We start from the raw sequence: 72,089 nt of genomic DNA on the forward strand, positions 1-72,089 counted from the left end.
CCCCTCAGATTTAAAACTATTTTGGGAAGGTGGCTGTGGCGTAGTGGGAAGCATCTGTTGCCCTCCGACTAGAAGGTCAATCGATTGATCCCCAGTGCTGACAAGTGCTAAAGAGTCCTAAGTCTGGATTAATGGAGAGGATTGTGTTAGGATATTGAAAGAATAAAATGTGGTGACCCTACAAATGAAAAAAATAGCTGCTAGTTAATACTGTTTTGACCACTTTTTAAAAAAATAAATCCGTGTGTAATTGTATTTATATGTCCATATTCTTCACACTGGTTTGAGAAAATACAAATAATTGGGATTTAGCAACATTTTACAATTTTTTGACATTTTACAAACAACAATTTTAATCAAAATCTGATGACACACCCACACAATCCTGATGTGTTTTAGGGGGTGGAGTTAGGCACTCCACTCCACCTCCCTCTTTTGGGGGTGGCAGTGGGTGGTCCTCTTTTCAATTATACCCACTTCATAGAATGCCGTATGATGTAAAGTCACGTTGAGACAAAGATGAAAGACACCAAGATAATTCTCCTGTTATCTGGTTCTGTGATGTCACAGAATCCAGCAAAACTGAGGAGCTCGCTATATGAGGCATTTTCAGGCCTTGAAACCCCCAAACAAAGTGACAGGGTTGTGTTTACCGTTTTCGTTTTCAGATCGTGAATTCAAACTCCTTCCACTGCTCAAGCACACAAAGTTATTCCATTTATTCATTTTCACAAATGTCCTCTGTATGTGCTGGCTACATTATATAGACAGGAACAGTATGGATTGTAATATGTGGGAAAATGTCCCATGTGGTGCATTTAAATCGTGCACTTCATACTGGCTACAAAGTCACTAAGCTCGGGGTAAATTGACAAGTGCATTTGGAGATTAATTTGGATGACTGTTCTCCTTATACCCACCCATATGTGCAATTAACCTTTTTGAACCCACAGCAGCTTGTCTTTAAAGCTGATGACTGGCCTACAGAGATGGACACACAGAGGCAGAACCCAAACAGAGCCTCCCCTCCCTGCCTGCCTCCTTCCCTGCCTCCCTCCCTGCCTCCCTCCCTCCCTCCCTGCCTGCCTCCCTCCTTCCCTCCCTGCCTCCCTGCCTCACACATAATCAGTTGCATCCTGCTGCCTCTTGGAGGAAGGAATGCGACACAAAATGTAGCTCGATACTCACAACCTGCTCTGTGTCCCATTTGAGACACAACAGCACATTGCTAAGTTGTTGTATACTGAATTACAAAAATATTTGATGGTATTCTACCTTTTCAGATTTGATTCTTAAGTAACTCGGTAACATCTATAAACCACTATAAAGCCCTTTAATTTAAAGAAAGGCAGAAAACACCCTATTATGTGGCATGCCCCCTCCTGTTTGCACACTAGCAGACAAAAATCTGAAGCTGTAGCTTTGATGAATGGAGGATAATTGCTGCTGCGCCTTACTCAAACTGGATGTATGTTGACATTTTGAGAGAATTCAAAGAACCAACCCACTTCAGATGAGCATTAATCTGATTATGAAGACAATTTATTTGGGTTTCCGTGCTCAATAGAAGCCCTTCCTGCTCAGCGCACGGCCTGCCAATGGAGCAGAAGAAACCCGCCTGGATGAATGGCCGACAGCTGTGTATATACGACGAGTATGTTTCCTCTTGCAGAAGCAAAAACAGTTAAACATGAAGTCACTACACACGACAAGCACATATGTGCAAGTACAGTACTTTAGCTTTGCATGTGTCCTGCATGGATATATTTAAAAAGGTTATTTTTAAAAGTAAACCAAGCTATAATGAAATTTTTTGGTGAACAATGCCCTGTATATACCAGGTTTATACTAGTGTAACTAAAGGAGCGTCTAAGTGAGTAATTCCAGTTTAATTTAATTCAAAAGGTTTTAGGAGGCAACCCTTTGCGGCCAAGGTGCAGCGCTCGTATGGAAATTTGTGACGCTCAAGAAAACTGCGGCTCAAGAATGGAACGTGCCATAAATCACATCCAAGCAATTTCCATGTGTAAAACATTTTTACACACCGCATCTGTTTCCCACTATGTCGGCCTGATGGACCTTTTTTCGCTTTTTCTCGAACAATATCTGACTGTACAGCATCACTTTTACGTAGCTCATCTTATTTATATGCCATTAAACCACGTGTTTGTCCAAAAACTAAGTAACGTCCTGGAAATGGAAGTTAAAAAACAATTCCAACTGGTTTCACGTTGAGAAACTGTCAAGCTGTAGTATGAGCAGTAAAGATGTCTCCTCCAAACTGACAGCTCCCAAACCTCAGTTCGTAAACCTGTCTGGAGATTATGTTCATGGCTGAGGCACACAGTCTAAGCACTTGGCCAGCGCAGCGATGGAAAACAGCTTCAGCACGGGAATATTCTGAGTGTTGATTGTGCACGTGAGAGAGCACAACTTTGGGGATCGTTCGCGCATTTCTATGAAATAACACTTGAATGCAGATAATTTGCCACTCCTTACTAGGGTTTGCATTGGAGCATGCTCGCTTTCCCAGGACATTCCTTTAGAATTTCCTCACCATGCAAAAAAGAATAAAAAAGAAGTTCCTATATTGTCGAAGGGTAATAAACAGTTTGTGTTTGTGTGCCCTTTAAAGTTAAAACCCCAACTCTGCATCCAAGATTCCAAAAAGGCTCCGTCAGAGTAACCATAGTGCTGCAATTTGGATAAACGGTGAAGATGAAAGCCGAATTACGTTTTTACATGCCCTTCAGACTGCTTGCACATTTTTCTGAAAGCGCCAATGTCTGGGTGTGTAATTACACACTAAATGCTGTTTTTTTTCTGAAGGAAGTGAGTGTCACTGCACAAACATTGCACGAGGCACGGCCCAGTTTTCACGTCCTCACTCAGACGCCACTAATGACATCAGTGATATCAAAAACAACCAATGGGCTTTATCAGATGTTTCCAACGGCACTCGCTCGTGGCAGATTTAATGTGATTATGAGGCGAGGATATAATCTCTCAAAAATGACCTGAAAGAAGCAAAAAGTAACATAGCTCCCTTTATACTATTTTAAGGTTTTGATAAGCATATTAGGTCAATATTAAAAAGGAATTGTACTTTTTACCATTTTATCATATTTCTTTACTTAAATTTCATTTTCCTTTAGATAATTGTCTATATGACACATGTGTTAGAGATGAACGGTATGGTTGATAAAATCCGCTCAAACAAACTGTGACGTGACATTTTGCCTCACTGGATCAGTGACAAGAGCAGACTGGGACTGTTTCCAGTCGCTTATCAAGACCACTAAAAATATCCGGCATCCAGACACAGACCACAATCAACGTTAATCACGTTTAAGTTAAGCCACGCCCCCTTTCCACTCAGATGTCAGTGCAAAACTGATGTAACCCTTTTGAGTAATCCTGCAATAAAAAAAATAATAACTACAATTCCTAACAATGCAATGCAACAAGCCAATAATATAAGAAGTAGTAAAACACTTCAAAGGGCCATTTTTTTGGTTTTTATAACTTGAATGTCAATCTAACAACTTGAGGGAATAGTTTTCTTCTTTTTTGTTTGTTTTTCGCTGACGCTCGGAAATTTCTTTTGAGTATTGAAGTGCAGACTTTTTACTTGTAGCTGTGTTTTGTAGTGTTTTTCATCTGTGCTATATCAATATAAGATGTATAGGTCCTCCCCAAGTGAGTAAGTGGTGTTTATATCTTAAGAAAGTCGCACTAGAAATATCAGAGAAAATGTAGAATTTGTGTGATGAAATGCTGATCCTGTCTGAGCCCTCGGGTTTGTATTTTGACCTCCGAGTCTCGGGCCAACACGTTGGAAACAACAATCTGCAGTAGGTATTGCTCTTTAATTAAATGCATAAATAAAAAAATACACTTGTTTTAGCCGGATTATTTTAACAGTACAGGCCAGGATGTGAAGCCATTTGACCCCCGGCGAGGGAATGTCGAGTGTCATTCCGGTTGGTTTGAGGGGGCTGAAAACCTCTGCAGATTCATTGACACAGAGAAAAGACACGGAGTGTGATTTGTTAAATGCGGGACACCCCTTTGTATTGTCTCGACAACATGGGGGACATCTGGCGCTGGCAACACCGCCTGGTGTTGAGGTCTCCATCCGCTTTCTTCGGCAGTAAGCTGTGCGGCGTTGAAGTACTGCCTTCATATTCTCATGCTAATACTGAAAAGGCAGAAGCAGATGTGAAACACTCAGTTCTGTTCTTGTTCACTTGTAAAGAAGTAATGTGTCCCGCTATCCCAATTTCCCCTCCGTTGTTCTTCTGAGTGTCATAAAAAGCAGTTCACGGCCTTCCTTGGTGGCCTGGCGTCCGCTGCGTGTGACATATTTGATGGCGGAAAAGTGTGAGCGGTCGTTCTGAAGACGCAGCTGCCGCAGATCAATTCTGAGGACGATTTGCGAAATGAGCAGAAAGAAAATGATCGCCGCCAGCGGAACAACAGCCTCTGTGAGACTTGGAGGGAGTTTGTTTGGTTAATCAGTTTATAAATTGTGCATGTACTTTAAAGTGGGTTTCTGTGACTTTAGCTGTATTCGTTTTAGGTTGTAGTGTATTTGTTCAATCCATACACAGGTCTGTGCTTCAAAAGAGATGCTGAGCTCAAGCAGCGTAGTCGAGTTCTGTTTCCAGTATTTTATACGTATGCCTCTCTTTCTATCTCTGGTCTCCTCTTGGACCACAAATAAAGTAGTGGAATGAGATCTTTATGGGGTGGTCAGCTGGGAGTACCTCGGGTAGAAGCCAAATGGAGTGAAAATGCATTTAGCTATCTACTTAATTACCTTTTCTGCTGCTGATCTAATTTTCCTTTGTGCTAACAGATTATATACCTGCATTCACTGTTTACTGCTCCTATTTTTTTCCTTTCCTTTGCTAACGTGCATCACTTTGAGCTGTTCCTGTGTCTGAAAAGTGCTATTTAAATAACGCGACCCTTATATATTTTATTGCCTTTTTTTCCCCCGGTCACCGATCATTTCTGCTTAATTATGAACCCGTGCGTACGCGTCCACGCCCACCTGGCTCGTGATTGGCTGCTGGTTTTCTCTCCTCGTCCTCTCATTGGTCCAGACGCGTGTCGGTCAACGAACCTGACATGGAGACAAGTTTACAACTCCGTCCACGTGCGGCGGGTGGATGAGGACAGGCGGCGGCATCCCATCCTCCAGCAAAACACCGCACACGCTCACCTGAGCAAGGACATGCAGCTTTACACTGTTGTTTTCTGTTTCATTCAGGGATAAATATCTGTCACCTGTTCAATTCGTTCAATTGGGGCATCATTTTACATTTGTGGAGGAGTTCTGACTCAGACTCTCAGTTTCTTGATGGCAAGTGGGCTGGGTGATAGTGATGTGCGCCTGACATGGCCGTGGCTGCTCCACCGACCTCCTCCCAGGGACCGGTATGGCTTTTAGCCGCCTCCACCAGCAGCTGGACCCCCCGCCGGCCCGAGGCGGCCCCGGGAGAGCGGCGGTCATGCTGTGCTCCCTGCTCGGCTCCGTGCTGCTGCTGCAGCTGCTGGGCGGCCGCTGCAGCTCACCTGCCCCGGTGCGGGAGGAGCTGAGGACCAAGAGGCTGGTGGACACGGGCTCCGTGTCCGGCTCCGTGCCCGGCTCCGGCTCCTCCGGGGCGGGAGCCGGCATCTCCGCCGGAGAGGAGCGCCCCTCCGGCGGCGCGCGGCTCCCGGAGGAGCCGGTCCTCCTATTCCCCAGGAAGGTGTCGCCCCGGCTGAGGCTGAGCCCGCTCGGGGACGGCAGCCAGAAGCTGCCCCGGGCTCTGATCGTCGGGGTGAAGAAGGGGGGGACCCGGGCTCTGCTGGAGTTCCTGCGGGTTCACCCGGACATCCGCGCCGTGGGCGCAGAGCCGCACTTCTTCGACCGCAACTACGACAACGGCCTGGAGTGGTACAGGTGAACGCGCTAATACATCCCATAATATAATAAAATACTGATACATCAAGACTATTTAAACTTTTTTTTTTTTAAACCCACATATTTAAACAATATTTAACATATTTAAATAACCCTTATTAAACAGGGTTCCTACGGGTGCTTGAAATCCTTGAAAGTGCTTGAATTTCATGACATTGCAATGTTGTGTTTTCAAAGCCTAAAAAAGTGCTTGAAAGTGCTGGAAATTATAACTCTGTGTCTTTCACAAAATTGGGATCAGACTGTATAGTTTAGTTATTACAAGGAGAAATAAAATCAGTAAGGTGGAACATAACTAGATGTTTACAGCACAATACATTGTGATAAAAAGCGGAAAAAATAATTATGAGTTTATATATTCCTTTTATTTTACCCCAGTGATAAGGTGCTCGAAGAGTTTGAAAATGACCTTTGAAAGTGCTTTAAAAGTGCTTGAATTTGACCTTGAAAAATGTGTAGGAACCCTGATTAAATCAAGGTAAGTCACCCAAGCTTAAAAAGAGACAGGATATTAAATATACAATAATTATTTCCTTCTTAAAAGCTGGGCATGCATCTGTATTTTGTTTTAGTCATTAAATTGCCATGATGATAAATTGTATTTTCCCAACTTTTTATTTAGCCACCTATACATCACTGATAAAGACACGTCTATACAAACCCAGAAATCTTTACTTAACATCTCAACTTTTCGAAGTAGCTTAATTGCCACTGAAATAAGCGCCGAGGACAGCCTGTTGATTTATTAAAGCCACATTAGCGCTGCTTTCATTAGATGTTATCAAGCTGCTCATTTTGTTTCACATTAAAGGCTTGACTGCCCCTCAGTTGCTCTGGCCACAGTGGAATCACAGTTTAAAGCTTGATTAGGCTGGGAAATAAAACACGGATGAATCAGAGTAGTTACAATTTTAAGCAAGCAAATAATTTATATTTTCTTTGTTGAGTCATAGTTTCTGTGTAGTTTATCTCCGATTGCTTAAAATCAGACTAATAAACATCACGCTTAATATTTAAGTGCCATAACACTTGAATGTGAGGTAAGTGATTGTAAAATAAACAGAAGATTTCACTTTAATCCATCTGTTCTGTCGAATTAAATCGTAATCACTTGTTTTATTTAATTATAAACATTGTTTTACACTTTTGTGGCATTATAAAGCGTTGTAAATTGGGAAAGATTGTAATCTGAAATGAAAAAAGAGATGCCAGGCTTCATCCCTCCTAGGACTGACTGCTTGGAAAGTGCTAAAAGCTTACCAGAAAAACACGAGAGAAAATTGTCTACAGCAAAATAAAAAAATTCACATTAAAGCTAAAAATAGATAAACATTTTGGAACCCCGTTTATCTGTAACTGCGAGGAGTTAGGTTCCGTCTGCAGCCACTTTCAGGGAATCGGTTTTTGGTCACATAAACAGACGTCTCATTTCCTCCTGGAGGACGACGTCCCCTGATTTTCTCGCTCAAGACGAATTTGTGATTGATTTCCTCTGTCACTGTGAGAGTGTGTGAGCGAGTGTTGTGTGTGAGCATTTCCACAGTCCTGTGGGGGAGAATGGCTCTTCTTCACAGTGGTTCTCTGTCTAATGGGGCATTGCCAGCATTGCAGCTCTGTTATTAAGAAGGATTAAGGCCATAATGAAAGGTTACCTGAGTGTCTCAGGAGGTATAATTCTCCTTTTGATTGAGTTAACACTACACACAGCACCCTCGAAAAGGCCCGGAGACAAAACTTTTACTCTTGCTCTCCAACAACTCCCTTCAGACCTGCGCTTCAGACCCTTCTCACTCTCCCTCCCCCTTTCCTCCCCCAAACACTCTGGCTTTCTCCCATCTCCCACTCACACACCGCCCTCTTTGTGCCTCTCTGAGAGTGAACATTCTCTTTTTGCCATCACTCTTTCACACCCTTCTGTTTACCTATTCATCCATTGTGGGGTTTTATATCCATGAGGGTCCCATCTATCCCGAGGAGTTGCCAAGATTCTCTGGAATTTGGATCGCCGCTCCAAGGATAGACTCTAGTGTCAGTTTGCCTTAATGCTGCCCGTTTTTAAACAGAAGGACCCTTGAACTGGAAAGAGGGATGAATAACTGTTAAAACGGCACGGCCCAGTCTGCGGGAGCCCATCGTGCCAGCTCTCCTCTCCACAATCTGAGGGTCCTCCAGATGATCGCGCTGGTGCTTTAGGAAGCTTTCGATTGAGATGTTTGCAGTTGTTGGATGTAGTGAGCGGGGTTTGGACACTTATGTAGCACTTGTTGAAATCAGTCTGATTGAATTACTTAAAAGGGACATTTTGGAGTAAAAAAATAGCGCATTAGGCAAAGTCACTGCTTTATTTTAGGCCGCTGACAAGAAACAAAAAATCTACCTCCACTAACCTGATGGGGTTAGTGGGGTTCCCGATAGCAAACTAAGGTCATTTTGACATTGCATGTGTGTAAAAAATACTGTTTGGATATGCAACCACCTTCAAATCACTGCCATCTTGTTTGCAGGGCAGACAAGCCATCAGTTGATGCAAAAGCAGGAGAGTTTGTGGGCTCTGCTTGCACAGAACTTTATCAGTACTTACATATTTATGACGAGTTCTGCGCGCAGCAGAGCGCAGCTTCTGTGCCTGGACACTGCAGCCATTTTAAGACTGCTTTTAAGGTTTTCAAAGCCACAGAGATGTTTGGCACATATTCGTTTGAAAGCCGGTGTGTTGAAGCTATAAAACTTTATAACACTAAGAACGCGGTGTAGATTCTCAGTCGTCCCGGCCACGGTAATCCTAAGTAGAAAGATGGAAGTAGAGACGAATTTATCTTAAATAGGGAATAAACTCCTTCAATGGAAGCATTTAGGATGAAGCCACATCTTGTTGTAAATTTAATCCAAGAAAAGGGAAAGAATTAAAAAATGTTCTGCTTTCGTTTTATTGTGTCCAGTTTTCTTTCATTTTCTTTAAAAAACCTCACATTCCTGTATTTAGTGTTGGATATGTGGTTGGTCATATTATAAGTGTAAATTGATTATCAGATGTTTCCCTCTAACTTTTTCCTGCCCAAACTGCCTCTGCTTCTGTATTTGAATTATTTTCATCTACGTACAAGAAATGCAACTTCCTAAAATCTCTTATTTTTTATTTTTTAGAGTCAACTACATTTCTTGAGATGTGTCTTTTTGGTCCAATTTCAATACTTTTTTTTGATAATTACATTTTATAACATCTCTTTAAGACCATGACTTAATTTAAAGTTCTTTAACTGCAGTTTCCTCCGCATTAACTTACTATCGGCTGAAGTTTGACGAGTCACATTTGCACTTTCCTCAATGTGAATCACTTATTCTGTTCTTGTAGTGAAATATTAAAATGTATTAAGCTCTTAATCTAGGATGTTAACCTTGCTTGTCCCCCAACTTTTCTCAACTCTTACTAAATGTATTAACTAAAAGTTCAGTTTTACTCCCAATTTGTAGAAGTGAATACTTCTTATCTGAAGATGTTTTTTTTGTTAATCATGTCAGCATCTAAAATTACAGTTTCAACGCGCTAAACTTCACTTTCATATCAGCAAAACCTCTAAACAAATATGCAAAATTAGGATATTTCTTTAACATATGTTATAAACCCGAAACCATATTTATCTTATTTATTAATCTGAGACAAAATGTCAAACTTTGTTCAATTCATGCCTGTCAGTGCATGGGAAGTCGGCTAACTTCCCCGTCAGTGAGTGTTACATTTCATGACACAGCGCTCTCTCTAACCACACACAAACCTGTCGGGCTTTTGTTGTGGAAATGGACACTCGCAGTGAACAAGGAGGTCAAGCACAGGCACTGTGAAGTAAAGCAGAGGTCTGAGATGCAGCGTAGTCGCCATTATGTGTTTAGCCTTCTTGGGTTACCGAACACCCAGGCTTTCACCTGTCCAAACGCCGCTGCCTCAGATGTCCGAAGACCGGCTGGATTAGCCCTCACCTGGTCCTCGAGTGGGTTAATTACACTCCATAAAAAACATGTGTGGCCACACACATATTTGCAAGTCAAACAAATGCAACCTGTATTTAGTGCAAGAGACAGATTTAAAAAAAAAAAAAGAAAGGAAACACTCACACACGTGCAAAAACTTTTAACTGGGCTTGATCGCATTTTCTTTCTTCGTGTGAGCGACATCACAAGGCAGCAAATGAAAATAGTAAGCTTCACTGGACAAACTAAAAAGTCCCATGGACGGGGTTTACGGATTCACGAAGGAGTCCTTATTTGAAAGGGACTCTGTAATAGTAATAGAGAAAAGGGGTCTTGATCATAAACGCAGTGACCCGGTGGGGATGGGGATCTGTTTCCCGGTGCTGCCGGTGGTCGCTACGGCAGGATAGTCTCAGATGTGGATAAACTCAGAACAAATGAAAGGCTTGTCATTTTCAAATTCAATTCAAGATCCAGATGTGAACGTGTGGGATAATAATATGTAGCCTGTCTGCGTTTAAAATCATGAATGCCAATTTTTGAAAAGCCATTAGGATTTTTCTTCCTCCATTTGGTGACTTAGATGGACTTATTGACAGATCTCCATTATTTAAATAAAATAAAGGTACCTTTATCAAGTGCTGACGATGGTAAATCCCCCCCGGTTTTATACAAAATACTGGCTGCCAAGTTTCTCATAAGTTGGCTCAGTTAATTTGGTGGCAGAGTCTAAACTCTGGTCTTCTTTGCTGCTGCACTATATTCCCCCTGACATACCGAGTGTGGAAAAGTTTGGACGACCACTGGAAAGAATGACACAACTCCGAGTGGGAGGGTTGCATGTTTACGGGCTGACCCTTGTGTGTTTTGTAGCACAGTGAAAAAGTTGCCTGCCATTTATGTGAATTTCTGTAACTTAAATCATTCACAGAAATCTTTGGATTGTGTAAAAACCTGAACAAGAGAAGTTTCTAACGAGCTTGTAAATATTCTTTATTGTGCGACCGGACTCGGTCGGCGTTACAAAATCGCGCACCGGTCGGATTAAGAGGCCAGACCTGACAGAGACTCACACTTGTGTGCCAGTGGGTGTATAATTGGTCCATAATTACATGAAGGTTCTGTATCTAGTGAAACACCGCCGGTACACTTTTGGACCCAGCATGGTGCTGCTGGCTGTAACCTGGCCGGGAATACGAGAACTGCAAGTGACTCACAGTTTTAATTGGAGTTTAAAATAATTCAGGGCGCGCCATCTGTTCCCCTTTGTACCACTCAGTTTACTACACCAGATCTACAGACCCCCACCCATGAAAAAAAAAACAACAAAAAACTAAATCATTAAATGATATAGGCTTAACCACCAAAAACATCCTGGAATGTTTTTCTGTAGTTGTAAGTCTCTGTGAGCAACCTTTAAGAACGTATCTCCATGGTCCCTTTATGGAGGTGCTGAAAGCAGCAGTTCGTAGATCATTTCCCCAAGGCGCCGTCAAGATTTAAAAAACAGATTCCACTCGTTTCCCCTAATTGATCCCCTTGTTTGATTTATTCAGTTTTGACACCAGAGGGTTGAAATAAACACAAGAACCTTGTGCTCCAAGAGCAATACTAAACAGTAATAAAACATACTCAACGCTCCCAAGATATGGCTTCGGGTGGTAATTTTCTATGTAGGCGGACAGGTTCGTCCTGAAACTGGACCCAGGAATGGGGCTTGTTTTGGTAGGATGAGGTTTTATGTACTGGGAGGAAATTCCTTGTTATAAAAGTTGCAGGATTAGCATTCAGGTTAGATCTTGGCCAAAACAAACCATTTGTACCACTGAAAGTAACAGCATTTGAATACTAATTTAATGTGTAGCCAGTTTTCCAAGCAGAGGGTAGGATTTCACTTTAAAGATGACGCAAAACTGTAGCTAGTTATATTAGATTAGATTATATTTCCTTTATTAGTCCCACTATGGGGAAATTTCCATCATTACAGCAGCAAGAGAAAAGGAAAAGGACACAAAAAATTTAATAAAAAAACAGAATATGCAATTTAGCTTTCATTCATTTATATCATTGCACATTTTATATGAAAAATATAAGGTTTTGTGCGCACAATTAGGCATTGAGTGTTCAAGGCTTTTAAGAGCACATATGTTAATACAGAGGCAGGTGGAGTGGAAGGGGCGGGTGAAGGTGGAAGGGTCATGGTAGGGGATGTAGAGGGCACATACACGGGAGGACGTAATGTCATCGGGAGCAAAGGACTCCTGAGTATGGGCTCTGAACTGTCTGGATTGTGAAAGTGATTATCGTGGGGTATAATTGTACAAGAGGGACACTCACCTTCTGAAGAAGGCATGCCCCCTTCCTTCTCCCCTTGCCAACTCCTTGACCTCCACCATCCCGTCCAACATCTTTGCGGCTGACCCTAGGAGGCCCCGTGCAGGGTGGGGGTAGATAGAAGCAAGGGAAATATCCAAAGTAGAGCCTGTCAGCAGCTGTCCTGTGGCATCCTGGGAATCTGCCCTCAGATGGGTGGGTGAGGACAGGCAGCAGGTGCAGGGGGGCTTTGGAGACACCACCTGGATCTCCAGTGCTCCCACCTGATGTGTTCACCTGACTCATCTAAAATGTGAGTGTTTGTTGCAAGCAGGACAACGCTTGTAGGCTGATTTGTTCCAAATAGTTCAGGTGTCAGGGATCAGTGCCTCCTGGAGCTTCGAAGAACATGTGCCGAAAGGGGGTTTGATTGATCACGGACAGGGGGGTCGTCCAGGGGGGCTTCCACAGAGTGTTTCACCCCCAGAGTTCACAACGCCAACAGATGGTACTGTAACACCGGGGTCGGGTTTCATTGTGTTTAGGATTCAGTTGTTTATTCACTTTTGGGTTTATGTGTACACAAGCGAGGAACCTGTCTGACCCCCGTTGTGTTCTTGGACCCAGTCAGCTTAGCAGCTGTTGGCCCTTTTTATGGGCTTCCAGACCCTGAATCATGAAGCATTTATTCTGGGATTCACATTTCAAAATGAGGACTGATCCCCCTTTTTTATTTTTTTTTATTGTGCTCAACTGTACAGAAAATACACTGCTCTGTAAAGCTCCGTTGTACTGTAATCACGTCTAGTGTATTGTTTCCGAACTTGAGACGTGTGACCTTTTCAAAGCATTTCTTCTACATCTGAATCTCTGATCTATTTTCAGGCAATATACTGTACCTGAAGTAGGGGTGGGCGGTACACCGGTGTCATAGTCATCACCGGTGTAACACTGCGCCACGACATGGATTTTGCAATACCGTCAATACCGTAATAAATCAATTATAAAATAATAAGCCTAAATAAGGCATTAAAAACGTCGGTGATATGCAAGGTTTGCTGCAGTGTTGTGACAGCAAGAGGTTGAAACACAAGCAACCTGTTTCATCACTTAAAAAACACGCACGCCCGTGAATATGAAGAGGCAACCCGGGCCAAAACGAGCGCAAGTGGGACCAGCAGCTGCTGCTGGGACCGCTGCTCCGCTGAGCAGCACCAGCGGAGCAGCGGTCCCAAGACTACACAGCTTTCACTGCAGGCATCGTGTAGGCTACTTTTGCTACACCTTACGACAAGAGTAGTAAGAAATGCAGGGCTTAAAGTATTCCGGCACCGTGCCGGATCTCCGGCGTACGGAGTTTTTTTTTCTCGGCGTGCGAGTTTGACTGAAAAAAAAAAAAAAAAAAAAAAAAAAAGGTTTGAGAGAAAAAAAAAGTCTGAGTCAACCGAGTTCGTCTACCAATGGAATGAGAGGAAAGCAGCTCTGGCTCAACCAAACTAACACCAGCCAATCAGAAGTAGAGCGGGGCGGGTCTTTGACGGCAGCGGAGCGCAGAGCGCTGTTTCAACCTGCTGGAATACGAATCACCGACTTCAAGATGGAGAAAAAATTAATGAATGTCGGTTTAAAAGAATCTTTTTTCCCAGAAGAAAAAAAGAGTGACAAAAAAATACCCATAACCATGTTCTTCTCTCGAAAAAACACACCTGTACCGCGGGCTTTAGAAGAAAAAGACGCTGCAGCGCAAGTCGGGATGGAGCGGCTCAGAAGAGCAGGGAAATACGTGCGAGGCGGTGTTGAACTCCGCAATTTGAAGCTTTGTATAATAATTATAAAAAAAAGGGTTGCTACTATGTGAATATCACTTATCACGGGTTCTTTTTGGAACGTAACCCTCTCGAAAAACAAGGGATTACTCATGGCATAAACCTGTCAAGTTTTGGATTTAAAATTAAGGGAAATTTTCCACCACCCGCTGTCCAACCAGCCCAACCGAGGTCCAGTATTAGATTTTAAGACAGGTTTACAAAATATTTAAAATATAATATAATAAAAAAAAAAAAAAAAATATATATATATATATATATATATATATATATATATATATATATATATATATATATATATATATATAAGATCTTTAGGTTTTTTGCCAAATAAATATGTTGAGAATGCATAATACTCTCCCATGTCTCTTTTTTATAAGGATACCTACCATTTACTTATTATATTATAAAAATATTAACCTTATTCACATAAAGGGACAGGACAGGCTACTCCTCCCAAAACATACCAAAAAATACCGTGATATTATACCGTCACCGTTCAAAAGATGAAAAATACCGTGATATTAATTTTAGGTCATATCGCCCACCCCTAACCTGAAGTCCTTTTAATGGTTTAACGCTTTTCAAGCAATGCCCATGAATGTCAGCGACGTTGGTGTTCCTTGAACCCCACCTGCCAGGTTTCTAACATAATAGCAGTTTAGCCTTCAGAACTTTATAAACAGATTGGCTTAAAAAATAATGGTATGTAGTTTTCTGTACTGTATTGTGTGTGTATTTGGTTGTTAAAGCTTGATGGTAGTTAAGTTTTATAAGTTTTATTTCAAAGAGAGGCTGCAACCCTCTATCGCGTAGCGCTTGAGAGTCAAGCGGCTGTTAGGCTTCAGACGAGTGTTTCAACTCTCTTTGTAGAAGTGAACCAAACAAACCACAAGACAACCCCAGAATTCATGCATATTAGGACTTTCAGAAGCTTTGCCAGAAAGCTTCAGGATTTCAGAAGCGAGCAGCCAAACCATGTTATTTGGGACGCAGAGGGGTTTGGTAAATGATGCATGGATGGAGCATGTATGTATTACAGCCCTCAGTGGTGTGGATTGGCGCGGGAAACCAACACCTCAGTGTGATGGATCTTTCCTTCCCATCTCTCAGACTACAGCTTTATCACAGCACAGGGAGCCCTCCATATTTTTTACAAGACAGAAGAACACAGGCGGACACGGAGATAGGGAGAACCAGAGCTATGGAGAGCCTGGGAACCAATAAAAAGTAGGAAGCCATATCCTCCAGGGTCCATCATTTTCCTTTCCAACTGTAGTATTTTCTTTAAAAATCCTTTTGCCACATACTCATTTTTTTCTGGCAGACATCTTGATCTGGCATTTCAAGTTCATGTAAATTGAAAAACGTTTCAAGTGTTTGCTGCTAAAACAAGTTCAACTCCCCAGCCCTTTGTCTACGTTCACTCCGCAGGAAACACTTTTTAAGTATATTTCATGAGCTTATTGGCTGACATGGAATTGCTTTTCCTGTCTGTGTCTATGCTTAAAGGCATGGAATCGCATATGTGATGTGTGCTATCTGCAGCAGCCTGTGTGGCGATAGCATGGCAACAAGCAACCATTTCCTTCTCCTCCACTGGGGGCATAGGCAGTGCCAGTGGCTTTGGCAGAGCCCGCCCAGCAGACGTGGGCCGGGGCTATGCCAGACGGCACCTCAGGCACTTCAGTGTGGCTGCCCAACCTCTGTCCCCGTGCAAAACACTACTGCAGCAAAGCTTGGGGCACATGTGCGGGTGGCTCTCCCTGTCCGTTTGAGGGATTGGCATTTTCTTGGCACGGACAGCAAAGACAACAACATCCTGTCCGTCAGATGGTATTCTAGCGCTTTCAACACTTCTGCTTTTTGTATATTCCAGATAGCCGAGGAACAAAGAGTTGCATAGTCGCGGCGAGTGAAATAAAACATGCAGAAGATTAGGGTTTGGCAGAAGTATAGACCATGACCAGAAATCCACTACAATTTTTTAAAATAGCTAATAATGGAGGTGGTGAATGGAGAAAGAATGACAGAGTGGCGTTTTAATCTGCTGTGAGAGCTTTTTTATTCACACAGAAGCATCGCAGATCTTTTGCACGTGCGGTTTTGAAAAAGCTACCTGGTTTTTCAAGTCGAAATCCAGCTGTTCAAACAAATGCTTTACATCAAGATTATTGTGCTTTAGTTTTGAATGGTTGCATGGCACAAAAGAGCCATTCACCGAGTTGTATAGCAGGACTTCTCTTTACAACGAATCAAATAAAATGTATCACAAGCACAGGTGTAGCATTATATTTCTTGGGTATTTCAGGTCAAGCAGCTGTTATTCTAACCCCACCTGTACCTCTAGTCATTTTTCTCCAAGGTTTTGTCCATCTGGAGAAAAGATGGCACCCAGTTTTTACTAAGTGCCTGCAAACATCTGACAGCTTGATTAAAGAGAGGAATGTGTTAGAAAATGAGTTTGCCACCCTGGACCCGTTTATTAATAGATGGAGTGCAACAGCACAACCTTCGTCTTTTTACATAAAGATGGAAGAGGGTGATAAAGGGCCCATGTAGCGCTGAGTCTGTGATTGATGTGCCCACAGGGGAGTGCAGAGAAGCCACACAGTAATTCAATTATTCTTAACCTGAACGCTAGTAATTGCTACTGTAACTAGGTCTGACTGTATATTAGACAGGAGGGAGAGTTGTGTCAAAGGAACATGCCTAAGTAATCGAAGTGGGAAGGAACATCCTCCGTTTTCTGGAGTTCCACTGTTCCGTCCTTTATTTGATGTGAAAGCTCTTTGCCGTAAAGATGAGGTTTTTTTATGTTAATGAGATGAGCAGGAAGCAGATTTCTTCTGTCGTGTTCCAGACGTGAAACATCTGTCAGGAAACAAGCAGAATCTGAACTGTGGTGTACTGGTGTAGGGCCAGCACCATTCTCATATATGCCCAGAAATATGCAGCTAAAATCAGCAGATTGTTATCTTAGTCCTGTGTCTTCCCAAGTCCATTGCTTGGGACTATCCATCTACTTAAACCTCACAAAAAAGCCTGAACATGACGCCCACCATAGTGTGAGTCTTGGTGGGTATATTCATTTGATTGCAATTTGCAGTTTGATTTGAAATTGACGTCACTGTACCCAACAACATGGACTTTTAACAGACAGTGGTATCACTTATCTCATCTAAAGGCTCTTAGACCAAACAGTGGTAAGACACTTAGAGTGGCGGAGCTTTGGGGGTGCAGGCTTAATAGCTACATATCCTTAAGTGCTTTTTTTTCTGGCTGCATTCACAAATAGCAGTGTGTAAAAGCAAGCACTTAGCTGAAGAGTCAATATCTTATATTTCCTCCATTGAATATAGTCTCAATAAAGGCTGAAATTTGCTACAGGTCCATTTCTGGTGCTGGACCACCATTAAACTGCATCAATTTACATGCAGCAGACGGAGCATGATTTAGAGTAGCTGGTAAATTTTCAAAATAAAACACCAGGGGCCTCATTTAAAAAGGAGTGTGTAGGATTCATACTAAAAGTGCACGTACACCCAAAAGCCGAAAAGGGCGCAAAAAAAAATCTGGATCTATAAAACCACGTGCACGCACACTTGCACGCAATGTTCGCTTTATAAATCACAGTCCAGCTGGAAGGTTGCGCAGCTGAATCCGCCTCATATCCTGCCCTCTACACGCCCACTTCATACCTTAAAAGGGTAATGCAAAGTAGTATTTGCATATGAATGAGCCTGCTGAGCATGCGCAGTGGCTTCCTGCAGCCTGTTTGGCGTCAGAATGAATGAACGTGTCGAGCCCAGGGCTCCAGACTAACTTTTTTCACTAGGAGCACAGTAGCCCCTAACTGAAAATTTTTAGGGGCACAATCAGAAATTTTAGGAGCGCACATCGTTTATCGACACGCTAACCAAATTTTTACATTTCTACTACATTTCAGTGTATTAGTAATACGTATTTCATAATAGATTAATGAATTCAGGGATTAAAGCAAAAAAAATATTTTTGACTGAACATTTTTTTTCAGGCCAGTTCATATTCCCCCTCCATCTATGCGCTGCACCACACTTTAAGAATGGCCCCTTTTTTGCCGTGCGGTCGTTTCCCAAAGGTTTCAAGTAAAAAAGTTAAATGCTGTATTAGCCCTTCTGTTTTCTGTTTTTTATCACCATTTGATTCGATCCGATCCGATTAAAAATGTTTTTTGAGCTGTTGCCTGAATTATACGACTGTAAAATAACTAGTGAAATAATAATTTCACAATAATTATTGTGAAATAACTAAAAAATAAATAACTCAAATGGGTCTTTCAATATCCATTTAAAGTGCAAAAAAGAAGGAAATATTAATAGCTCATGCAGTAAACAAATAATTTTAGCTTGTCTAATTTATTCTGTCACCAGACACACAGCTTGCCATGAAGCATCAGGGATTTTTCAGGTATGTCATGACAAACTGTGTGTCCAATAACAGAAGAAACCAAACAAGCTATGAACTTTATTGAACTTATATAACATTTAGAAATTTAAGCTGAAATATCCAAAACACTGAACACTGGTTTTGCACGGGTGGGGGTGTGTATGAGTGTGTATGAGTGTGTATGAGTGTGTACTTGTCCGTGTGTAACGTGCCTGGCGATTCAATGATCTGCAAGTTTTGCCCGCACACAGTTGACTGGACACGAAAAGATACATGCGAAAAAAGATCATGTACTTTAACGGCGAAGTCTGTAGGTGTAATAATCATAATTTTGTATTACAGTACGACGCGCTGTCCTCACGGGGAGCGCGAGAGCGGGGTCTGTTTCTTAACGCAGCTGGTTGTCTGTGTGAGCGGACATTAACGCATAAGGCAGCATAAACACAGGCTCAAACAGCAGGTCATTTCCAGCATTAACAGTCCTGCTCAGCCCGCTGTCTGTACGGAGTAAACTGTGGTTCTGTATTTTCTGCGCTGGTTTCTCAGGCGGCCGCTTCCACATGTTTGTTTTCTTCACGAGGGCAGCAGGGGCGGGCGGGGGAAAGAAGCGCAGTGTCCCCGGCTCTTAGTGACCCTTTTTTCAGCATTTTTTCAAAAGAAAACTTAATTTAGTTCGAGTTTTAAAAACCAGCGCTTTGTTAACGCTACCGCTGCTCTTTGACGCTGTGTTCATTGTTTGATAGTTTCACACCACGCACATATGTGAATTAAATGACGTGACTACTACTACCCCAGTCTCTGACAAGTCAGTCTTCCCTGAGGGACGGGGGCGAACCCACCCTCCTCTGGTTCTGATTGGCTAATACCAAGGCTCTGGCTAGATTTATTGGTTTACAACAGCGTCAGTTTAATGTCCAACATGATTTAATTGGATAGTCTAACGGCTGATTTATGGTTCCGCGTTACACCAACGCAGAGCCTACGGCGTTGGTGTAACACTGGCAAATTTACTGGTCGCACGTGTGCGAGTGGACATGAAATTCAGTCGCACATACTCAAATTTTGGTCGCAAAATGCGAGCATTTGGTCGCAGTCTGGAGCCCTGGAGCCACCGTGCCACTGAATGTCACTGAGATCTGAGATCGAAATGTTGAGGATCAGGTGGAGGACAGGAAAACGACATTATTTGGTGGTCACAGTAAAAGTATAAATAGTATATAAATAGTATAAAATAAAGCGAGTGAAAATAAAACGCTGTGAGGCGCAAGGGCGCAATTTCCACTGGGAACAGGGGGGACATGTCCCCCCCACTTTTCAAACTCGTGCTTTTCTCCCCCCCCCCCCCCTTTTTTTTTTTTACAGTTTAAGAACTAACGGTAGGCTTAGCCTGTTGCAAATCATCAAGACACTGTGCGAAGACGGGACGGGAGCCCCGCTACCCTTCCTCCCCTCCCCTCTGTGCTGCTCAAGGCTGATTTATGGTTCCGCGTTGAATCGACACAGAGCATACGGCGTAGGTTACGCAGCCCGCGCACCGTACAGGTGCGTAACCTACGGCGTAGGCTCTGCGTCGATTTAACGCGGAACCATTATTTAGGCATAATTAGGCTTAACTAGTGTGTGCGTGTGTGACAGACGTGCATGGGACGATTGTGAAATACGGAATAAACTGTTTTTATATAAATTTTAATTCCCAATTACGTGACAATTCCGTATTCCAAGGGACGGGTGGCAAGCCCACTCACCGCGGCTGCAGCTCCAGCAGCAGCTGAGCGTGCTGACTGACGCTGTGCTTCAAACACAGAGGGACACGATCAGCGCTATTATATTATTAGTCTGATATATGTTGTGATATGTGATGACATTATTAAGAGTATGACATGAATCTGGCTTCATTTCACCACCTCACAGCCTGCGTCACCAGTTCCCCGTGTCTTAAGCATGTTCCTACGGGAGGGTCGGGGTTGCCGTAGGGATACGCAGATTTTTCGGTTAGTTTTTTCTTTTTAGATCCCAGGTTTTGCATAGAAGGTGGCTTGCGCATCTTTCAGGCCGTTTTTGTGCGCAAGCAAGCTTTATAGATGAGGCCCCTGAACCTGTAGAGCAGGGGTTCTTAACCTTTCTGACCTTGGGGCCCAATTTTTTCAGTACAGAGTGGCCCGGGGCCCATTAAATTAACACTGTATAGCAGGGGTATTCAACTAAAACTTTAAGAGGTCCATTTAGAGAAAATTTACTGAAGCGAAGGTCCAGAACATCATAATATACATATATATATATATATTTATATATATATATATATATATATATATATATATATATATATATATATATATGTATATGTGTATATATATATATATATATATATATATATATATATATATATATATATATATATATATATATATATATATATATAAACCTTAGTAGCTAGGTTTTGTCTTAGTTTCTTAGTCTTGTTTTTAGCCTTCTTTGTAAAGCGCTGTGAGATCTGTCGTTTCAGGTGAAAAGCGCTATATAAATTGAAATTATTATTATTATTATAGCCAAAACGAGGCGTAGTTTAAAGGGGACCTATTATGAAAAACACGTTTTTTCTTGTTTTAACATATATAAAGTGGTCTCCCCTCACCCTGCAGCACAGGGGAGACAAAATACCATGAATTTCTGCAAGGTGTCTGACCCCCGCCGGACAGAGTGCCCCAGTGTCACGTGGTTTTTTTTTAGCCGATTAGAATCTGCTCCCGTCGTTACGTCACGACGGGAGCAGATTTCCATAGGTTCAGCCTCCGCTGCTCAAACCACGCCCACAACCAGCTCTCTCCGCAGGCTGGAGCGGTCCTTCCTTCAGCCAGTCGGACGTGGCGCCGCTGAAGAGACGGGTTAAATCATCCAGGTTCCCGGGTGGTTTGGGAGCTGGGTCCTTGGGGGTCCGTCCCAGGTCGGATCAGCTTCACCCTCCGAGATTTTCAGCCAAATCTGTTGGTTTGATCCCCGGTAACGGGGGATGCGCACAGGATGCGCCCCGGAGCCGATCTGTGCGCCCGCCGTGGGGTTGCGGCGCCCGTCGCCCAGAATCCGCCGGGCAGATCCGGCTGAAATTCTGCTGGTCGGTCCCCGGGAGTCCCTGCTACCAGTTCAGGCGGGTTCCTGCGGTCCCGGCCGGTCGGAACCGCTCATATTCCCCGGTTAAAGCCGCGGTGATGCGCGCTGCTCCAGCCTACTTCCTGGTTCCCAAAGCGCGGTCCGTCCGACTAAATTTTCCAGGTTCCCAGCCGCTTTGGGAGCTGGGATTTCTGGGGTACGTCCCAGGCTGGACCAGCTTCACCCTCCGAGATTTTCAGCGAAATCTGTTGGTTTGATCACCGGTAACGGGCGATGCCCCCCGGAGCCATGTGCCGGGCGCCCGGCGTGGCTCCGGGGCCAGCGTTCAGCATCCGCCGGGCAGATCCGGCTGAAATAGTGCATAAATGTTATTTATATACAACTCATATTTTATTTTTTTAACAATAAAGTTGCCATTTGTGAAAATTCAGTGTTACATGCTCGGGCTGCTCTGGCGGAGCGAGGTTTATTCTCCTCCCCTGCTACACGTCATTCAGGGAGCCAATCAGCACAGAGCCTCATTATCATACCCCCCCCTCCCTTAGAATGGAGCACAGAAAAAGGGGTTACAAGCGGTAAAACTAGTGACAGGGCCCACAGGCTGGATTTCTGATTTATGTAGAAAAAACAAGCTTTAGATTGTTTTTAAGACATTCAAGGCCTGTTTAAAATATACATTAAATGCCATAATATGTCCCCTTTAATAGAAAAACACAGGAAAACTCCCACAGGGAACAAAAAACCTTCCTCACAGGGAACTCAGAACTTCTTCATAAATAACTCAAAAATCACAGAGAGAATTAAAACAACCAGCAAACTAACCAACAAAGCTCAGAGTTAACAAAACGAACCAGCAATGAACAACTGGCAGCCGCTCTTTAAGCTCTCCTCCTGATGAGCTGACGGGCTGCAGGTGTGGTTTAAGGCTGATTTATGGTTCCGCGTTACACCAACGCAGAGTCTACGCCGTAGGGTACGCGGTACGCGCAACGTACGGCGCGCGTCGCCGCGTAACCTACGGCGTACCCTACGGCGTCGGCTCTGCGTCGATTTAACGCGGAACCATAAATCTGGCTTCACAGCGCAACTCCACTGTCCGCCGGCGCGCGCCCGGCTCGTGCTCGACGCTCCTCGCCAACTCCGCGCTCATATATTTAGCCCATATAACCCCGCCTGGCCGAGCCCTAACACTGAGGCCATGGTAGATAGGTTACAGGCGGGTAGATAGGTTACATTTACTCAAGCGAAGGTCCAGAACATCATTATATATATATATATATATATATATATATATATATATATATATATATATATATATATATATATATATTAGGGCTGCACGATTCTGGACAAAATGAGAATCACGATTTTTTTGCTTAGAATTGAGATCACGATTCTCTCACGATTTTTTTCCAATATAAAATTTATTGCACTTATTACTTTAACTTTGCAACAGCTGAACAAAAATATAATAACAATAAACATCTCTTGTCTTCTTTACACAAACCTTTGAATAATTTAAACAATAATAACAATTTTGAACAATATTTGTTCCTCCCTGAGTTGAACACCCTTTCAGAAAGGGGACTTGTAACAGATCCTGTAGTTCTGAGGCAACAAATTATTCCTCTGGCTGGGATGAACCCCCCATTGCATTTGCTGCTATTAAGAAGCTGCCGATACAAAAGGTAAACGTTACAAAAAATATGATGGTGCCTGATAAAAGACTGGCATCAACTTTGTAACAGCTGACATTGAACATAAAAACAATAAACATCCAAAAAAAAAAAAAAAAAAAAATTTTTTTTTTTTTTTTTTTTAATTTTTAAATCGTCGTCATTTGGAAATGAGATCACGTTCGAGCATGAATCGAGATCGCGATTTTGTAACGATTAATCGTGCAGCCCTAATATATATATATATATATATACACACACAAGTAGCCTCATGGTTGTATCAACATCTGCATCTGACTGTTATATTAAAAAAAGTACATATTTGCCACTTAACATGTGTAACTTGAATTACACATATTTTTTCTCTTAAAAATAAAATACATTTTATTTTATTTTTCAAATGCTATCTTATTTTATTTCTCTACCAGCAGTTTGAATTTCCCCTTTTCTTTGTTAATTGTCTCCACAAATTTTTATTATAATTGAATATAAACATTGGTGAGCCTGGAACGATATTTAGTTTTAATTATGTTCATTGTGGAGAAAGCTGGCTCACAGCTGTATGTGGACCCAAATATGGGCAGGATGTTTTAAGATGGTCAGCTTATTTTCTGTGACTTCAGTTCAGACTTGAGTGGATATGTTTGATGAAAAACTTTGTGTTTTGTTTCAGTGGCGTTTCACTTTCGCACTTTGAACGACACGGTCTCTGAACGTATGACACACTGGTTTGGTCCCAGTGGGAAGTTTGGTGTGTGTCATTTCTGTATTTAAAACACACACACGGCGCGCCGTGTGGAAAGGCGCCGTCTACACACGGAGCGCCACCTTACAACAACACACACAAGCATACAAATGTGCATATTTAAAAATAGAGCGGGAACAAAACTTAGTTTGATTGTACTTTATTTAAGATATTACATTAATCAGTTGTCAGAGGACTCAGCGCGTCAGGTTTCATCCGAGCCTGATCAGCTGAGACGGGCAGGAGCCCGCAGCTCTCTGGCTGCGGAGCAGCCGAGTCTTTCCGATGCTTTTGAGAAAGCCTGAACAGTCCAGTCCAGCAGACACGACAGCCCACGCATCTACATGTACAATCCTTCAGCAGTAAACGACGGAGCCCGCAAACCCGAGCGGCTCCGACCTCCCCGGCCGCCGCGGAGACGCGTCAGGATAAATGATCACCCCGCGCTCGCTCGCTCTGGGCGCAGACCCAAGTAATCGATCCCTGATCCTGGCGGATCTAAACGTACTCTGTGCAAAATGAAGGATTTACTCTGTAAATACACACCATTTCTCTTACTATTACACGTACAGTTAGCTGAGTGTCTTCTCCTCATTTGGTCGGGAGTTGCTATGCAGTCCCGCGGGCCTCGCGGCCCACACGTACAAAACAGATTTTTTTTTGCGGCCCACTAGGTGGCGCTCGCGGCCCAACGTTGGGCCGCGGCCCTATGGTTAAGAATCACTGCTGTAAAGGCTGTGGGGAAACGATTCAGAGGGTTTCAGAAGAGATTTGAACCACATACTAAAAGAGGTCTAGCTTAGGACTTGAAAAGCTCTTTTAATTTGACACCACTTATTTACTTTATTTATTTACAATTCTGAAAAGATATATGTCTTAAGACAAGCAGAAGAGTGTAGGATTCTTGTGTGATCTCGAAGATTTCAGGTAAATTTATAATCTTACTAATAAGTTTATGATACATAGTTTGGAAGTGGTTTACTTTTGAGACATTAGGACAGAGCAAAACCACTGCAAAACTGGACTACGGCGGTTCTGCAGCCTGTGGGTCTCAAGCTATGGTTTCCTCTGCCATGATGTCCACTGTAGCTCTCTGAGTTTGTTTCATTGAGGTTGATGTGGGATATAGTACTGTACAACAATACACACTTGTCCCACTGTGATGCAAGGATAAAACAGTAGGGTGGGAGTCCGCTACAGCGGGATGGTCCTTCCTTAAAGAAAATATTACCTCAAATGGAATTGAATCTGATGAAAATATCTGGATTTCCATTTGCAGGAGTCTAGAGTACAGTAATGTTGGCCCACAACAGATGGGACATGTCTCCATTACCAGGAACTGCCCACAACGAGACAAGGGCCTGCCTTAGGTTAGGTACTTCAACCTGGACCAAAGAAACTGCTGGGTGTGGCCTGGTGTTGACCTGGTGCTGACTGGGTAAAATGTAAGCAGAAGATCATGTTCACCCCTATGTCTTTTCTTCTTCACATTCATCGTCTCCATTTCTGCAAACACAGAAACACGGCAACTATCTCTGCTCCTTCTCACTGATCTCATCAGTGTAGCCTTGTTATGCTTCTGCTTTCATTTCATTCACGGTCGGAAAACTACACATGTCCTGTACAGCCTTTCTTCTGGATATGACCTTATCCATATGTAGACATCTGGAAGAATATAACAAACCAGGTCTAATTGTCTGTACACACATAAGATCTTTGTTGGCTGACATTTTAACCAGTTTAACGCTTTTACTTTGTTGATCGGTGCCGGCTCTTGGCTCACGTGTTTCACCAATTTATTATTTCTATTCTGAGCCCAAAATGTCTTACAATTAATTTTTTAAGCAATAAATATAAATACAAAATAGTTTAACCTCAGGACAGGTCATTAATTTCGCTGTGGGGATGGATAAAGTATTTTTGAACTGAACTGAGTTAAATCACAAGTCCATCACAGAGTGAATATGATCATTTTCCAAAATTCTGCACTGTTCCTTTAATATAGATTCTGCGTCTGTAAAGATTCATGTTATGCGCTCGGATGTGGCTCCGGCGTTTCTTTGTGACCTTAGCGGGCCGTGAGGGTTAAGCAGGACTGGAACCCACATTTCCAAATCCTGAGTATCTGTTTCGTCAGGCAAACATAATTGCCGTCGTCTTGGTTTTAGCGATCAGATTCCTTTGTGTTTATTTATTTTGCTCATAATCCCTTTCGGTTGGTTTGTCAGAAATCCTCGGACCACACCCAGTGTTTGTGATCCTGTTTTTTGCAATAAGATCACAATCGTGGTTTAAAGGTGTTGACCTGCAGAAAAGACGACAAGGCTTCTTTATGGCTTGGTTTTATGCACCCTCTGGAAATTGGATACCTTGAACACAGCATATAAATCAAGTTTACAGTGAAATCTATTTTTCTTGCCCTTTTATTCCCCATTCTTTTTCTACACCTCTGTCTTCTCACCAGCTTATGTCCTGTTATTACTCTGCGGTGCACCAAATTTGCAAAACCACGCATTTATAAACCTGACCCCGTTATATCAATACCTTTTGTTTCATTTGTTTATAATTGTAGTCATTTTTATTTATGCAGCTGGCTGGTTCTGGGTCAGCTGTGGTCAGTTTAAACTCGGGGTGGAACAACATTGTGGAGCCTGGAGACTTGACATGAGCCCAAGTCATTTTAACCGTCAAATATGTGGTGGGACCAGGGCTCATTATGCAATTATGTTGTCAGGCTGATTGTTTACTCTGACATCTTATTCTCACATAGATACATCCTCCTCTACAGTCCGAGCATCAATGGGAAGAGGAAGCTGGTTATTTAGCCACCAGCGTAGACTGATGTACAAGATATAGCATTCAGGGTCCTCCCTTATAGGATGGTAGCTGGTCCTTATCCATCGCAGCTCCCACTGCTGGCTGCTCATACAGACGAGCGTGAATTATTAATGCAGACAATTAGCAGGGCTGCATTATTCACCAGGAAGCCGCGATTGCATCCATTAACTGTGCTGTCTTGTCTCATTGTGGCCCTCCCGTGTGACGCTCAGACAAACAGGAATCCTCTTACCCGATGCGTGCGTTTGACTTGGCTCAATCTTATTGTGTTTTGCTTCATGACCATTTCCCTCCATCACGACAGTCTGGGGACCCGCTGGTTACAGCCTGATTGCTAAGCCCGTAGGGGTAATCAGTGTCTCTGACCTTTTGGTTTAGGTAGGGGATGTGAACAGGATTGGTCGGTGCTTTTTGAACTAAGAACACACGACAAATGAAAGCTGGATAGCTTGTATACGTTCATTGATCTGTTGTCTATACCTGCTTCTTTCTGTTAAGGCCCACAAGTTGACATCTGCCAGACTCAGAACGTTTTTGCCTGACCTGTACGGCTGCAATGAATAATCGACGCACTATACAAAAATGGATGACGGGACTTAATAATGGATTATAGGTTGGTGACGCCATGGGTTGTTCATGCTCCCTTTTTATGACATCAGTCTTTAACAAGTCTAAAAACACAGATATTCTTAAAAATAAAATGGTTTACGTTATTGCGCAGTTCATTCAATCATTTCAATAATTGATAGATTAATTGACTCCAAACATAGTTGTTAGTTGCATATGTCTAAAGAGATTAACAAAATGTGATCTTGAAGTAGTAAAGTGTACATTGATCATAACTCTTTAATGAAAATGAAAGCATTAATTCATTGAGCGGACATATGACCAGCATAAAAACGCTCATAGTTTGGAATAAATTAAATGAAAATAGACAAGTTTAAAAGAATAAACATACAAATGCTGTCGTTTTATCTTTCACAGTAAAAGTGCCGTGATACTGGCCAACTGTCGTCCATCTACATATTTTATACTACCGTATCCATGGACACAGTGGTCAGCTACAGTCTCTCTTTCCTGTCATCGAGGGTTGCCAGTCCATTGCAGGGCCTATTGCCAATGGAGAAAAAAAATAGATAAATATATTTATAAATGTCATTACAGTAGTACAACTTTGACCCACAAAACCCAGAACAGGACCTGCCAGGATAGTTATTACTTCCTGAAGGAATATGGCTTGTTCTGTGTTTTTAATGCACATGCGAATGCTCGAGCACTGTACTCAAATCTGATTATTTATAAGACCGAGTAAACATGCTCACTTACAAGCAAGTAAGTGAATAAAACTGTGTATTGGACTTTTCATAGATGGAAATCTATGATGGAAAGTGCTTCACAATAAAATAAAGGAAGTGAAATTAAAACCATAATAATAAAAGCCATGACATGCAGTATTAAGGACAGAGATGGAAACAGACGATAAAAGCTCTCACTAAATAAATAGTCTTCTGCTGCTTTTTGAGGGAAACAAAATTCACACAATTATTATGAGCTGGTGCTTTTTGTCCGACTGTTACACGATCATGAAGGAGTTGAGACTCCTCGTTTTACTTGTTTTACAAGTGCTTGTTTTACACTTTCCTCGGCGACAACACGTGGCTCTATGGACTGATCGTCTACAGAGACTTTAATGACAAGCTGATGGTGTTTTACTCAGCTGAATTGGGTGTTTGGCCCAAATAAACATCTGAAACATGTGGGGTGGTCTGTCCTGTGGACCTAGACTGAGGAATACTGATTTAACAGACCAAAAGTTTGGACACACTTCCCTATTTGTTTGAATGAGAAGGTTTCTCCAAACTTTTGGTATGTACTGTATAGGGGTGTAACAATATATCGTGCCACGAAATTTCGCAATACAAAAACGCCACGAAACGTGTCGTGGAGGTGACAAGGTGTATCGCAATATTGGGTTATTAATATGAATATATTGTGCTGACTAGTAACGCGCATCTGACCGCGCGTGGCGACTGCGCCTCGACCCGCGGACCAAAATCTTCCTCCGCTCAGAAGAAAGTAGTACCGTTTTGCAGTCCCGATCACGGGACTCTAGCGGGGTTTTGAGCTCTGAACTTTTAAGTCTTGTGTAGAGTTAAGCCTTACCTTATTAAATTAAACCTTTTTCGGGTCGTGAGTAGGATAAACACGGGAAAACTTCTTCCGAGTTGGAGAGTACTTTAATGTCCGCTCAACAGCGTAGGATTTTAGAACATCAACACAACACCTAGTGCTGTATCACTCCGCCCAATCTAAAACATACAGTATTAACAACTACAGATAAACTGACTAGTGTCATTATAGTCCCTGATTTACATCAGAATATAAAGAATATATTTATAAAATAATGAACCCTGAATTACCAAAATAACCTTCTTCACAAAAATAAATCTCCTCTTACACTTATAAGGTGAGCATGAATCAATCTTTTTCATGATGTAAAATTGTATGTATTTATTTACTTTTATTTATTTATTTATTTAATTTTAGTTGTTAAATTTCTGGAAAAGAAAAAAGTCAAATCATACATGAGAGAAACTATTCAGTTTGTGTCTAAATATTTGTACTTGTATGAAACTGAAGATGCATAATGCAAACCTGACATTTACTTTTAGTTCAGTTTGTGGAAAATGTTTGGCCTGGCTTTCTCTTTAAAACTTAAACAGTTATAAAGCATTACAAACTGTAACAATAGGGCAAATGCACAGCATTGTTTTGTATTTTGTGTCTTTCAAATAAAATAATTTTTTTTCCAGTCATATGTTCCTCATGCAAGGTTGTTAAAAAAATACTGCTATAATATCGTATTGTATCGTTATCGTGACCTCAATATCGTGTATCGTACCGTATTGTGAGATTAGTGTAGCGTTACACCCCTAGTGCTGTATGTGTTTGTACTCAAGAGCCAATGGCCTTGCTCCTGTGAGTGTCCTATGAACAGAAGCTATTGTGACAAATGTCTCTTTACCATCAGCGGCATCAGAAATGACGGGTTTGTCGTCACTACAAGAATAAAAGCCGATGCTGAAGGTTGAAAGAGAGAATATTTTCACTCTTTCTCCGAGAGGCCTTGAAATAACTTTCACGTATCAGATGGCTCTGCTAGTTGTGGAAAACAATCTTTAATCATTTGCCAAATTTTTTTTTGATAAAGCATGTCCTTTTCAAAAAGGTTTTACACAGACGTCTTCAGGTTACAACAACCAAAAACATGCGGGTTACCGTGCTCAAATAAAAATAATAAGAAAAACAACTTGCTTTATCTAGTTTTCCCTGCATGACGCCCAATGACTGAGCTGCATCTTAGCAAAAACGCTGGCATGTATAGTCTTATCTGGACAGCATGTGGAGGGGGGAAGACACTGAATGAGGAGGTCATTTGTTCAAATGTGTAAGTTTCAGATGTTAATAATACTAAATGTATTCATCCAACACGTTGGCAGCTGTTAGGAAGAAAAAAGACATATATTTATTTTCCTTTAGTTATATTCATTATCACAATGACAGCCCTGTTCCATTGACAATACCATGGACAATAAAAAGCAGAAAAACCTTCCTTAAGGACCACATGCAAAGAAATCCGCAGACCAACCAATTGGCCCCAGAGATGCACCAAGCCGGTTATTTTCAGTTTAAATCTGCTCCGAATACATTCATTTTCTTTAGAATTTAATATTTAAAATACTATTGTAATAAATAAAATCTGCATTTTGCAACTCACTGAAGAAGTTTATTAGATCAGTATTGGTCTGTGATGGTCCCGTCTTCTGCTGAAACACTCTTTTGAAGCCAACATCTGTCCAAAAATGATTATAAGTTACATAGTGTCACTTAAAACGAAACAAAGAAAACTTCCACAGTAACACTTTGACTAAGACGAAAGGGATTTTCTTTGACAAATATGGTCACAATAAAATGTGTCATCCGGACAACCCTTGAGCAGGAAGTGGAGGACAGATTCCCAGAGCTCTGTAAACACAGCACCACCGAACGCCTGTCAGTGGGATTTATGGGCCCTCGAATCACCGGACAAAATCTTTTCCTGTTTTTCCTGTGTTTACCGGACACACAAGCAGGCAGCCACACATTTGATAAAAAGCAATTTATTTTCATTTGCTTATCTGCTTAATTGATGTCCCCCAGGCCTCCCTGGCAGCCATAATTTCATTACACAAACAATTTAGAGAAGTTTGATTAACACAAATGAGAGTTCAGTGGCCCTACCGGCTTTGTATCTTGCTGTACACATTCGAAGTTGCCCTGTTCCTCACACAGACCCCTGTCAGGCTTAACCCTCCATCAGAGTTATTAGTAACAGCTCCTTACTACAAATAAACGGCAGCGGAGAAGGTTTGAATAACGATCGTTGGACTTATCGCTGTGGGATGTGGCGTAATTTCCGTGCTGATATTCCAGTTGTGAACATATCTGTTGCATTTTAATCACCAAACTGTCATTGAAGATACATTTCCCACCTTGAAAAACTTAGGTTCATGGAACGAGCCCACGTGCGGCTTATTTGAACTGGTTTTCATCACAGCCATTGCGACGCAGCTGTATTGATCTGGTCGTTTGGGATTAACCACGGGGATTGATTTATTGGCCTTCAGAGACCACTGTGCGATTAGGCTGGTTTTGTGAGGGTTGTCCACCAACGCAGCCTCTGCTCATCCATGATCGTCTGCGCTGTTGGCCCCACCAAGGCCTTGTTTACACGTAGCAAAAACGTTTTTTTCTTGCGTTTTGGCCGTTTGTTTACACGAAAAAGAAGCTCAAAGTCACTGTCAGGTAAATCAACCGTTGAACTTGTTTTGTCATTGTGAAACTGTCACATGCTTGGCTAACAGAAGCCACATCAGCCACTTCCTGATCTACTCAGGTTTTGGACTGTCCTGGTGACAGGTGACCACTGTAATGTCAGGACTCAATCATACGTTATCACTTCCACCCATTGTCCACTACCCATTGTCTACTGTCTACTGTTTACTATGCATTGTCCTTATATGATAATTTCCTGTCAAAGTTTCTTAATAAAAGCATCTTCTAGAGGGAGGATTCAATTCAATTCAATTCAATTCAATTTTATTTATATAGCGTCTAATACAACAGAGTTGTCTCTAGACGCTTTCCAGAGACCCATACCCAGAACATGACCCCCGAGCAGTTATTACATAAACAATGGCAGGTAAAAACTCCCATAGTGGGAGAAAAACCTTAAGCCAAACAGTGGCAAGGAAAAACTCCCCTTTAGGAGGGAAGAAACCTTGAGCAGGACCAGGCTCGTAGGGGGGGACCCTCCTGCCGAGGGCCAGACTGGTGGGTCAGGGACGGCAACAGCACAGCAGGCAGGTGGAAGCAGCAACGGGATGACCAGGGATGGGGACCGCAGGCCAGCACGCAGCTCCCGAAGCTCCGGCCCAATCATCAGGTCCCAGGCTGGGGTGCAGGGTCGGGGAAGGGTTGAAAAGGGGCAGGGCCAAGGAGAGGAGTCTTGACGGACAAACCTTCTCCCCCGCCTGCCCGGGCTGTTACCCTGCCCCCCTCACTCCCACACTGCAGGTTCCGGTGTCCGGCAAAGGATGCTGCAACATGGACAAAAGAGAGAAAAGGGAGGAGAAGGGGGGGCCAGCACAAGAAACTACAGGAGCGACTCTGACACACTAAAGGTTACACTACCTAGAGATTTACCAACACCAGCTAGAGGTTTACTAAACACTAACTATAGGCTTTACTAAACAGAAATGTTTTAAGTTTAGTTTTAAAGGTGGAGGTGGTGTCAGCCTCCTTAACCCAGATTGGAAGTTGGTTCCATAGTAGTGGTGCCTGATAGCAGAACATTATGCGACAGAAACGTCACCAGCGTCATGTGTGTTTACAATTTGTTTGGCCACCGTCAATATTTTCTTGTATTTTACCTGTTTTATATTCTAACGTCACACTTAAAAGTAACTCCATTTCTCTGTCACTCCAAACGAAAGACTCGTTCCATCTTGGAAGTAACTGGAAGTTACTTGTGTCATTTGTTGATACACTGCCCCCTGCAGGTTTGGCTGCTCATAGCACCTTAACAGCGTATTTATGCGGGTTCGTGTAAATGATGGTATTTTTCAAAACGTAGAGGGGGAAATATCCGTTTTTGTAAATACTATGTGTAAACGTGGCCCAAATGTTAAGCAAACACTTATCAGAAGACTTAAACATGCACACGCATGCATAAACTCAGCAGTTCTGTTTCTGACGCACCTTTTATTACATCACATTATTTCCCATTTGCCCCAGCAGCAGCTTGTATTCTTTTCACCAGCCTGTTTTTGCTCATATGTTTCTTTTTCTCCCTTTTATCCAGCGAGCTTGAAGCAGGGTTGGCTCCGGCAGAGCAGGCAGTAAATGCAGCGGGAGGGATTTCCCCCTCGCTCACAGAGCTTTATACTTTCGGCGGCTGGGTGCCAGTGTGCAACTCTGGTTCTCTGATGAACTGTTAAATGTAGATTTTTTGGGGGGGGAAATGGTTCTTTAGAAAAGATCTTTTGAGTATCAAGGTGAATGTGTGAGCAAGCACAGCCAGAGAAAGTGATCAGAGGTATCTTAAACGGCTCTTTTGGAGACAAACATACCAAATTCATGCTGGATCTCCATCACAAATATGTGTTTACTGAAGCATGCGTTCCTACGAAGTAAACTCATGCTTGCTTGCAAAAAAAAAGAACCCACATCACTATTTATCTTATCGGTTTACATTAGCTCCACGGGGCTCGTGTGTTAATGCAAAAGAAAATGAAGGCGAGTCTTAATAACCTCCATTTACCATCATGAATATGAATAACATTGATGTGCATTTCGTCTTGGTTTGCTTCTTTTCTTCGCAAATGGGAACATTTGAATGATCGCGCTCACCCAGCCCCTCCTCATTATTGTCATTACGCTCTATTTATTTATTTTCTAAATGTGATTTGGACTGACCATATTTATTAACGCTGTAGCCTTTATCTGTATTTAAGGCACATCTGTCATTCAAGACTCAGTAACGATGCAAATACCCAGCCATTATCTCCCGGCGGAGGAGCCCCTCAATGTTAATGTGTTTTTGGGACGATTGCATCATTGTGAAATATTGAAAAATAACCCTCTGATTGATAACATGAATCATCCGGCCGGTGTCTCCTCCCCCTTGAACACCTCATTTACCATCGCCATGGCAACACGCTGGGGCACTGCCTCCAAGCAATCACCTGCTCGTATGAGCTCGGGGTGATGATGCTGGCTCTGTCATCAGGCTGGCCGGAGCAGGAATTGGCACATTTGTTATTGATAAACAGGAAACCAGCTGCATGGGCTATACATCTGTAATCACAAACGTGCTCCTGAAGAGAATGAAAAACAGCATCCGTCACTGGCACAACTGTTCATCTGTGGTTGTTCACGTGTAAAGCCTTCCACTCAGTCTTCTGCTCACCTGCACTTGTTTAGTGTTTAAACACCATCTCTTTAAAGATCTTTAAAAATAAAATAAATGTAAATAGATCGCTATAACACAAAAGAGAAAATGGAGGCTCGATAGCTGGGTGGTTGGGTGGTGTAAGATGTGCATCATCTTACTGTAAGACCCCTGTTTGAATACAAGCTCAGTAGCTTAATGGGTTTACGATACCTTTCTTCAGCAAGAAGGTTCCCAGTTCGACTCCCTGGCCCGGTGGGAGTCTTTCTGTGTGGAGTTTGCATGTTCTCCCTGTGCTTGCGTGGGTTTCCTCAGGGTACTCCGACTTCCTCCCACAGTCCAAAAACATGCGTAGTAGGTTAACTGGTGATTCTAAATTACTTGCATGTGTGCGTGGTTGTCTTGTCTGTATATGTGGCCATAAGTGTTTATTAGTCCTTAGTTGCATCTTTATGTTTCAGACAAATATATCTTTGGATTTAATTTTTTTCAAATCTTTAGAAACTTAACCCAACATCTCCTCCCATACCTTCTGAAATTTGTCCACATCTTTTTTTTTTTTTTCTTGTCTGCATATATATTAATGGTTAATACCAAGTTTGGTAAAACTTAAAGCATATATATGCATTTTAATCTTCTTCCTTTTTTTTTTCTTGTGACAATTTGAAGAGGTTTAATATTTTTTTCCACATCTAAGGTAGTGTCAGTTATTTAAGCCACTTCATTTCCGCTGTGTCTGAAGTGATGCATTTAGGACAAAAAAGGCAACTGCAAACGTGTACCTTTAATAAAAAAAGGCATCAACTAATAACGTCATTGAAAGTGTGGTATAGAGTATTTCATTAGGAATTATTTTAAACTCTAACCACTGTGACTCAGTTTCAGAGTGAATAGCTTACAGTTGAGCGGCTTTTCTTCTGCAGTGTTGGAGGAAACTGCCATATCGTACTCAGGTTTAATCACTGGCGTCCCACTTAAATGTATTTTCGCATTGCCTTAAGCCTCAAACTAAAGTCCTGCTTGGGTAAATTACAATTTAGAAGCCAGTGAGACATCGCAACCTCGTTGCTGCGCCAGCAATTCTCATGCCTTTGACTGGATGCCTCGACTGTAAGTGCGTAGGATTAGCATCGTAGCATGAGGTCTCTCATTAGGCTCCTGGGAAGGCTCGCTGGCATGTGAAAGGTGATGATTCCACGTGTTACGCTAGTCTCACCAAATCAGGTGGTTTGAACAACAGCATAATATCACATTTAAAACGTGAATCTACTTTGGGTATCTGGGATGAAATAGATCTTATCTTTTGTGAAAAAGGTGCATTGTGTGCTGGAGTTTCTTTAGGTCAGTGTGGGTTTTTATCATCTGAGTCGCTTTCCGTTATAGTAGAGCACTCGCTACAGCAGGAGGAAAAAAGTCATGTGCACTACAGTATATCCATTGTCCTAACCCCTTCAATAAGTTTCTGCCCTGTAATTACATTGTATTTCTAAATTCATGGCTCTTTGCTTGCAGAGAGCTGACAGCCTCAAACATTAGCACATTGTCAGCGGCTCCTCTGACTCCACAGTTCTCTTTTACACTTTATATTATCTTGCACTCTCAACTCAGCTTCCCAGATAGGGTTACCTCTCTGCAGTCTGGGGAGCGAGAGGAGGTGTTTTCCTGTTGCATGGCCAGTTTAGTTCAGCCATGATGGGGCCTCCTGGATTCTCACTGGAGGTCTGTTCAATTCTGGGTCATAGCCCAGCCCCAGGCGACTGCTGGCTGCACTTGAGCCATCCTGCGTCTTTTCAGCTCCTCTGACATTCCACGGCGGCTCATTTTTCACCTTTTCTCGCGGCGACAACCTGGTCTCTACCCTGCCCCACCTCACTTGCACCGCGTACAATCCCAACGAGCTTGTGCAACTGCCGCTGATAGCACGCTGGCTTCAGCACCTCGGCATCACCTGTTCGTTATGCAGAGCAGTGCTGCCTCGACAGAAAGGAGCTGCGTGAAGTTCCATTTTCCCCAGGCTATTTATTTAATGGATAATGCAGGGGACGCAAAATGGAAATTGCGCATTCGACCATGTCTTTAACCCCAGCTCCTCCCTGCATCCTTCCCTGAACTGCATTTATTCTCAGCCCAAGCGGGCATAAATCATGTGGGTAGCTTATAATTACTTGGCTGATTATTTATTCTTCAGGAACTTTAAGGACGAGCATAACATCTCTACCAAATATTCAAAGCTCTCAGGGTTTAGAATCTTGATCTGTCTGTGTCCCTGGCGTTTAAATCTGGGGGGGGGACCTGCAGAGATTGCATGCACGTATTCTTACATTTTAATCTTTCCCTCTCTGCTTCTTCTGTGGTGGCAGGATGGCAGAGAGGGTTCAAGCTTCCCCGGTGTGCTCTTGCTGTGTCTTGGCACAAAGTTGAGGAAAGCAATGCGATGTGCCAGGCGCTTTGTATTCTGAGCCTGGGAGTTGAAGGATGAAGGCAGGAAGAAGGAGGGAGGAGGCAGAAAATGAAATGGGGAAAGGAAGAGCACACAGATACAGTGTAATCTCTTTTACACTCCCAGGTCCACCTGACACTTGACTCTCTGCGTTCTCTGCTTTCGTCGTCCAATATCTCATCCTGTCTTTATTTTTTCTCCATTCTTCTCAGTCTAAACAGAAACTGGATCTCCAGATCTTGGATGTGTTCCCTACACCGAGTGCTGTTTTTCCTTCCTTCTTAATATTTTAGGTCGGCTTAAACTCTTGAAACCATTTGCTCCCAAAACTGTTTAAAGTTAACTGTCAAATATTTGGGTTTTGTTATGATACATCGATCAGATTTCACATGGAAATTATATCGTGCTGCCTCTTTCCATCATCTGCGTAAAGGTACTGTAAGAGAGTCAGAAGTGTAATGAAATTCAGCTGAAACCTAAACCGGCTCTCGGTTGTGAGGTAGTCCACCGCGTCTGAGATCCACGATGTTCTGAGTTCACAGAGAAACAATCTGCCAGCCCGTCTACTCCAGCTCCGTTGGCTGAGATGCTACCTGACTAAATTTGGCTTCTCCATATGCCAGCATTTGAGCAGAACAATGACTCCTTTTCAGAAGTTGTTCTATTTTCGAAAATCCCAGGCGATTTACAGTCACAGCTCTCAGAAGTACGCCAACAGGACTTTCAACCTGTCAAGTCTTTGCTGTAATTGTATGTGTGGTACAGTACCAAACTATTTGAAATGCAGATATGGCACTTTCTTATCGTCAGTGCATTGATGCACATATCCATGTGGTGGATGCAAGATGAAAATAGCTGGAGAACAAAGCCGACACTTCAGACGTGGGCTTGCAAGACGCAGATGACATCATCACTGCACGTCTTTCATCCTGTTAAAATATGCATCATGTGTTTAAAGTTAGCTTATAAATGGTCTAATGGAGCAGCAGCCATATACACATGCAGAACCTGTCACCGCCACACCCAACTCTTCCTCATTAAGTCCTCTTCTCAGCCATCGTCTGTATAAGTCTGAGAACTACTGTGCTGAAGAAATATAGTCATCTCTAGGGCTGTCACCGATCTCACATTTTGGTTGATAATTAAGTGCCATCGAATATTTGAGCTCCGTAATTAGCTTAATTTTTAATAATTGGTTAACTCAATTAACTCCTTCAAATAATGTTCATTGAAGACAAACTTGTTTGGTAAGATATGTAATGTCCACAGATATGTGCTCTTGGGACCACTAGCACGCTGATCTAAAGAAAAATAAAGGCCTGAATGCACCATAATGGGGAAAAAGTGTTACTGTTTCTGGAGAAAAGTTGATGCAATCAGTGCAAAAGAAAGGAAGTACTACACTTTGCAAAAGGAAGTATATGACTTTGAGGTACTTCCATATACCTTCACTCTTCCCTGTTCAGCCTGGTAGAACCGCTGGATTCATTTACTGTGTTTTATTGTTTTACATTAGATTTTTTTTATACATCGTTCTTGTCATGAGCTAATTCTGTGGTTGCCACCGTGGCTGAGGAGATAGAGCCGTAATCAGCCCGTCAGAAAACTGCCTGGAGCGGTTTCACAAAGGGGCAGGACGGTGGCTACAAGGAGGTTTCTGCTGCAACTCCTAGCTTGGGTCTTTCTGTGTGGGGCTTTTTTCCTCTCTGGTTCCCCCAAAACACGGATGCCAGGTTAGCTGGTTAGGCTTGTGTGAGTGTGCGTTTGCCTGTTTTTCTCTATGTTGGCCCTGTGATGGACAGCTAATGTGTCCAGGGTGTACCCAAAGAGACCTGTGACCGTGAAGGAGGTATAGAGGATGGAGGCACGTTCCACCAGCTGATATGTTAGTGTATCCAGGCTACACACCAAAGCCCACTTTGTGTGACAGACTGAGAAGTGACATGTCAGTGCATCAAGAAATGTCTTTGAGTGGTAAACAAGACTGTAAAAGCAGTTTTTCTGTAAGCCCAGGCCACTTCCTGGAGACTAGCACTGACATTAGCGTACCACGTATTCTTTACGAAAATGAACGAACAGACTCTTATTTTCAGTCAAGCTCCCTCCGTGCTGCCATCACAGTTTACACAGTATAAAACCATGACTCTAAAAAATCACGTATAATATTAACTCAAGTTTAAGTACAGAAAACATAAAGATACGGCGCAGTGCTTTAGAAAATGACGGCACATTTACAAGGTGAGGAAATACCAGTTATATTCTTCTTTTTTTTGTATTAACACTGTAATTTCTCTTTTTTTTAACACAATTTTTATGACACATATTAAAGTTTAATTAAGTCCTGTGTGTTGGAGACTTGTTCCTGAGTGCACTCATGTTTTTGGTCTGATAACAGTGATGAATGAAACCGCCGTCTGTGCTTTTACAAGGCGGCCTTTAATGAGCTGGATCTGGAGTACCCTTATATGAAAGAGGAGGAGCTGGGACATATTGTAGAGCAGAAAGTTTTCACCCCTGTTAACAGAGAAAATGTGTAACAGTTTCTTACTGAAGTGCCACCACGCCGGGCGAGGGGAAATGCTCAGTAACACGGCTGGAGGATTGTCTTCTTGCCAGCTCATCACATCTGCAGCTGTGTTCAAAGGAGGGTCTGAAACAGGCTTAAGTTATCAGAGTTTAGCTCTTATATTTTCAAAAACGTATTTTTTCCTTGCGTCTCTCAACACATGCCGTGGCGGTCGAGGCGTACAGTCGGGATCTGTGCCGGCAGGAAGCGCGGCCCACTACGGATGTCTTAGTGACAGTATACGTGGCATAGTCAGCACCCTGAAATGTTTATATTGAACGTTAGAGCAGCTTGGAAATCACCATGGTCCCAAAGACAAAAGCCCCGGCCTTTTGTCATGGGTAATTATCACAGAGTAGGCCCCTTTAAGCCTTCCATTTGGCTCGGAAGAAAATTACATTTATTTCCTTTGCATCAATTTGACACAGGGCTTTTACATTTTTTTTTTGTATTCAAATCAGGCTTAAAAGTTGAATTTAAATACCCTTTGAAATGAGCTCTCTTCGAGTTCTCTGTGATTTTTCTTTCCCCCCAGATTATTTCGAGGCTTGAAACTATAGAAAAAAAAGGATGAGGCAAGCGAATGAAAGACCACTTGATATTTCCTAACGAAGTTACCTAAAGTGTTTGAGCGAACATTCAAAGACACAATACCTTGAAAATGAGCTTCGGTATTAAACCCATTTTTAGGTGTCTTATCTTCCACAAGCCGCTGAGTCCCTAAAAAGTTACTTGGCAGGATAAAACGTTTCTGAGAGCTTTTCCGAAAGCTGATCACACAGAAGTGTCATCTCCACAAGCTCCGTCTCGAACTCCCTTCAACTCTGAACAAGTGGGTCATAGAAATATGAAAAAGTAATGTTGGCGTTGTCTGGGAATCTACCCAACGCTGCAGAACACGAATCCCTCAAGATGACCTCAGATACACTTACACCACTCTGCTATTTAGTGGTTCAGTCGTAATTTAGTTTATGACTAAATGAATCACCGAATGCAAAATTAAGCCTCATCTCTGCTGGCTGCTCCCTGGATTTGTGGGTTTTTCAGACGCTCCACGCAATGATCAGAATTCATTCCTTATCTCAGCTAGTTCAGACAAGCGATTACATGTCAGTTAAACTGTACGTTTCCATGAGAAGACCCAGGTGTGAAGGCACCTCAGTACAAGCAGGACACGTTAAAATTCTCCAGCTCAAACCAAGCAAAGATTTAGGTCCAACCCTCCCTTAGATATGGCCATCGATTGCAGATACCCTATGTGATTTCTTGCTTGTGTTTTTCTCTCAGAGGTAAGTCACTTTGGATAAAAGCGTCTCCTAAATGGCAGTAGAAGTAGTAGTAGTAGTAGTAGTAGTAGTAGTAGTAGTAGTAGTAGTAGTAGTAGTAGTAGCAGTAGATACATTTTATGTAGTAGATGTATTTTATTTGCTACAATCTTAGTTTAAAGCTGCAGAAACAAATTGAACTGAAAATCTGAGGAGATGTAAAATACTGTAAATTTTTACCAGTCACTGGATAAATATACAGCTAGCTGATTTACCTACAGGTCTTGGTTCAAAATATACCTTTTAACACACAACATCCATCGCGGTCTTCTGTCTTTCTGTACACTGTCTGTTATTTTAGGGCCAGTCCCAATCCCCCCTAGTCCTACTTTTCAGCCCTACCGCTAAATTTTGCGTGTTCCCGTTAGGGTAGTGGTGTCCCAATTCCTCTTTGCATCTAGGGCTAGTGGACATAACGAGGGCTAGTGTGTATGAATCTAGCCCTTCACAGCGAGGGATTTCAGATGCTGACTCGCCGACCGAGGGCCAGAAAAAATTCCCAGAATGCTTTACGTCATCATTTGCAGACTGAATCAAACAAAAAAACATGGCGGACATTTCTTATTTTTTAATGAATAAAATCAATATTTTGAGTTAGTTTCTGCATAAAAATGGATTTTGATTACATTTCTAGCGAGAAATATATATTTTACTTTTATAATATTCACTCAGTGAATGTACGTAATCACTCGCTTGCCCGTTGTTGCGAAGTCTTTTCAGACCTCGCCAGAATAAAGGCTGATTTATGGTTCCGCGTTACACCAAGGCAGAGCCTACGCCGTAGGTTACGCGGCGACGCGCGCCCTACGCCGTGCCCTACGCCGTGCCCTACGCCGTGCCCTACGCCGTGCCCTACACTGTAACCTATGCAGTACCCTACGCCGTAACCTACGCCGTACCCTACGCCGTACCCTACCCCGTACCCTACGCCGTACCCTACCCCGTACCCTACGCCGTACCCTACGCCGTAACCTACGCCGTACCCTACCCCGTGCCCTACGCCGTACCCTACCCCGTGCCCTACGCCGTACCCTACGCCGCACCCTACGCCGTACCCTACCCCGTACCCTACGCCGTACCCTACGCCGTACCCTACGCCGTAACCTACGCCGTACCCTACGCCGTACCCTACGCCGTAACCTATGCCGTACCCTATGCCGTACCCTACGCCGTACCCTACGCCGTACCCTACGCCGTACCCTACGCCGTACCCTACGCCGTACCCTACGCCGTACCCTACGCCGTACCCTGCGCCGTAGGCTCTGCGTCGATTTAACGCAGAACCATAAATCAGCTCCCGAGCCGGCAGGCTGTTCTCATCCCGAAAACATCGGAGCAAATGTATTAACAGGCGTTATTTGGATAAACTGAGGCCAGGTTGGGGATCTTAACGGTTACTTTTACGCCTGAAAAAATATTAAAACGTAATAAAGTGGCATATTAACAGCGCTACAGTGGAAATTAAAACAGCTTTTAGCTCTCAGCTTCCTGATATGGTGCGACGTATGTGCAAACGTAACTACGCAGTCGCTTACGTACCCGAACGTAAACCACGCAGTGACGTAGCAAGTGGTGTCCAAATCCCTAGGGAAGATTACAAGGGCCCTACGCCTGTGGCTTCATTTTTAGGGCTAGCGGTAGTGAGTGAGGGCTAGTGGTAGTGAGTGAGGGCTAGTGGTAGTGAGTGAGGGCTAGTGGTAGTGAGTGAGGGTTAGTGGTAGTGGGTGAGGGCTAGTGGTAGTGAGTGAGGGCTAGTGGTAGTGAGTGAGGGTTATTGGTAGTGAGTGAGGGCTAGTGGTAGTGAGTGAGGGTTAGTGGTAGTGGGTGAGGGTTAGTGGTAGTGAGTGAGGGCTAGTGGTAGTGAGTGAGGGTTAGTGGTAGTGGGTGAGGGCTAGTGGTAGTGAGTGAGGGCTAGTGGTAGTAAGTGAGGGTTAGTGGTAGTGGGTGAGGGCTAGTGGTAGTGAGTGAGGGCTAGTGGTAGTGGGTGAGGGCTAGTGGTAGTGAGTGAGGGCTAGTGGTAGTAAGTGAGGGTTAGTGGTAGTGGGTGAGGGCTAGTGGTAGTGAGTGAGGGCTAGTGGTAGTGGGTGAGGGCTAGTGGTAGTGAGTGAGGGCTAGTGGTAGTGGGTGAGGGCTAGTGGTAGTGATTGAGGGCTAGTGGTAGTGAGTGAGGGCTAGTGGTAGTGAGTGAGGGTTAGTGGTAGTGAGTGAAGGCTAGTGGTAGTGATTGAGGGCTAGTGGTAGTGATTGAGGGCTAGTGGTAGTGATTGAGGGCTAGTGGTAGTGAGTGAGGGTTAGTGGTAGTGAGTGAGGGCTAGTGGTAGTGAGTGAGGGTTATTGGTAGTGAGTGAGGGCTAGTGGTAGTGAGTGAGGGTTATTGGTAGTGGGTGAGGGTTAGTGGTAGTGAGTGAGGGTTAGTGGTAGTGAGTGAGGGCTAGTGGTAGTGATTGAGGGCTAGTGGTAGTGATTGAGGGCTAGTGGTAGTGATTGAGGGCTAGTGGTAGTGAGTGAGGGTTAGTGGTAGTGAGTGAGGGCTAGTGGTAGTGAGTGAGGGTTATTGGTAGTGAGTGAGGGCTAGTGGTAGTGAGTGAGGGTTAGTGGTAGTGAGTGAGGGCTAGTGGTAGTGAGTGAGGGTTATTGGTAGTGAGTGAGGGCTAGTGGTAGTGAGTGAGGGTTAGTGGTAGTGAGTGAGGGCTAGTGGTAGTGATTGAGGGCTAGTGGTAGTGATTGAGGGCTAGTGGTAGTGATTGAGGGCTAGTGGTAGTGAGTGAGGGTTAGTGGTAGTGAGTGAGGGCTAGTGGTAGTGAGTGAGGGTTATTGGTAGTGAGTGAGGGCTAGTGGTAGTGAGTGAGGGTTAGTGGTAGTGAGTGAGGGCTAGTGGTAGTGAGTGAGGGCTAGTGGTAGTGAGTGAGGGTTAGTGGTAGTGAGTGAGGGCTAGTGGTAGTGAGTGAGGGTTATTGGTAGTGAGTGAGGGCTAGTGGTAGTGAGTGAGGGTTATTGGTAGTGGGTGAGGGTTAGTGGTAGTGAGTGAGGGCTAGTGGTAGTGATTGAGGGCTAGTGGTAGTGAGTGAGGGCTAGTGGTAGTGAGTGAGGGTTATTGGTAGTGAGTGAGGGCTAGTGGTAGTGAGTGAGGGTTAGTGGTAGTGGGTGAGGGCTAGTGGTAGTGAGTGAGGGCTAGTGGTAGTGATTGAGGGCTAGTGGTAGTGATTGAGGGCTAGTGGTAGTGAGTGAGGGCTAGTGGTAGTGAGTGAGGGCTAGTGGTAGTGAGTGAGGGTTAGTGGTAGTGAGTGAGGGCTAGTGGTAGTGAGTGAGGGTTAGTGGTAGTGAGTGAGGGCTAGTGGTATTGAGTGAGGGTTATTGGTAGTGAGTGAGGGCTAGTGGTAGTGAGTGAGGGCTAGTGGTATTGAGTGAGGGCTAGTGGTAATGAGTGAGGGCTAGTTGAGTGAGGGTTAGTGGTAGTGAGTGAGGGTTAGTGGTAGTGAGTGAGGGCTAGTGGTAGTGAGTGAGGGCTAGTGGTAATGAGTGAGGGCTAGTGGTAGTGAGTGAGGGCTAGTTGAGTGAGGGTTAGTGGTAGTGAGTGAGGGCTAGTGGTAGTGAGTAGGGGGTGTATTGGGATTGGCCCTTAGTCTTCTTTGACAGAATCTACCTCAGGTCCTAGTAAATCATATACAGTATATATACATATTTTTAAATGGTGTTTTTTTTCCAACTGTCTGCATATACAGTACAGACTAACAGTTTGGACATGCCTTCTCATTCAAACAAATGGGGAAGTGCGTCCAAACTTTTGGTCTGTACTGTATATGCAGTATGCAATATGTTTGTTGCTCGTCTTGATTCTTAACTGCGTCCGTTCTAGTTTGATGAAAGCGTGCAGGAAGAGACCGTCTTTGCCAGACTCGTTGTCCCTGGTGGGAGTTTCGGGTTTCGCTCTCGGTAGTCTGCAGAGGGAAGGACATGCAGCAAGGATACGCTGTACTCATTTCACCAGTTCATGGGGTATGTGTTCCAGTTTGTGCTGGCACCTCCACCCTGTGAGAGGACGACATTAGTTTTGGTTTGTTTTCTTAAGACGTTGTGGGAAGTTACATAGATAGTGTACACTGTCTTTTTGATATATCATCCACTCCTTTCTGTCTATGATCACTTTCATTCTTATTGCACCCACTCCATCCTACATATATATATATATATATATATATGTATATATATATATATATATATATATATATATATATATATATTTATATATATATATATATATATATATATATATATATATATATATGCTATGACCACAGTAATTAAAATATTATATTCACACTATGTAATCCATCTATTTATAACCAATAACAACTCGTATACAGGAGGTCTGAGGTTTCTGCCACTTATTCATGATGTTTGAGTGGATTCAAATAAGGGTAGTAACAATCAAGTTTTTATTTTCTAAACCTGGATCTTAAGACTGATGTCGGCACAACCCAGCTCTACTTTCACATCACTCTCCGTTGCTCCTTTCCCTACATTTTCTCTCACCAGTTTTATTCCCTTGTTTCCACGTTGCGGATCTCGCTGCAGATGTTTGTGTTTTAGTGAGGTCGGGAGCTCAGTAATGCTAATGAGCTGTTTTAAATATAGCACTTTAGTTTAATATTAAATAAACTTCTATTTCCAGTCTCATTTCCTGCTCTTCCTTCAAATGTACAATCATATTGTTGGAGTCTGATTTCAAACCCAACTAATCATCCGTCTGAATGTGGATTTGCCATTATTTAAAGGTTGATGTTTTCATTCAGGGACGTTGTTATCTTGTGGCTCCCCAGCGTGGAGCACAGTTTCTTTCCTTTCTTTCTTCGTGTTTATCAGCAACCTTGTCATTTCCTTGAGGAAAACAGTGGAACATGTCCTCCCATTTTGTTTCCCAAGATAACTTAACTCTCTTATCTGGAAATTGCACGTCTCCGATTTTCTTCCCACCCCCTACAGTGCATGTGTACTACTTTTTACTTCCAAAAGAACGCTGAATAATTTCTTCATAACTGTCAAACTTCATCTGCCAGGAGACTTGGCTTTTTTCTTCGTTGTTTTATCTTATTACGACTTATTATTTTGAATTGTGACTGACATCATCACGTGTCATGGTTTTCATTTAGAGCTCCACTGTTAACTTTTATGATTTGGGGGGGGGGCTAAACTGAACTCCAAGTTTCTTTCAAACTTAAGTTGATTTTCCAAATGATGTCTAATGCAAAATAAGTTGTAAACCAACATCAAAGCCATGTTATGCAACCATATCCCTCCGGACCACATGGGAGGCAACATGTTAAGAGAGTTTCCCATGTCAGCCCCTGGTGTAGGACAACAGTGACCCCTCCACCCAAACACCCCAACTTGAGGCAGATTCTGTGGTCAAAACATCAATCTAGACGCTGTGCGTTATACATTTTTGTGTAAATATTAGAACAAGTTATCAGTAGTTTAGCCTACAACGAAACATTGCTGGTTCTGTATCACATTTCTTTTCTTTGTCAAGGGGTGCCTCCAGAAATACCATTGTTTAATCCTGTTTTACCTTATTTCCGTTTGCCCCTTATTAGCAGGAACTGCAAAAATTCATTTCAAGAATTCAAGAAAAATATACTGCATGTTTTAAGAAAATTTGAAACTATTTTAGACCATGCTGCTAGTTTTAAGTTTTAGAAGAAAAATGTCCTGACCCCATGGACAAAGATATAAATGCTTAAAATAAGACCATTTTGACTAGATTAATGGAATTTGATGCTTATTTTTGGATGGGCTGTTTTTGCAGGGAAGCCGTTGCCATTGCAGCTTACCCATTTTCCAACAAGACTTTGGGGTCACACAACTAGGTCACCCAACTGGTGCAAACCATTGGATTCTATAAAACACATGTGGAATATGAGGCTTAAACACAACTTGATGTCAGCCCAATCCTTGCTTTCTCATTGGCTGTAGTACAACTCTAGTGACTCTGGTTGTATGTTACCTGTTGGCACTTTGATATGACCGTACTCCACTTGTCTATATATGTTAGGTTTGGGCGCACATATCCATTCTTTTATTATGATTTAATGTTTTTATCCCCTGATTTTTCCCCCCTTTTCATCACCCTGTGCTCCTACCTAAGAATCAATCCTGGGCATTTCTCACCCTCTTGCCCCCCCGGGAGGGCCGTATCTGAGCTCAAGCCTCCCTCTTGCTTGAGGAGTGAGCAGGCCCTTCTCTGGCCGGACGTACCGCGTGGAAGGATCACGTTATTCCGGCCAAAAAGTTAAATACATTTTTGATTTATTGTTAAATAAGTAAAAATAGGTACAGAATAGGTGTAAAATTAACAAAGTTAACAACCTACAGTATGTTTCACAGTTGTGTTATCAAACCTGCACAGTCCAGAGTGTTGGAGGAGTACTTAACCATCCAGAAAGGTGGAGGAATTAAAACTGTAAAATGCAGATATGCAGGCAAAGGGGGCACAGTGTGTGAGGATTTTTAAATCCACCGAAGGAAAAAAGAAATCCCTCAGAACTGAGACTTTTAGGGTCACGTAGCACATGATTATCCTGATCGCAACTTGCTGGAAAGCTCTCTCCTGTAATCCCTGAATGATAAGTAGTTGTATTTCTCAGCGTTTAGATCCGGCTGAGGAAGGAAGCCCTGCTTTGGTGCTGACTGCTTAATCCCAGACATGACATAAAACTATGGGAGCTTCAGTGGGCGTTTGGAGCAAACGTTGGCTTTTCCAGTAAGCGGTGTTGCAGTAGAACATCCACCTCTCGGTTCCCTCTGGATGGCTTCCTGTGTGGCGGCTCTGCCCACGAGTCCAGCCCGCAGGGCAGGTAAGGGGCTGTGTTTTCACACAAGGTTAACAGAGCAGTAACGCTCCGGGCTGGAAGGAGCTGGTTTCCCCCCCGCCACACATTAGCCATTACTCTCAATCACCCCCCTACTTCCTCTTTCTCCTTCCTCCCCTGACCTCCGCGAGCATTCACTGACCTGGAAAATATCTGGTGAGTCGGAGCCATCGGCGGCGGCGCCGGGGCACGCATCGCCTGCAAACAGCAGAAATATTGAGCCAATTACAAGATTATTATCTGGCGGTAGTGGCAGGGGCACGCGGTGGGAGTGTATTTATGTCTGCCAGGGCTCCCTGCTGGAAGATGAAAAATGAATCAAAGGCTGGTGAGAGGGGGGGGGGGGTCAGCACTCATGCCCACTTGCCTTTTTTACAACACCCATCAATTGACAAGCTTTGGCTGAGACCCGTACCCCTCCCTAAGGAGTCGACGCTTACGCAAGAAAATCCCGCTTGGATCTGATTGGCTTGTCACTATTTTGTTTGTTTATTTCACACTTAACATGAAGACTCCACTCCTGACCTTATGCTTCACATTAACGCACATCCCAGGTCACCTCATGTACATTTTTTTTCCTACAGACTCATTACTCCGGCACTTTAGAACCAACTTGTTGTACATTTTTTCCTTTAATATTATTTGCTCTTTTGTATTGCACCAATCACCACAACATATTCCTTGTGTGTGTTAAACTACTTGGCAATAAACATCTTTCTGATTCTGATTCTGCATGCACCAATAGGAAAGAACGGCTGGCATACTTGGACAACTTAGTGGTCAGACATGAGTCATGGCCTGAGTGTGTAATTGGTTTTCAGGTAGTACAGCAGGCTCATTATTCGAAGGTGGTAACTTCACAGACAAGCTAACAAGGGACACATTGAGTGATGTGCTGTCTGTTGCTGTGTGCATCGGATTACAGTTTTTTATTAGGGAACAGAGCTGCCTCCAAGAGTTTTGGCATCCTCTTCCAGCTAGTTGGTTCCATATGAGGGGAATGACGTAAAATGACATCCGTCATGTTCTGTCATGTACACAGGCTGTTTGCTTGTTATGCTGTAAACATCTGAGTCTTTGTTAATATTTGTCTCTTTTCATTCCAGCACTGAAATTTGTGCCAGAGCAGTGAATTTGATTTAAGGGGAAGCCCGGGTTCATGGGCCGTGTTTCTTGTTTCGTTTAGGGGCTGTGTCTTGTTTCTTGAGTGGATCCCGCTGCCTGTTTTTCATGCCTCACTGTGCTTTTGGGAGTTGTATTTTAGCAGCGCTAAGAAAACATCAAAGCGGAATCTGGAAGTGCAGTAAATCCCCAGCACTCGGACATTTATCATCTCTTACATCACCTATAGTTTTATTTGGAAAGAGCTGCATGCTCGTGCTTTAGAGTGGAAAGAAACACCCCAGTGTAGTTTACTTGCGGTAAAAAACATACGCAACGCTGGTTTTTCCAACTGAAACGTAAAGGCGGAACATTGAATTATTGCACAATATTTGTGTGCATAAGCCACGCAGTCACTTTTCATTTTTAGAGGACATTCAACACCCTAAATATTTTACCTACTGATGCATTTTGGGACGTTATCTAACATCTGGAATCAGACTCTAAAGTTGCATTGTGGACATTTTAATCAGCAAAAAGGAATGTGTGGATAAAGGTTGGTGTTTTTCATTTGTTGTTTTTTTTAAAAACTTTAGTCTGAAAAATTGATGGACAAAAGAGATTAAACGAAATGCATCTCAGTTCATCGAATGTTCTCACTAAGTATCCCTCTAATTGCAGCTTCTGGGTTAGCAACAAGCCTGAACACTTGTACATTGGTTGTTAAGGGGCGTTAGGAGGATTTTAGTCGTGTGGAGACGTCCTGCCTCCTCGGGCACACGTGTGGGAGATGCTGCTTGAACAACTTGCCAGCAATAATTATAAGACTAAAAATCAATTTCTTTACAGAAGGCAAATGTTTAATTAAAAACATATTTTTTTCTCAAGGGGAGTATTGTGAAGAACTGGAGAAGATCTTAACATTGAAATTTCTGCACACTTCAATAATTAATTGGCTATTTTTGTGATGTGGTATGAAGCTTGCTGTCTTCTCAGCGAGCCTGGCAATTATTTCTCCGTGTTCTCTGGAAAACCTTTAAAGAGGAGATATAAAGGAGGGAAAAAAGAGCAAAACCTTTTTGTACTATCAGAACCTACGTTGGGGCATCTGAAGTGGATAAACATCAAAAACCCTGATAGAGCACAATCTTATCTCTTAATTCTGACCAGCCTGAGTCAGTCATTAGATCAGGTAACCAAAATGTTGGGTTTTTCACACCCAGATCAGAGCATGATTATCCGTTTTCTCCATCTTTCTCTTCCAGCCTCTGAACTGTTGGGTGGAGTCAACTCATGAAGCTGACTCCACCCCCTAAAACAGAGCTGTAAAAACATGTTGAAAAAGGGAACTGTTCAATCGGCTTGTTGTTGAACCTAACGATGTCACAGACATTTCATTAAAACCTTGTGGTTCAGCCCTTTTTGGTTTGTTTCTTTTATCTAAATGTCCATAAAGATTACAGCCCACTAAAACCAAAGCGATACTAAATCAGCGGGCTGGTAACTTAAGAACTAAAACATATGTTTTGTTATTACATTTTTCAACAATTTTAGTGTTTATCCAGTATCTTTCCGCTATGACTTCCCTCTACAGATGCACCAAAAACAATTGTCGCATCATCCATAAAATTTACATCAACCTGAATACATAGTTTATAATTTGGACGTCTAAACATTGCTGCCGTCACAACACACTGCATGGCCTCCTGGCCCTGGGAGCCCCCCCCCCCCCTCACCAGCGTTGCCTTGCACCACCACACCGCCACTGTGAGTGCATGGACCACAAAACTAGCTCAACACACGCCATCAAATATGGATGTTTCCTGCAGTACAGGCTCATTTCTTTTTTATAACACAATAATGTTCATTTTTGCATTGTGAAGTTGTGCTACTTTTAAGAGTTGGTTCGCAGCTCCTGTAGTTTCCAAACCAGCGTGATCCAAATGTATTCGGGGAGACAGACAGACAGGCTTCTGGGACCTCCGCTTTATCAATAATTAGTCTGCTCTTTATCAGCGACTTGTCAGCGTTGTAGCCTTTACAGTCCCAGATGATACTGGATTTGTTTTTAAGGACCGTCATGCACGTTCCCTCTGGACTGTTGGTGCAATGAGGCAGACCTAATGTGAGAGGAGAGTAGTCTTGTTCCTCTGCACACAGAGTAAGAGAGGTCACAGACGCTGAGGGGAGTCCTAAGTTCGGGCATTGGTCAGTGTTGGAGCCTCATGTCGAGACGTTTGTGCACCTGCGTTGACACTGTTGCTTCTATCGACCGCTTCCTTCCTGCTGCTCTTGTGCTGACTCTCTGATCCGCGCCTCAAAGACAAATCCCACTCAGCATGCTCGAGCACAAGGATGCGATGTGTTCTGACAATGGCCCGGAGGTATTGACTTGCAGCTTTTAGATCTGTTTCATATCATTTACTGAGCTCAACCAGCAGCTGTCCAAAAGCATGGACCAAACATAAGTGAAACCACCAAAGACAGCACACACTTCACTAGCCAAGACTCTGTATATCTGTTTTGCAGTGGCCCAGTGGGTTTCAACATGCACTGTAAACCAGGAGACCTCAGTAAAGGTCTATAAATATCTAAAATACATGAAAACATAGCATAATACAGTGTTTCCTGATGTTATTACAAGATGTTAGGGGGTGCAATTTCCTAATCCTTACAAAGTACATCTTTACTTTACTTGATTAATCAATGCCGGCGAAAAAAACCTTAAAAGAAAATATCCGCAAGGAATTTAACTGAAACTGCAGTCATGAGGTGTGAACACAAGTTCCTCCGGCAGCGTCCACATGCACATCAAAGTTATATATCCAGCAAAATGCACATGTCAATAATGATAAAGATCTGGTAAACCGGGGATAGGTCAAAACAGATATACAGAGTCTTGATTAGTGATTGATGCAGTATTTGATTGGAAGCCAATGGAGCTGCTGCAGGACAGGTGTTACATGACTGGAAGAGATGGTTCTGGAAATGATTCTGGCGGCGGAGTTTTGGACAAGTTGCAGTTTATGGATGGATTTGTCAGGTAAACAGGTGGACAGGTAGAACTGGGTGTCATCCGCATCGCATAGCAATGAAACATGACATCTGGTCACAGATTGCTGATCAACAGGAGTTACAATATACAGTTGAGGACGATTTTATTAGCCCCCTTACAAAATAGTGCTTGTTTTCTAAGTGTTTTCCAAGTGATATTAACCAGAGCAAAATAAACTGAACACAGCTTTTTGTAGACTTTGTAGTTTTATTTTGGATGCTTACACTATTTTATATTCCACTCAGAAATGAAGATATTGTACAAAACACAAAAACTACTAGGGTCAAAATGATTAGCCCCCCACACCCTAATAGTCAATTGTGTATCCTTTTTGCTGTATTACTGCCTGCAGACGTTTAGTAGTTGTTGTAGTTTACAACAAGTCTCTCACACTTCATTTGAGGAATCCTGGCCCATTCTTCTTTGGCAAATCTCTCCAGTTCCTCTAGATTTGATGGGTGCCTGGCATGGACATGTTTCTTTAGGTCACCCCACAGATTTTCTATTGGATTTAAGTCAGTTTCTTACATAATAATGTTTTGGTGCACAAATATAAATGTTTTGGCCCATATAATGACAAATTGTATGTTCAGGAACGCTCTGTTAGAACCGCCTTGCTCTGCTAAAAAGGATCTTGCCAGAAACTTGAAAAAACTTAAAATTCCATAGGGGGGCTGATAATATCGTCCTCAACTGTATATACTGTACCGACACTGGCAACAGTTTATAGAACATAGATGAGGTAGAAAACTGACAGAAACTCAATGAAAACGTACTTCCTCTGAGAAGCATTGCATGGTTTATTTATTAATCCACTTTGTTGGTTTATCTTACAGCTGATTGTTACAACTTTCCCAGTCACGAGAAGCTTGCATCTGTCAGTTCTATACAATCATTGATGGAGGAAAGTCCTAAACGGAGGCTGGCGTCACATCTTTGATGACACTAGTGTCTGCAGAGGTGTGCTGTGTTTGTGTCACACTCATCCACAGCAAACACGTCAGCGCTCTCCACCGCTTCTTGTGCCTTGTATGTTAAACGGAGCATGCTTGTACGGCAGCCTGAGAGCAGGGAGCTAAAACTGCCTGTAACCCTCACTGAGCTTTGATTGCATGTGCCGGTACCAGCCGTTGCACGGTCCTCTGAACAACCCGCTGAAGTGTTGAACCGTCCGCCCTCCTTTCTGGCCCCAGCAGCTCTTCCACAGGTGGCAAACGTTCCCTCCACCCTGGGAGCAGCCTGGGCCACTTAGCCTGTGCCAGCCCTCGCTTCAAGCAGCAGCAGCCAAGCAGATGAATAATTGATGCGTGCATTCTGTACTTTGGTGAATTTTAGAGCTGTATTCTGCAGAGACTTTAAATGGTAGATGGCGAGCATGTTAATCATTCATGAGCTGCTTTTACCCGCTTTGCTTGAGGTCGCCGGCCTAACGGTTGCTGAGCAGAAGGGAAGTGGCGAAAGAGGACCAGGGGTGGAGAGGTGACGGGAAAGAAAGTCACAAATAAGGGCTGTGTAAGAAAACTTTGCTCATTTAAGTTCACGGCCATCTGTTACCCTCTGAGGGTTTGGACGGTGTGGTCGCTGCAGATATGAGAGACACCTCATCTTCTCCAGGGTCTCATTCAGACGAGCCATCAGTGTCCGCTCGGCCTTTCGCTTCTCCCCACGCTCACGCAGATTTCTCCGGGACTTCAGCTGTGAGCGCGGGTGGGCGTTTGTCTCTTTGGCCCCGTGATGGGGGAGAGGCGGGGTTGCCTCTCCCCCAGTGACAGCGAGAGTGACCTCGCATCCCCCCGTTGACCCTGAACAAGAAGAAACCGTTAGATATAACATTATGAGATCATTTTTATTGATGTTATCATTTATTGCCAAGAGGGTGGGGGCCCTCGAGTATCATATTATATCACTCGTACTATCAAAGCGCCAGAATAGAAATTGACATCTTTCAGTCCGCTCAGCGTGAGAGTATTAGATTCCCTCCTTTCAACTGCAGCCAAGGAAGAGCTTGATTTCCAAACCAGACCCCATCACTTCACATCCAGGGGCATGCCTGTGCTTGGGGCTCCTCTAATCATCTCATCAGCATTTCGTGTTCCTTGCCTGCGTCGTTCTGTTCAGGAGGCTGCAGCCAATCCCAGCGAAGGTTGCCTGTCCCGAGACAAAAACGGCAAATGAGTAAACATTAACGTGATAGACTTCAAATGACTAAACTAGTTGCAACAAACCGTTTCCAGTGTTACGATTCAACATCTTTTTTTTTAAATCTCTTTTTTTTAAACACAAAACAGAGTATACAGAGAAGAAAGAAAAAAAAAAAAGAAGGCTAACAGGATTTATATGCTTTACTTCTGTAGGTCTTGGCCATCAGATCTCCAGGCTTTACTCTCACGGACTCTCTTGAGCTTTTCAAAATATTTTATTAATGGATTCCAAATATTATAAAAACGATCATTGGACCATTTTAGTGTGTATTTTATCTTTTCCAATTTTAGGATGCTTTCACACCTGTCCCGTTTGCAGCAGTTGTTCCGAAACAGGGAGCGTTTCCCCCTAAACATCAGTTGGTTTGGTATATGTGAACACAGCAATCACACTCGGATGTGGGACAAAACAAGCTAGCCGAGATCTCCTAGGAGAGGTGGTCTCGGCTCGCTTCCATTCCAGACCTGGAGCGGTTCGTTTGGAGTGAGAACATAATCCACACAGCAACCGATTAACCACAGAAATAAACTAGCCACACTCGCTTACGATGCTCCATAGTTGTTTTTCCTGACCAATGAGAGAACAGTTGGTTCATGGCATTTGTTATCAGCTTTGAACCGCTACAGACGGTTGCCTTGTGAACACAAACGCCACAAACGATAAAACGAAACAACTGTATCGATTTAGCCCCTGAATCGATACAATTAAGTCAGTCATCCATACAGTTAATTTTGTTGGGCAAGAAGATACGATTTAACATCTTTGACGACGTAGAGACTAAGGTGTAAAGGTTGTTGATAGTTGCTCAGTAAATATCTCTTTTCCTTGGTGCAGGGAGCTGATGCCGAAGACCCTGGAGGGCCAGATCACCATGGAGAAAACCCCCAGCTACTTTGTGACCAGGGAGGCTCCGGCCAGGATCTCGGCCATGTCCAGGGACACCAAGCTGATCGTGGTAGTGAGGGACCCCGTCACCCGAGCCATCTCAGACTACACACAGACGCTTTCTAAGAAGCCCGACATTCCCTCTTTCGAGAGCCTCACCTTCAAAAACAGGACTACGGGGCTCATCGACACGTCGTGGAGCGCCATCCAGATCGGCATCTACGCCAAGCACCTGGACAACTGGCTGCAGTACTTCCCCATGGAGCAGATCCTGTTTGTGAGCGGCGAGCGGCTGATCAGCGACCCGGCCGGAGAGCTGGGCCGCGTGCAGGACTTCCTGGGCCTGAAGAGGATCATCACGGACAAACACTTCTACTTCAACCAGACCAAGGGCTTCCCGTGCCTCAAGAAGGCCGAGGGCAGCAGCAAGCCGCACTGCCTGGGGAAAACCAAAGGACGCACCCACCCCAACATCCACCCGGAGGTGGTGCAGAGGCTCCGGGACTTCTACCGGCCCTTCAACATGAAGTTCTACCAGATGACCGGGCGCTTTTTCGGCTGGGATGACTGAAATTCTTCTTGTCTTGAGGGGACTGAGACGAACTCCATGGAACATGAATCTTAGATTTGGGGAATAAGATTGTATTGATATTAGAATAAAGGAAAAATTTATATTTTGGCAAAAAAAAGTTATAAATGAACCTCAAACATATATAAACACACCTACCCACATTATACCGTAACTCATCTAATCTAGATCATTTCATATTTACCGTGTTGTATTCTAGACATGTAAAATACAACATTGTAAAGACAAACAGCCTTATTATCATTTTCCCTAAATTATTACAATTTTACTCTTTTTCCTCTTTTTCTATTTTTTGTATTTTCAACTTTGAGTAGAAAGGTATAATAATAATAACATATAATAGCCTAATGATAATGATTATTATTATTATTATTATAATAATGATGATGATAATAAGAAAGGTCCAGTGCTATGCTTATAAAATTGCCACCTTTTACTCAGACTTTGCTCCATCGGCTCCATCTGCTCCATCGGCTCCATCCTCAGTACCATGTGTGACCAGTAGGAGAGGGAAAAGGGTTTTCTGGGAGTGGCCGCTGAGATACGCGGCGCTCCCCTGTTCCCTTTTGCCGTCAACAGAGCTTTTTCTAATCTACTCTAATGGAGCTTTTCTTTCTTTATTTGTACTTTATCCACTTTTAAATTCTGCTCTTGAAAGATTTGCATCATATCCGGGAAGAAAGGGCCGTTTTCTTCCCCCCTCAGTTTGAAATTCCTCAGATGTGAAGCAGAGATTGTTTTATACGACGTTTCTTTAAACAAATGAGTGAAATCAGACTGTGCTGGAGTCTTTCGCAGAGATCGTTGCTGAGTGAGTTAATGCCATATTTGAAACTTAAATAGCTGCTTTTACATTTTAACATTTCTAGCAGGAATTCTAAAAGAATCAAATATATGTATTTTTGAAATGTATTTATTCAGAAAGTGCTCAAGCAGGGTGTTTGTACTTGGAATTACTCTCAGCGATGTGTTTGCTGTTTTGCTGTTATTTTCCTCGTGTCTCTGGAGGTTTGTCTTACGCTGTACATTAAAACACGCCGGATCCAGAGGCTCATATATACTCACTTCACAGGGCGGATGTGCCGTGGGAAAACTTCCCTTCGCCGTCCGTTCCAGACGTGTGCGTTTGTTATTTCAAGGGTTGTTTCCCCACCTTCAGTTAACGAAGCTAATGTCAAATATAGCTCTCACTGTTATTTAAGCAACATCAACTCTGGTGGAGGGAAAAAAAACCTCCAGAAAAAGGATTTTTCTCCAGACCGTGACTCAGATGTCCTGGACATGCTTCCCATGGAGCTGAGCGCTCCATGTTGCTTAGAGGCGAAGTGTGTGTGGAGGTCTGTTTTAAAGACGACAGCTCAGTTGTGTTCCTAAGTTTCTAACGGCTTGTAGTGCGAGTCCTCTGGAGGAGGACGTGCCTGAGACGACAGGCGATCAGCAGGGTGTCTGGCGTCGGAGGAGAGGGTGACAGTTTGTGACCAGTCCAACTCTGCTGTTTGGATCGCTTTTTAAGGCACTCCTTGAATAAAAAACATCCTAAGTGAACATCTGCCTATGCATTTCTGTCTGGTATTCATTGAGTCAAAGTCTGCAGTTCAATCAGATCCCACATCCACAATTTTAAAGACCAAACATTAAAGTCATTTCAGTGCTGCTCACGCGTCCGGCGCTCGTTCGCCTGCAGAATCATAACAGTCCTCGCCGGCTCGCCTCCTATCTTCCCTGTTACACCTTGACATATTGTCTCTGCTTATCTCTGTCCAGCCTCCAGGGCAGAGTCAGGAGGCAGACAGGATTTCTGCTGGATGCTGGCGGCCTGAAGAATTATTCTGAGAGCGCTGGCAGCTCCTCGGCTTTTCGGGGAAGGGTTGTCAAGGAATGTGGAGTGTTCAGTGTTCAGGTGACATGTGTTGGCCACGGAGGACGCCATTGACGGCTAGTCTTTGGACGGGCGTGGAGGCTTGTGAACAGTAACGTCAGGACAACGCACGGACTGTAGCTGAGTCCCGACAGACGAGCTCGGATCTGACCCGGCTGCTGGCAAACATCTGTCCTAAAGTCACTTTTCCACTAGTACCTACTCTACTCAACTCGGCCTGGTTTCTTTTCCACTACAATTCATCACCTGCAGCAGAAGTAGGAGGTTGGAGAAGCTGCTGTGACGTATTTGATTGTGTATCTAAACGGAGAAGACAACAATACTAAAGATGTAGAACCTGGAGGAGATGATAGATGTGCTGCTGGATCTGTGGCTTGTGTTCGATATCAAGTTAAAAAATTAGAGTGAGAGAGAGAGAGAGAGAGAAGCTTCAAGCGGCTGAAAAGTCAGCTGGAGCCGTGAGCAGCTATGAAGAGACAGAACTCCTGGTGGATCTGGTCGTTCCTTATCACCGTCTAGATCCCTTTTTAATTCTCTCCTCAGCACCAGGTTTATGAACATCTGCACCTCAGAGTTGGATTGTGTAAGTCGCTCTTTCTCTGATTTCCTCCTCCTGACTCAGACGTCTGACTCCAACCCCCCGACCAATCGGTGGCCTGTAGTGTGATGATGTCAGATACAGCCGACTCAGCCGCTTAGAACCTCGGCAGAATAGTTACAGAAAAGTATCTAATCGGCACGTTAGACCCCTGGTGAAAAGAACCAAACTGAGGCGAGTCGAGTCGGACTGAGTAGGTTCTAGTGGAAAATCGCCATAAAGGTCTCCTGAAAATATGACCACTACCCTAATCCAGTCCTTTTAAAGAATACTAACGTGCACAACGATGTATTAAGACCACATTTAGGTCACGATGGCACTCAAACATGTACATTTTCAAATGTTTATGAATAATAATTGCTCCATTTTGACGCCAGCAGCACATCTCAAAAAGAGCTGGGACATAGCAAACAAGCGGCTTGGAAAAATATGCAGCACTAAAAAGAAACAGCTGGGGGGACATCTGGCGGCTAATTAGATTAATTGGTAACAGGTCAGTGTCATGAGTGGGTAGAGAAAGAGCATCTTGGAGAGACGCCGTCTCCATGAAGGCCGTGTTTCTCTGCGTAACGTCATGAAGACTTGGACTGTCAGAGAATCTGTAGACGTCTTCGTCTGCTGGGGACGAAGCCAGGAAGCAGCGGCGGGTCCCTGTGATCTCTGGGCCGGGAGCTGGCATCGCTTTAAAAGCAGGCGTGCTCCACTCCGGGGCACTTGCAGAAATTGCTGTCGAAGAATCCAGCTCGCTGTCTGTCATGAAGAGAAGAAGGGGAACGTTAACAGGATCCAGAGACGGAGGTCACAGGGCGTTCGCTTTCGTGTCTTTTGTTGTTTTCAACACTTTAATGTTGCGACATGAAAAGTGCCTGACTAATAAAGGTCGACTGAAAAAATGGATAATAGCTGAATAAATGCTCTGATGTAGCGCTTTTATTATGGCAGCGATACATAGCTTAACCCCCCTACTCCCCCCTAAAAACATGTCATCATTTACATAAACACACAAATGTGAATATCAGATGAGTAACAGCATGTCACACCATCTGCTTTGATTCCAACTCAACACGCTTTAAAAGGAATACCATCCATGGGGTCGCGAGCCGGGCTCACTTTAATGTGTGGATGCATTCGGATAGCGCACCTTAGTGCCTTAATAACAGCCTCAAATAATGTGGACCTGACAGGGTCCTGCATGGCCCCAGATAACGGCTCACTTCTGAAAACACCAGCCGCCCGGCATGTTTCTGTCACTTACTGACTTTAGATGTACTGCAGTGTGAAACTTCATGGGCTACTTGGAGGATAGACTGTTAGAATAAGGGACACCTCATCGTCAGGGCCGGCCAACCCGATGGCCTTCACCCTTCCTGGCGTGGTGAATTTTTTTGCCCCTTTTTTGTGAGTGAAATGATTTATTAACTATTTGACTCGAACCTGAATTGAATTAGATGCATATTTTTGAATGCCATGAACACATGGAAAACAAATTATTATCCAGCAATTCACTTTAATACAAAATAACAAAACGTACTGAATAAAATAAGTATCTTTCTTAAACAGAAACCTGTCCTGCTTAACTTAAAATAGTATAAATTAATATAAAACAATAGAAAAAAAAGCAGAACATCCATTCTGTAATAGTGCACATTTTTAGTGTAAAAACAAAAGTGCAAACAGAAAGTCTGTAGAAAACTTGTAAAGATATTTTTGCCTCATGACTGTAACTACAGTTCTAGTAAAACAGAAAAAATAACTTGTGAACTCAACAGCTCAATGCCATTTTCCATTGGTATTTTATGACTATTTTCTGACTCTCACAGTAAAACGGAACAAAGTGCGTCCCTTTTCAGCTCAATACGGGACGCTACTTTAGTTTATAAATACAGGACGATTCCGTTTTTCAAGGGACGGTTGGCGACCCTAATTAGAATGTCTCTGGTCAAGTCCTGGCTGGGAACTATATCTTCTCCATTCAATTCAATTCAATTGAATTTTATTTGTATAGCGTCTAATACAAGAGAAGTTGTCTCTAGACGCTTTCCAGAGACCCAGAACATGAACTCCCCTTTAGCAGGTAAGAAACCTTAAGCAGGACCTGGATCATAAGGAGGGACCCTCCTGTTGAAGGCCAGACTGGGGGGGTCGGGGACGTCAACAGCACACCAGGCAGGTGGAAGCAGCAGCGGGATGACCAGGGGTGGGGGGGGGAGACCGGGACCGCAGGCCAGCACGCAGCTCCCGAAGCTCCGGCCTGCAAACATGCACAAAAGAGAAAAAAGGGGCGCCAGCACAAGAAACTAAATGCTTGCATGCAAAGAACACAGGCAAAATATGCATAACTGATGATTCTAAACTGCCCAAAGTGTTTTTGCCTGAATGTGGCCTTGTGATGGACAGGTGACCTGGCCTGGGTGCAACCCTCTGTTTCACCTGCAGAGAGCTGGGACTCTTGAATGGAAAGAAGCAGGTAAGGATCCTGGATGATACAAACTTACAATTGCTTGATGCTTTGTGCAGTCTCCTCTCCTACAAGGGTCTTGACCTTTTCCTCTTGCAGTCTGATGACTCGAAAAACTGCACCGACAGCCACTTAGCAGACCCACTTTGATGAGAGGAGACCTGTTGACAGTCGTCTGATTCTCCAGCAGACCAGCCGAAGTCGTGGGAGCAGAGAAAAAGCGGAGCTTGATGTCCATTTGTTGACTTGTTGAATTTGCTTGTTATTCTTCCTGGAGTGGGCTGGCGGGGCCTGCTCTCTGACGGTTCCTCGCCGTAATAAACGGAGACGGTTTTCATTCTCACACTCAACCCTCTGAGGGGCGGCTCGCTATGAAAGACAGAATGGAAAGGCAACATCTGCTGTGGGACGACCTACGGACCAACCTTGTCAGAGTGCGTTCGGCTCAGGATCAGCGGCTCCATCCTGGAGAGACTTGAAGCTCAAAGACTGCGCTCCTCTCTTTTTTTTCCCTCCTTCGGAGAGTCGGATAAGCTGCCGCAGAAAGACAGGCATTTCTGGCCGCCTGGAAAAAAATCTTGAATCCACTTTTTCCCTCATATCACATTTCCCCCCTTGTTTGCTTCTTTCTCACGTCTCCTGGACTGATGCAATAGCACCTGCGTGGAGTCACCTGTGCACAATTAGCCCACACCCACTCAACTTTAAATCTAAATAAGCTCCCAAAAGCTCCTTTCATCCTACTTCTTTTCTCCACACATGCAATTCGTGAGGCTGCTTTTGCACCAATAGTCATTGCATGAGCATAGCAGAAGATGGGAGGACTGTTAGGGATCAGCTGCCAGGGCTTCAGCAAAACAAGGGTCAAAGTGTGTGTGTGTGTTCGTGTGTGTGAAGTGCCCTGAGCGTCACAGCCCATGTAAAATGATGAAGGAAAGGGATTAGAGGGAGATTGCTTTGAAGAGGAGAGAAGCAGTGAGAACATTTGCACACACCCAGAGCAGTTTGTGCATCTTTCCCTGCGTGCATGCTAACCGGCGCGCTGCAGACGTGTGTCACAGGGAGTTGTTGGCGAAACCCTGGCACGCACACGCTCGCATGCACACGCCGGCCCTCGGACTCGGAGCACGATTGCCACCCACTTTTCACCCGAGGAGGGACACGCAGGGGATCAGACCTCTGTTTTCTCTAGTTCCTATAAGAAAAGCCCTTAATCCCCGGCCTAGTCTGAGCAAATATCTCCGTCAGGCACGAGCCCGAATCAAAACAGCCCACAGAGTCACTGAGTCATCTTTTTGAGGTTCAAGTTTGCTTCATCTCTCTTTGGCCTTATATCTTAAATCAAGATATTGAGCTAAAAAACAGATTTTAAAATTGTATTTGGTGTGCGATGATCCAAGAAGATTGCACTAAAGACATGACAGCATTTTTTTTCTATCGTCTCAAAACTTTGCAGTATCCATCAATTGTTGGTTTAACTCTCTTAAAAATGCAAATTGCAAATTTGTTGGTGATGAAAAGATATTTTACCGATGGTTTGCATGCCGCTGCAATGAACTGTCACTTATTTGCCCAGAGTGCAGCAGACGCCACACAAAATGAGCAATTAAGATGGTCTGGTTGCAGGACTCAAATCAAATCAAATCCAACTTTATTTGTATAGCACCTTTCATGCACGAAGTGCTTTACATAAAAACAATACACAAATATAAAATGTATTAAACGTATAAAGCTAAAAGAAAGAAGTAGAAGATAGGCTATGAAGTTAAAATACACACTAAAAAATTATAAAAGTGTAACATAAAATAAAGAGTAGGTCTAAAGAGCAAGACATTGGAAACTGAGAGAATAAACAATAGACTGTATAAAATAGACCATGAATAATGACAAAAACATTTAAATTTAACATTGAGATAAAACAATGAGATAATAAAACAGGATAAACTAAACTAAGGATTAATATAAAACAGAGTAGTAAGATCCAATAAAAATAGGGGTGAGCATAGAAAATTATGAAGAGTTACATGAGTCAGTTAAAAGCCTGATTAAAGAGATGGGTCTTTTTAAAAACATCAAAATTCTCTGCGGCGCTGAGGTTCTCCGGGAGGTTGTTCCACCATAATAGGATCCTCCTTCAGAAGAGCTGCAGCTTTTCAGAGATCCAGATCCATCCTGACGCATGATTAAGGATGTCTCCACGTTACGCTCACATTTGAAGAAAAGCAGGGACGCTGAACTCCAAAAAAAGACGCCAGGATTGTTTGAAGGCTACTATCCAAATGTCCTCATGAGAGGAGATGTTTGTGCTCTACTGGAAGGCTGTCAGTCCTGCCTCTCAGCACTGAGAGCGTTTATTTTATCTGTCGCTGAGTATATTTACATGGAAACACGGGAGCACTTAGTTACAGTTTCCCAGTGAAACTAACATACGCATGGAAACACACGAGAGCTGTGTGGACAAATACTGCAAAACTGCTGCTTGTCAAGACATTTCAGCACATCGCTCCCTAACACACCACAGATCATGATTTTTACTGCAAATTGTGGTTTAAAAGTTGATGAGCATGTAATATTGCAGCCTTCTAAATGTCTTTCCTCGCTTGCTTTGTCTCCATCAGTTTCATAAAATAAGCAGTGTAGATGTTGGAAGTGTTTGACTGTGGGAACGATAGCAAGGATTTGACTTTTCTCATGCTTGATTTATTAAACCATCACTCTATTGAAGAAAAGATGAAGAATAATTGATATGAGAGCGCGACATATGTGTTTGTGACGTTCAGCTTTCTCGTGCTGGTCTCAGCTGATCCTTCTAACATTTGCATAATTACATATTATAGTTTTACTGTCTCATGTACATAAGAGAGTATGTTGAAATGGATTAAATCTATTTAGAAAATCAAATCAAATACTGGTATGAAATAAAAATGAAGCCAAAGCCTTAGAAGAGGAGTCATATTTTCTGATTAAAGACATTTTAGTAAAGATTTGCTTAGACAGAGAAACAGAAATTGGATTGGATTTGTGCAGGATGGTGAAGGAAATGAAGTTATTCTTCTCCTGTGGAAGGAGGGCCCACAAAAGTCCAAAAAGAAAAGAAAATCAGAACAAATGTTAACCAGGCAAGGACCTGAATGTAGACCAAGACAGTATATTGAAACAGGCTGACTAGACACATTTACATTGAGAAAACACGGAAAGAAAACACTAAGAACAAACAGGAACAGGAAATAGTAGAATAATTAAACACAAATGGAAGTTACACACTCAAAAAAGAACACAAGAAGATCAAAAAATCCTCACAAAACCAGAATATCAACAAATCCAAAATCCATTCACTGATAGGAGCTCTCAACCTTTACAGGTGCAAGCAAATGCTGTTGGAAGTGCTCAGAGTGAGCTGCTCACGTTTTATTACAACAGAGAAACAGCTGCCTAGTGTAATTTAAAATGAAAAATTGTCAAAATCAAAACAATCTTTAACAATATTTGAAGTCATGTGATGACACAGGTCAACTTGAACCAAGTGCTGTCGCTACATAGGTTAAATGAAAGATTTAAGAGCTTAAAGACTGTGTGCCATAATTGAGTCATGGTTCAAATTTAAGTTGAAGAGATTTCAATTGATCCAGATAAATGATTGATTATTATTATCAATTCAATTTGTTCTGGATTCCCTCATGGATTCCCTCATGAGATCCAGATGTAGTTGCAGTGCAGAAGCATGTACACCTACACCAACTCTACCAACGGGTCAGTAACGCAACACACCTGCAGGTAACACCAGTATCACTACTTGCAAATACAATGTAGATATATACAACTGCAGGTCTGTCATTGCTACACGTCAAAATCAATTTGTAATTTTATGTATTAGTCCTTGTTGATGATTGGCTATGTACATTTTCAGAGCTTATCAGCATTTAGACTTGTGTTCATAGGTTTAGAGCCACACAGACCAGATTCTAACATGAATGTTGGAACTAGTTCCAAGGTGGAACCGGTTGTCGATTCTCACCCGTATTCAGATGACGTGATTGTCAGCATTGACATGTTTTGTTCACACTACAAGATGTGCTTGTCTTGTGATTGGCAGTTGTTTTGCCTTCTCTCCAGCTCTCCACAGTCAGTTAGAATATTACATGATGGAAACATTAAAAAGCAATAAGTTCTCGCCAACATTCAACAAAGTTAAGCTCAGTGAGCTCAAGAAAGGCCCTGCTTTCTTGGCCATGATCTCAGAACATGATACAACTGCTGCTGCCTCTTACCCAGCACCACCTCACTGGAATATTTGACATTTGTCGGTTGTGCTCCTCATTTCTGTTGCTCCCTTTAATGTCCTCTCATTTCATCTCCCTTGAGCTGTTCCTGGTTGCAGCTCAAAGTGACCCCTGACTCACCAGTTCCTCCCCTACCAAATTCCTCCAGATACCTTGAATACTGGACATTTGGTCAGAGTGTTCATTCGGCGGGTCTCATGAATCACCTCTTTGAAGCGTGCATCACAAGGCTTATCAAATAAACATGGGGCCTCTAAAGTGCTATCCAACAGAATGTTTGATGATATACAGTATTCTTTCTAAAAGCTATGCATTAGGCAACACTAGTTAGGGATGGTGGGGACTTTCACATGTGTATTTTCTTATTCCTAAATCAGAAATCATGAATTGTATGTCCCAAATACCAATATTTGATGGAAAACGTACGTCCATTTATAAAGTTGAATAGTCCCTCACAGGGTTATATTGGTTCTATAAGTTGAGGACAGAGTCCCAAATGTCCATCAGTTACTTAAAAGTTGTGTACAGTTGGGAACCCTTAAACAGCATAAAACATTTAAACCTGAAGTCAAGTATGGAAGTGAGGTCTTGATCAAGGAACACTTCCCACCTCCTCCATCATACTTCCTTCCTTACTCTTGATGTTTTGATGGGTTGATTGGTGAGTCTGAATTGACTGTAGATAGAAAGGGTTGTTTGTCGTATCCTGCCTTTCGCCCAGTGAACTCCAGGAAAGACTCTCATAGAAAATGAATGGATGGATGTACTGATAGGCCTCTTGGATTGTTTTACAGTGAATCGTGAAGGTTACTGCACAATTTGCTCGTCAGGCGTATCCTGAGACGGAGGGGTAGCATTGGAAGAACAGCACCAGTTGTTTGGAGGCAAATTAGCCTGGGTGGCCCGAAACAAATAGCTCTGAATAAATCATCACACACTTATTCCCATTTTGTGCACAGTCTCTGTTTGCCTTATGAATAAATGAGAACTTGCCCCTATTTACCCCCCCCCCCTCATTACAGACACTGGCCCATCACACTTGGAGGTCTTCACACACCAACACACACGCTGAAAAAACACCTGCCCTTTACTGTTTAAAACTTGCATCTCGAACGGTTCATATAAATAACAAAGCTCTTAACATAATGCCAGCTCGTGTGAAATTACACAGCCGTAAGTTTTTCTTTTCTACACCGTCTTATTTACACCAAACCAAAGCAAAAATGTGCACACGCAGAGAATACACACTAAGGCAAACCGGGTTGTTAATAATTAAAGTTGTCAGAGTGCCACAGTGCTGAGTGAAGGGACAGCATGCAAAGAGCACAGAAGAAAAAGTCCAGGTTCCACTAAGTAATTATTTATCACCTAAGGCTATAGCTGAGGAGTGTTACTTGTGGGAGCCGACATGATGAACTAGCCTGGAGGAGGCCTTTATGAGGTGTTTCAGACACATTCAATATTACCTTTCAGACTGTATATTTTGGTGGAGCACGTCATGGTGTACCCAGGCTTGATGTGAAAATATGGAGCAGGAGATGGGAAATTTGAGCTGTTGGTCTCCACTCCTGTGAACGAGGCAAATTTGTCTCTTTAGTCATCTAAATCGAGTCCCTTCTCAGGGTTAGGAATTGTTGTAATAGCAAGCACACTGTGACATATAACACCGCAAGTGTTTATCCAGCATCCCTCCCCGTTCTGCCACTCGTCTAAGAGCGTTTATCCACTCCCTCATTTGGCTTTTTATTTAAGGTATGTCTCGCTCTGACAAATGAGAGTGCTGTGGGGGTCATTGTTTAAGGTATGCGTGAGCTCTGGCTCGCGCAAATAGAGGCCCTTGCACACACAAATATGACAGCTCAGGCAGTTTGTCACTCTTTTGTTCCCGTAGAGTTTTGGGGCGTAATCAGATGACGGATCTGTCTCTGTTGATGCCACGGTAATTAACGAAGGCTGCATGGAGGTCCATAAACACACGCTGCCAATATTTTGCCACGCACATGAGTGTTTGCAAGAAAATCTGAGTGTGATGTATTAGTGCACACAATGCCACCTCACCTTTAAAAAACAATCATAAACCTTGTGAATTTTTTTTTTTTTAACATCTCATCGTGCATTGAGTTCAGGCTGGTTCGTTACAGTTACAGTAATGCATGTATCACTGGAACCTCATTTTAAGACTTTCCTGACCACAGTTTCACATTACTGACAAGTAATATTCCAAAATAGGTTGTATGACAAAGTTTTTCAAGTAACACACCTTGTAAAAAAGCCCGAGTTGGTAGATTACTTGCTGAAAAACACACGGGACAGTTTTAGAAAGGTAACAGGCTTTATTACTGTGCATAAAATGTTGATGACATAAAAGTTAGATGTATGGAGAATGGGAGACAAATACAAAACTTAACTTAAATCTACAGTCACCTCAGTCACATCACACATCAACCGTAGCAACCAAAATAACACTTGGAACTAATTTATTGAGAATAAAATAAATCATGTTAGCACAAAAACTGTATTAAATTAAAGTGGAAAAAATGATCTAATGAGTGATTTCAGCTGCAGAAGTTCTGGTTGTCATTATCTTGGCAGGAGTGACTCCTGGTTAAGGAGTCTGGCGGCCGGTTTCAACACCCGCACCTTAACTGACCAACAACAAGACAGCTATTGGAGCTATTGTATTTAGCTTAGCTCATTGTTAACCTATGATGCTAACTAACGGTACCGTTCATCCATACTAATTGAATCCATCCATCCTCCTTTCAACCTGCCCGTATTACTGAACTTAGTTCCTGTCGATTCATAACTCAGAAGTCGAGCTCACTGGATGTGCGACTTAGCTGGACTAATAACCGCTAGACTGACTCCTGACTGAAAGGCAGCTGCTACTCACAAAAGAAAACACTCCTAATTACACCTACATTTGTGAAATCTGGTTCTGGAGAGGAAAATCCTTTTTTATACCTAACTTATATTTATTTCTGCTGTAAAGTTGAACATTTTCACATGGGTGTAAATGGACGTTGACTCACTTGCTCTGCCTCTCAGGGCTCATCAAGCAGATACATGTCTTGGATCGTGTGAACTGAATTAATTTGTCAAAACTTGAGATTGTTCCTTGTGCCGTTGCTCTGGTGCCAAAGGGCTAGCTTGTTTGTTTAGCAGCTCGCTCAGTCACAGGTTTTTCTTTTTCATGCTGGTTTGTGCGTAATTAAATAAAAGCATCAAAATGGGTAAGATGTAGAATGATGTTATCAAGACACAAACCCTTTCTGCAAGTGCTGGTATAACTAGAAAATCTGGACAGCTTGGCCAAATGAACTCCTCTTTATTTGATAAAAAAAATGGCCATAAAAGTTGCTGAAAATCTCTCTCCAGTCTGGTCTTCTTCCCTGGTCAGAAGCTAGTCAGTTTAAATATAGTAGCTGATCATTTCACAAAGAACTCTTTTGTTTTTGTGGTGAAAACAATTTAACACATTCCAATTATAAATACTTGAATAAGTGTTTATGACATAAATATCAATCATCTGTATTGGCTTGAGCAGTATTAAACACAATGCACACACACACACACACACACACACACACACACACACACACACACACACACACACACACACACACACACACACACACACTAGTGCACATACTTGTGCACTAGTATTGAAGATGAGCGGTTCCGGCCCAGCAAGCATTAGTTGTCGTTGGCAACACCGGTGATTTGTATTGACATAGCGAATGAGCTCAGTGCTGACATTGAACCAAACTAGATTCTCTTTTAGACCAGTAATTGTCTCAGACTGAGCATTACCTCACATATTGCATATGATTTAAGTGGTTTGCCATGTGAAACAAAACCTGAGGAGAACCTGGTTCATCCCTGGCTTGCAGTCAACTCGTCTGTCTGTGGCATACAGAATGTTTTACACTCATAGTTTACAGTAGCTCTCTGGTAGTTTGTGTTGATGTGTTCATGTGCTGTGACACAGGATTTTGGAGCTGTGGTTTTTGATAGAAGTTAGAAGGAAGATGCTTCCACATCTTACACTCTCTTTTGTCCATGTTGCAGCATCCTTTGCCGGACACCGGAACCTGCAGGTGGTCGTGGGTGGCTTGTAGCTTGCATTACGGAGCACAAGTCTTTCCCCGACCCTGCACCCCAACCTGGGACTTGCTGATTGGGCCGGAGCTTCGGGAGCTGCGTGCTGGCCTGCGGTCCCCACCCCTGGTCATCCCGTTGCTGCCCCCCCCTTCTCCTCCCTTTTCTCTCTTTTGTCCTGCAGGTGGCCATGGGTGGCTTGTAGCTTGCATTACGGAGCACAAGTCTTTTCCTGACCCTGCACCCCAACCTGGGACTTGCTGATTGGGCCGGAGCTTCGGGAGCTGTGTGCTGGCCTGCGGTCCCCACCCCCGGTCATCCCGTTGCTGCTTCCACCTGCCTGCTGTGCTGTTGCCGTCCCTGACCCACCAGTCTGGCCCTCGGCAGGAGGGTCCCCCCTGATGAGCCTGGTCCTGCTCAAGGTTTCTTCCCTCCTAAAGGGGAGTTTTTCCTTGCCACTGTTTGGCTTAAGGTTTTTCTCCCACTAGGGGAGTTTTTACCTGCCATTGTTTATGTAATAACTGCTCGGGGGTCATGTTCTGGGTATGGGTCTCTGTAAAGCGTCTAGAGACAACTCTGTTGTATTAGACGCTATATAAATAAAATTGAATTGAATTGAATTGAATTGAATTACACTGAGGATGGAGCAAGGAATCAGCACTCAACTCAATTTATTGAAATGTTTCAAGAGATGAAGATATTACTTTCATTGAGTGACTTAGGGGATCCAAATGCAGAAGCTCCATTAGAGTAAAAGAAAGACAAGACAATTGCCGTTTCTCAATATGTGTTCTTGTGAAACGTCATCATCTGCACCCGAAGTACTTTTGCAAATGCAAGAACAATTGCAAAGAACAGAAGAAAAACCCTTTTGTGTTCTCGATAAGCCCATTTTATTAAGGATGTATGCTGAATGCATTTCGCACCCACAAGTAGTAATACAAGAAGAGAGAGGAGTATATATAAAGTTATAACTTTATTTTTGTTTGACAGAATGCAGTTTCTTTTACCAAACTTTATTTATATTGTACACAAAATTATAAAGTCCATTAAAAACACATTGTATAAAGTAATGGTTATAAAAACTTAAGTGAGAGCAATATATGTCCCATTCTCAGTTGTTTTAGTGTTCAGGGTGTTTGTTTGTATAACCAATTAAACTGTAGATGTTATGTGTACAGTGCAAAACATGCTAGCCTGTTAGCTTAGATCTGACGTCATCAAGGACACAAGTACGCCGCGGGTCCAACTGCACAAAGAGAGACATGCGTTCTTGTGTCGTCCAAAGTACGATCTCCCTACTCATACCTGCAAGTCCTACAGATTGCCAAGAATGGAAGTACAGACTTGCATTTTGGGAATCGAGAAATAGCAAATATGTACTCAAAGGGGCTGATGAGACACAGGTGCAAACAGTCAGGACCATGGGATCACAGGAAGTCAAAAATAACTAAACACACAAGGACACAGACTTTCAAGATAAAACGGGAACCAGGTCAATAACATACTGGAACTAAAAGTCAAGTCAAAATCAAGAAATGAAACTGTTGTTTCGCTACAGAAAACCCAGATCATGACAGCTACTGTCCACTGTTATGGATCCATTTATTGGAAATTGCACGACCAAGCCACACAAGGCAGGAAAAACAACAGAAAAGTGAATCTGTTTTGTGTTGAAATCCCCTAAAGTATATGAAACTAGCTTTCATTTGGGTGTTCAGATGAAAAAAACTGGTCCTAAAAACTGGCTTTTCAGCTGCATCCAGTGCGAATCCTCCAAATAGTGACCAGTGAGCAAAACGCAATTTGCGTTGTGTCTGAAAGGCCCATTACCCTCTGGGAACAGCAGCTAAATGTTTCAGAGCTTCTAGGGTAGTAAATGGACATTCAGGCAGCAGAAAGTGGACCTACTTTCTTTCTAACAGCTGCTTGTTAATGTTTTGATGCAAATAAAAGTGTGCTTGGTCAGCACTTCTGATCCTAAAAATAAACAGGAATCTTTTTTTCTACCAACCATCATGGCCCTCCACCTATAGATATCTTTAAGCTGATATGAGATTATAGGAATCGCTTGTTGACTTCTGGTGAAGCTCATCGCTGGCCAGTAAAACGTTCCACGGAGGTAGTAGGGCACGGTGCATGTAGCCACCCCTGGGCCAAACGGGGAGTAAAGTGTTGAATGGGTTGCACTGAATGGAAAATTGTCTACACTGGAGAAGTCACAGACAAAGGCAGTTCAAGGCCATATGAACAGCTTGAACACAGTCTAATTTAAAACTCCATAACCTTTGCACTTTTCCACTGGGTTTCCTCTTAAAAAGAGCAATGTGTGCAAGACCATAAAGAAGCATGGGGAAGGTAATGGATACTGTAGGCATTTGCATCTGTATATGTGCACATGTAGCATAGACTGAGTGTTTGTCAGGTAAGTGATCCAGGTGGACGGCAGCAGAGGTGCCTGGGTGTCCAGTTTCAGGCAGCAGCTGGTGAGCGAATCCCGGCCGAGGTCACCCTCGAGGACCTCACTCCCCCAGTCACCGACTACCGGGCTCCGCTCCATACTCGCCCTGTCATCGTCACCTGATCTCATCACTGCATGCATGGGAAGAGCAGATCCATCGCATCACAATGGAGCTCTTTTAATTATCAGGGTCAGGGTCCTCGCTCGAGTGATGACAGCTAAAATGTATTCACTTCGCTCGTGAGACAAGCAGCTCAGGCATTCAGGCATGTAGCTTCACAGGCGCGGTGATAATTGATCACATCGTACAACAGTGTATGCAAAACAATGACCCTGTAGATGAGTAGTGTCACTTTTAACCCAGATTACTGTAAATGCTTCTTGACGTTCGTAGTCATGTTCAAAAATTAGTGCCCCGCCTTTTAATCCTAAGATTTTTCTTCCTAATCTTACAGACAGATCTGATTATAGTGGGTTTTAGCATTACACGGGGGCTCAAAGCAACAACAAAAAACAAAAATGGCACTGGGCCAACTGTGTATATGTTACGGTTAATGTAGAAAAACGGCTATTTTGCAAAATAACCGGCAGGGCGGTGAATGTGTAAAATAGCCGGCCAAACGGCTATTTTGCAAAATAACCGGCTAATATGCAAAATAACTGTCAGGGCGGCTAATGTAAAAAAACGGCAGTAACCGGTTAATGCTGTGGATGTGTCAAACCCGACACTTTTTCGGGGAGTGTAACGTTAGGCTTCTTCAACAGCCATAAATAGCCTTGTCAACAACAAGCATGTGCAGCATACGGGCTTCTTCCATTGGCTGCTACGCACCAACTGCACTGATTGGAGACTGTAAGTGACTGGTTTGAAGCACGAATTTCATCCATTCAACTGAACTGTAGGCTGTTCTGTAGTG

General features: G+C 43.1%; 1 protein-coding gene across 1 annotated transcript; it reads left to right on the forward strand.

Annotated features, from left to right (window-relative positions):
• The first annotated feature begins 5,176 nt into the window (after positions 1-5,176).
• LOC133419409 (heparan sulfate glucosamine 3-O-sulfotransferase 3B1-like) lies at positions 5,177-56,942 on the forward strand. Its single transcript, XM_061708571.1, has 2 exons — positions 5,177-5,953; positions 54,756-56,942. Exons 1-2 carry the CDS (start codon positions 5,448-5,450, stop codon positions 55,375-55,377), a joined length of 1,128 nt encoding a protein of 375 aa, XP_061564555.1. The 5' UTR covers positions 5,177-5,447; the 3' UTR covers positions 55,378-56,942.
• Positions 56,943-72,089: the final 15,147 nt, after the last annotated feature.

Source organism: Cololabis saira, chromosome 19, assembly GCF_033807715.1.
Source record: "Cololabis saira isolate AMF1-May2022 chromosome 19, fColSai1.1, whole genome shotgun sequence".
NCBI classification, from domain to species: Eukaryota; Metazoa; Chordata; class Actinopteri; order Beloniformes; family Belonidae; genus Cololabis; species Cololabis saira.

Coding starts and splice junctions, on each gene's coding strand:
- LOC133419409 (XM_061708571.1), top strand. CDS start 5,448: ATGGCTTTTAGCCGCCTCCACCAGCAGCTGGACCCCCCGCCGGCCCGA. Junction 5,954..54,755: donor AACGGCCTGGAGTGGTACAG/GTGAACGCGCTA, acceptor TCCTTGGTGCAG/GGAGCTGATGCCGAAGACCC.